The sequence below is a fragment of the Arachis ipaensis genome, chromosome B5, assembly GCF_059453495.1.
Source record: "Arachis ipaensis isolate K30076 ecotype BB chromosome B5, ASM5945349v1, whole genome shotgun sequence".
Classification (NCBI taxonomy): Eukaryota; Viridiplantae; Streptophyta; class Magnoliopsida; order Fabales; family Fabaceae; genus Arachis; species Arachis ipaensis.
The window spans coordinates 128032308-128104396 of NC_142440.1; the positions used below are offsets into that span (position 1 = coordinate 128032308).

The following is a 72089-nucleotide window of genomic DNA, read 5'->3' on the forward strand; positions in this document are numbered from 1 at the left end:
TCACCAATGATCTACATAAGTATTTCTATCCCTCTTTTATTATTTAATTTCGAAAACCCCATTACTATTTTATATCTGCCTGACTGAGATTTACAAGGTGACCATAGCTTGCTTCATACCAACAATCTCCGTGGGATCGACCCTTAATCACGTAAGGTTTATTACTTGGACGACCCAGTGCACTTGCTGGTTAGTTGTATCGAAGTTGTGACAATTTATGAATTGAAATTAGAGCACCAAGTTTTTGGAGCCATTACCAAAGATCACAATTTTGTGCACCAATTACCAAAGAATTTTGACAAGTTCATTGATATTAAGTTTGAGGGGATCACTAAGCTGTAAGAACATTTGACAGCCTTTGAAGTCTAGATGAATCTAAAAGGGGTGGAGGATGCAATATGAAGAAAAGCATTTCTTTTTACACTCTCTGGATCTGCAATATTATGGTTTAGTCCTCCAGATTTCACCTTCGATATGCAACATAAGCAACAATACAACATTGCCCCCACGACTTCCTACAGTGATTTCATTGCTCATCATATGGCGCGGAGGGTAGCCCTGTTACAGATGATGAACATGTGGCCTTTCTGTTCTATTGGCTAAACGCAATTATCTTCTGCTCTCGAAGTGTTCAAATGCAAAAGCTTTTTCTTCCTCTTGCCGCCCTACTTCATGAAGGAAACAACCTCAACTTGGCCAAGCTACTTCTAGGGCATATTTCGAAGAACTTGGCCAGTTCGTTAATTGTCTTCGAAACAATTATTTGATCAGTACGGGGGGCCCTCTCTGGCTTCTCCAGCTTTGGCTCAATGCCATTTTTGAGAAGTACATGAAAAAGCCTGGAAGTGGCGGTTCGAACAAACAGCACATTGAAGGCTTTCGATTGGCTAATTTCAAGCCAAATTTTCCAGAAGCTCAATCGGATGAAGACCAATTTTGGGCTGTTTTTTCCCTTTTCCATTCCTGTAAAAATTTTCACAATGAGGACCTCAATTTCACCTTTTTTTGTACTGAAATTGTGGCCCTACCTGGCTCGAACGTCTCCTCTTCCCCAATGACACCGAAGGGAGTGAACTTGCCAATAGGAGTTGGGCGAATCTACTAGCTGTGCAAGTGATTCCCACAGAGCTACCCCAACACAAAAATGAATGCTTTAAAGCCACTCTGAATGCCCCTCACTACGCAGCCAGACAACTAAGCTTCTCACAAGCTATCCCGACTCCACTTCCTAGAAACAGCAAACCTTTTTGCCATATTGCTTTGGCTTCGAAAAAAGAGCTTGACATTTGCCTCTCGAAGAATCAACAACAAATAGAGGGTTATAATCATCTTGTTTACGATCGATACTCATACATTACAAAATCTTGCTTCGATTGGTGGACCACCTACTATTCTAAGTATAGTCGTACTTTAGAAGAGATCAAGTGTTCTGTTGTCCAAGTGGTCCCTGCTGCTGAAGGCTCTCCCAAGAGGCCTCCGAAAAGGAAAGTCGAAGCTATAGCTTCTTCACGACAACCGCCAAAGAAGAGTCGACGAACTCCTTCAAGGACTTCCAAAAGGGTAATTACTCTTTACTTATACATATATATTTAAACTGAAATTCTTCAAAAACCACATCAACTTGCAATCCTCTTGATTTTCGATCTTTCATCAGTTACAGTTGCAACCATCAAGTGAGAGCTCTTCTGATGACAATGAGCCATCCATCCAAAATCTCTTTGCTACATGCTCACATTTAGACGATACAATTGATTTGGATTCGGGCTCTCAACTGATTCGAAGAAAAATACCCGTTCCGATAACATTATATTGTTTTCAAATATATCTCGATTCAATCAAAATAAATCTCGACTCATGTATGTTGTATTTCAGCATGTTACTGCTGCTCAATCAATCACTTCATCTCTTGCACCTAAGCAACCACCTCAACAACATCAACAAGGTTTAGGACAAGCAGCATCTCATTCATCAATTCATACCATTGTATCTGCTGAACCTCTCTAGGTAGCTCCTCCAATTTCAACTAGGACATAAATAGTTGATTTAACAGAGGAGCATGCCCATCATTCTCCAATACAAACTTTAAATATTGGACATGCTTCTCCACCAAACCAAGCTGAAACCTCTACTGAATTTCAGGTGGCCCCTGATTCTGACTCAATCCCTGAAACTATTGTCTCTGATTCGGATTCTCTATCTCGAATTCCAGAAACCATTCCTTTACCACAGAGAACTTCCACTCCATTCAATCATGCTGAACTTCAAACTTCTCCGGGTTTGGGATATGAAGATCTAGGTATGTTTACTGAATCTACAAATGCTGACCTAGTTACATTGGTCACCATCCTGAATCAAGCTGTTTAGGAGGATAAAGTGCTCATTTCTATTCCTGCACTTATAGGTCCTTCTACATCCAATCTCCCATCCGAACTAAATGTTAATGTGCGAGAACAACTTTGTCACTTCTCAAGCTCCTGGACCATCCACCCATTGAATGGATGAATGATGTAGCCCTGAACTCGCTTCTGTCTGATGTCTTAAGTTCATCTTTTGAACTTCAGGTTCCATCCCAATACTCTGCTATAGTCAACCACTTCATAAAAGTTGCCAACAGAAGTGTAACTACCCAAGAAAAGCTACAAGAGATCAAAGACAAAGTAGCTAATATCAGATATGAATCAGAAAGCTATACTGCAGCTCTCCAGCCAATTAAAGCTTCCCGTGAGGAATTCGACTTAAGAATCTCTCAGGACTTTTCTGCTCAAGCTCATTATGATAAAGAAGAAAGAGAACTTGAAGTAGAATTGGCCCAAGTTAATGAGAGACTTGCCAAAATCTGAAAGAGGAAAGCTGATATAGCTACACCTCTAGCCGCTGTCCAGCATGAATAAGAAAAGCTTGTGCAAAAAATCTATTCTATTGAGGCCAAACAAGAAGAATCTGAGAAGCAAATTGATAAGGCCCAACATGAAGAATATAAGCAAGTCGAAACACTTTCAGCTCTGGACAGTAAAATGGTTAAATTACACACAAACTTAGCAGAGCTTATGGCACCTTACATTTTTTCACCTTAAAATTCAATATTTGTGATGATTTAGTACTTGTAATGACTTTCTCTTTTTACCTTTAGACTTATGCATTTCAATCCTAATTTAGCAAACAATGATTTTGCTTCAAATACTTTCCATTTATTGAATTGATTATATTTCTAGATTTGATATGCATTTCCAGAATATAATACAATCGCTTGGAAAGGGCTTTCCCAAGTATGGGACCATTTACCAAAAACTCTAAATTTCTTTTCAATTGGCAAAATAACTTTCAAAACCAACTCACCTATACTGAAGTATTTTTCTTTTATTCGATGATTGTAATTTTGAGCAACACTTTCTTTTTGCCGAATTATGTTTTCAGATGCCAATATTCGCTCTGAGTCTAATTCATTCAACTCATCAAACATTGCATTCCAATAATCATCGACTGGCAAATCATCTTGCTTTGACACCCTCAAAGTATTAGGATTGATTTCCAATGGTAGCACTGCATCATGGCCATATACTAATTTATAAGGCGACGTACCTGTCGACCCTCTTGGTGAATTTCGATAAGGCCACAGTACTTGACTTAACGTTTCATGCCAAGTTCGGGGTCTACTTCTGATTTGTTTTTTGACCAATCCTATGAAAATTTTATTCGCTGCCTCAACTTGCCCGTTGGCCTGTGCATAATAGGGGGTCGAAGTAACCATATTAATGTTTCTTGAAGCAGCAAAACCTTTTATTCGTTGACCAGTAAACATAGTTCCTTGTCCAATACTCAGTGTCTGAGGAATCCCAAATTGATGAATAATATGTTCTTCAATAAAATCTATTATCTCATTTTGCCCAGCCTCCACCAAAGGAACTGCTTCGACCCATTTGTAAAATAATCTATTACTACCAAAATAAATTTATCCTATTTCGATGAAGGGGTGAATCAATCCAATAAGATCCAGAGCCCAACCTCTAAATGGCTATGGCTTAATAATCAAATGCAACTCAGACGCTGGGATCTGTTGTATCGACCCATGCCTTTGACATTGTTGACACGCCTTTGCGTATTCGATACAATCTTTGATCATGGAGGGCCAATAGACATGATTTCCCATTTCATTTTTATCCCATCCTGATGAGCATCACATATGCCTTTATGGACTTCTCCTAGAGCAATGTCTTTATCATCTTGACTTAGACATCTCGAAAGACTCCAGTCGATTCCTTTCTTATACAACTCATCAGCCATCAAGAAAAAATTCATTGCTCACAATTTTATCTTTCTATCGACTGGAATGCTAGGATTCTTTAAATACTCAGCAATGGGCTTCCTCCAATCATCATCTTCCCATTTGCCTACACACAAAGCTTCCCTTTCATCCGCAGGCACCAAAATTTGATGAATACTGGCCAATTTTCTTAATATTTTTGGGCCGATTCTATATCTTGAAGCAATTTGGGCTAACTCATTGTCGATCTCATTCTTGATCCTTGGAATATGAACCGGGGAAAAAGAAGTTAACAACTCCCAAGCCGTTGCCAAATAATTTTGTAACTTCTCATTATTACATTTGAACTCCTTCGATAACTGTTTCAGGACTAACTGAGAATCCCCTAGGATTTGGACTTCCAAAGCCCCTTTTCCGATCAAGATTTCAAGGCCCAAAATTAAAGCTTCATACTCTGTCATATTATTCGAGCAAGGATATTTTAGATCGAACAGGAATTCTGATGGAATCCCTTCTGGCGAGATAATGAGAATTTCTACCCCTGCACCATCCTTGTGCTTCGACCTATCATAATATAACTTCCAATAATCGACTTTAATGTCGAGTACATTTGCCCCCTGGTATTTCAGATTATTTGAATTATCAACTCAAAACTCTACAATGACCTGACCTTTCACAGCTTTTGTTGGGACATATTACAAATCAAATTCTGTCAAAGCTAGCATCTATTTCCCTAAACGACCTCGTAACGTTGGAAAACTCAACATATATTTGAAAAGATCAGTTTGTGCCACAACTTTCACTGATTTAGCTACCATGTAACACTTTAATTTCATGCATGCATAGTATAGGGATAAACACAATCTTTCTATTGGGGAATACCTGGCTTCAATATCAGTCAAAATGCGACTAAGGTAATAAATTACCTGTTCATGCCCATTCTCATCATCTTGGGCTAGCATACACCCAATTGTGTTTGTGCATGCTACAATGTACAGTTTCAAAGGCTCATGTGGATGAACACTCGCCATTATTGGAGCCTTAGATAAATATGCCTTTATCGACTCAAATGAATGTTGATGCTCATGTGTCCATTCGAACTATGAATCATTCTTTAGTTTTACTAAAGGCGCAAACACTCGAGTTTGATCAGAAAGATTCAAAATAAACCTTCGAAGATAATTTACTTTTCCCAGGAACGATTACACTTCTTTTTTCGATTTAGGCGAAGACAATACTAGTATTGGAACAGCCTTGCTCTTATCGATTACAATCCCTTTTTTATGAACAACGAAACCTAGGAAGTTCCCAACCGACACACCGAAGGCACATTTCAAAAGATTCATTTTTAATCATTTTTTTTTTCGCATAGTAACAAACACTTTCCTCTGAAATCGATTTGACCATAACATCATCGATATACACTTCCATAAATCTCCTAATATACTCATGGAATATGGCATTCATTGCTCGCTGGTAAGTTGCACCAGCATTTTTCAAACCAAAAGGCATAACCACCCACTCATAAGTGCCTAATGCCCCGAGACAACGGAAAGCAGTTTTGGACACATCATCTTCTGCAATGAAGATTTAGTTATATCCTGAATAACCGTCCATAAAACTTAAAATTTCATTTTTCACTGCAGAATCGATTAACATATCTGCGATTGGCATGAACTACTCATCCTTCGGGGTAGCATTATTCAGATCTCTAAAATCAATGCACACCCTTAATTTTTTATTTTTCTTCATTACGGGAACAATATTCGAAACCCATTCAATATAACGTGTGGTTTGAATAAATTTGGTTTTAATCAACCACTCTATTTCTTCTTTAATCTTTTGATTGATTTCTGGAGCAAAACGTCGGGGAGTTTGCTTCACAGGTTGAGCATTTGGTTTCAATGCTAATCGATGCTCTACAAGAGAACAATCGAGACCAGGCATCTCATGATAATCCCAAGTAAAACAGTCTTTAAATTCATGTAAAAGATAGAAAAGTTGAGTTCGAAAAGGATCCGCAAGATTCTTACAGATATAAGTGATTCGAACATCATCAATAGATCCCAAATTAATTTCTTCTAAAGGATCTTGAGATTCAAACCCTGTTAAATGATCCTCTTCTTTTACTGAATATTTTTCAAAACCCAAAGGTTCTAAATCATAGATGCAATCGAAAGAGAAATCATCAAATTCATTATAAACAGAATGAACTCGATCATTTGTTGGGTTAACAACAACTTCATTTTCAATACAATGAACTTTTGCTATTTTATCAGCAGTATGACTAATAATATCATTTGAACTACATAATGAAGAAAAAGTTAAACCATGACTAAATTCGATTGAAGACATCGAACTCTTGCTACTAAAAAAAGAAATTACATTTCTAAATGATTCAACTTCATCAGAAGAACCAATTTTATTCTCTACTGAAGGAAAATTACTTATATAATTATTTAAAATTACCAGGTAATCCAAAACATCTTGAGCATGTTCCATCGAATAACACCTCGGATCCATTCTAAGATGAACAATCCCAACCAGTTGGAGAAACAGTAAGATGTGGATGGCGCAGTTTCACCGTCAGGCCTTCTGAAGACAAATAGCAGCCCTCACAGTTATAAGAATTTAACACCCTGTCAACATTTAAAGGCTTCAATTTCGGACTATATACCCTAAAATCGACATGTAGCTGCTCAACATACAAATTGAATAAGTCTTAACAATTTCAGGCTTTCCATCCTTTGTCCAAAGGAGGACACTTTGATGCACAGTAGATGGGACAGCTCCAACTCCGTGAATCCAGTCTCAGCCCAGTAAAGCATTATAACTTGCCCTCAAAGGCACCATCACAAAAATAGTATTTTGCTCAGAAGATCCCACTTTCACCCCCAAAGTAACCAGACCTTTCGCAGGAGTAGAAGCACCACTAAAGTCTGTCACAGCAATGTTGGTGGGAACCAAATCATCATGATGCTTACCAACTTTCATTAGCATCCTCTCTGGTAAGAGACTTATTGCTGCCCTACCATCAATTAAAACTTTATTTACTTTAATTCCACTTAAAGTAGTAGTGATATGAAGTGGGCGAAGATGAGATTTTTGTTTTTCAGAAGGCCTCAGAAAATACCCTGGTTCATCCTCATATCGGATAAAAGAAAAAGCTTCTTCAGCATCCATGTCGTAATCTTCTTAAGGGTCGCCTTCATACTCACCCAAGTATTCAGTTGGAATAATTGAAATAGTTCCAACCATGTATTTCATCATCTCCTTCCTCGAAATACTCTTCATCCAAGTCAACATCCTTGTCTTTGTCAGCCCCTGGAGTATGAGCTCTGCCTTGCCTTTATACAACTTTGCAGGGGAAGGAATACCCTTTGGGCATGTTTCCCTATCAGAGGAAAAAACTATTCAGGAGTGCACCGAAGGCGTTGCCCCCTTGCCTTTGTCAGACTGAGGCTTCTTATTCTGAGGTAAACTTCTTCTTCCTCTAACCCTCGGGTACCCTCTGGCCCGACCACGTTGATAGGGATATTGGTTTTGAGGAGGCCCTCGATGTCCCCACTGTGGGTTCCACCAATACTGAGCATCTCGATTCTGGAATTCTTGACAATTTCGAATCCAATGGACACCTATAGCCTGAGAACGGCTCATCAGTGTGACAGCATTCTGCTAAGGAGCCTTGGAACTTTGTCCCTCTACTCGCCAAATTGGTTGCCTCTGACGAGCCTGCTCCTCTCTATGAGGCAATTCTATCTTCATCATTTCTTTTTCAAAAATTGCCGCAACCTCAATGTCAAATACAGCATTACATCGAGGACACAGAGATACGTCTCGATCTTTGATCTTTTGCTGCACCAAGAAATCTAACAAACCATCCCCTGCTCGAGGATATACTGATCGGACTTGTGACTCAAAATCACTAGAGCCACATCAAAATTATAAGACATTCCAACCATATTTACTCCAAAATGTGGTTCAACAAAACCAGCTTCAACATCGAAAGGATCTGCATCAACTTTCAACTCTTTCTTCCCATCATCAAACTTCAAACGTCCTTCCATAATGGCCTCTTGAATCAAGTCCCTGAAATGAACACAACTGTTACTAGAATGACTAGTTGCTTGGTGAAATTTACAATAAGGTCTTCCTTTTAAATCTTTTACTGAAAGTAAAGTTCTACCCTCAGGTAGAATCTACTATTTATCTTTAAGCAACACATCGAAAATCTGATAAGATTTTGAGATATCAAAACTATACTTCTTTCCACTCTTTAGTTTTGAATCATTTGACTTTTCACTACTAGGGAGCTTTTTAAGTAAGGAGAAAACATATGGGGGACTGATGAGCGGATAATTTATACGCTTTTTGGCATTGTTTTTACATAGTTTTCAGTATGATTTAGTTAGTTTTTAGTATATTTTTATTAGTTTTTAAATAAAAATCACATTTTTGGACTTTACAATGAGTTTGTGTATTTTTCTGTGATTTCAGGTAATTTCTAGCTGAAATTGAGGGTCTCGAGCAAAACTCAGATTTAGAGGTTGAAGAAGGACTGCAGATGCTGTCGGATTCTGACCTCCCTGCACTCAAAGTGGATTTTCTGGAGCTACAGAACTCCAAATGGCCCGTTCTCAATTGCGTTGGAATGTAGACATCTAGGGATTTCCAGAAATATATAATAGTCCATACTTTGATTAAGGATAGACAACATAAACTGGCGTTGAACGCCAGTTCCATGCTGCATTCTGGAGTCAAATGCCAGAAACAGGTTGCAAAGTGGAGTTAAACGCCAGAAACAGGTTACAAACTGGCGTTCAACTTCAAGAAAGACCTCTACATGTGTAAAGCTCAATGCTCAGCCCAAGCACACACCAAGTGGGCCCCGGAAGTGGATTTCTGCATCATTTACTCATTTTTGTAAACCCTAGTAACTAGTTTAGTATAAATAGGACTTTTTACTATCTTTGTAGGGATCTTTGATTAGTTTTTATGCTATCTTAGACTTTCATGGGGGCTGGCCATTCGGCCATGCCTGGACCATTATCACTTATGTATTTTCAAATGGTAGAGTTTCTACACACCATAGATTAAGGTGTGGAGCTCTGCTGTTCCTCATGAATTAATACAAAGTGCTACTGTTTTTCTATTCAATTCAAGCTTATTCCTATTCTAAGATATCCATTCGCACCCAAGAACATGATGAATGTGATGATTATGTGACGCTCATCATCATTCTCACTTATGAACGCGTGCTTGACAAACACTCCCGTTCTACATGCAAACAAGCTAGAATGAATATCTCTTAGATATCTAATACAGAGGACCGAGTCCGAGATATTAGAATCTTCGTGGTATAAGTTAGAACCCATGGATGGCCATTCTTGAGATCCGAAAAGTCTAAACCTTGTCTGTGGTATTCCGAGTAGGATCTGGGAAGGGATGGCTGTGACGAGCTTCAAACTCGCGAGTGCTGGGCATAGTGACAGACACAAAAGGATAGTATATCCTATTCCAGTATGATCGAAAACCGACAGATGATTAGCCATGCAGTGACAGCGCATTGGACCATTTTCACAGAGAGGATGGGATGTAGCCATTGACAACGGTGATGCCCTACATAAAGCTTGCCATGGAAAGGAGTAGGAATGATTGGATGAAGACAGCAGGAAAGCAGAGGTTCAGAGGAACGAAAGCATCTCTATGCGCTGATCTGAAATTCTCACCAATGAATTACATAAGTATCTTTATCCTAGTTTATGTTTTATTTATCTTTTAATTATTAAAACTCTATAACCATTTGAATCCGCCTGACTGAGATTTACAAGGTGACCATAGCTTGCTTCAAGCCGACAATCTCCGTGGGATCGACCCTTACTCACGTAAGGTTTATTACTTGGACGACCCAGTGCACTTGCTGGTCAGTTGTGCGAAGTTGTGACAAAGAATTAAGATTATGAATGTGCGTATAAAGTTTTCAGCGCCGTTACCAAGGAATGGAACCGTCACGATTTCTGTGCACCAAGTTTTTGGTGCCGTTGCCGGGGATTGTTCGAGTTTGGACAACTGACGGTTCATCTTGTTGCTCAAATTAGGTAATTTTCTTCTTGTTTCAACTTTTATTTGGTTTTCAAAAACTTTTTCAAAAATTTTTTCTTTGTTTTCGTTTTTCTTAAAATAAATTTTCGAAAAATCAAAAAAAAAATTTAATAAAATCATAAAACCAAAAATATTTTGTGTTTCTTGTTTGAGTCTAGAGTCAAGTCTTAAGTTTGGTGTCAATTGCATCTTTTTAATTTCTAAAAATTATTTTCGAAAATTTCATGCATTGCATTCTTCATGATCTTCAAGTCGTTCTTGGCCAGTCTTCTTGTTTGATCTTCATATTTTCTTGTTTTGTATCTTTTCTTATTTTTCATATGCATTTTCAATTTGTTAGTGTCTAAAAAATTAAAAATTTCTAAGTTTGGTGTCTTGCATGTTTTCTTTTCTAGAAAATTTTTCAAAAATAAGTCTTGATGTTCATCTTGATCTTCAAAGTGTTCTTGGTGTTCATCTTGACATTCATAGTGTTCTTGCATGCATCACATGTTTTGATCCAAAATTTTCATGCATTGAGTCTTTTTGATGTTTTTCTCTTTCATCATTAAAAATTCAAAAATCAAAAAATATCTTTCCCTTTTTTCTCTCATAAAATTCGAAAATTTGAGTTGACTTTTTCAAAAAATTTTTAAAATTTAGTTGTTTCTTATGAGTCAAATCAAATTTTCAATTTAAAAATTCTATCTTTTTCAAAAATCAAATCTTTTTCACTTTTTCTTTCATAATTTCGAAAATTTCAATTTGATTTTCAAAATCTTTTTCTTATTTCTATTTCATATTTTCAAAGTTAATGCTAACAATTAATGTGATTGATTCAAAAATTTTAAAAGTTTGTTACTTGCCTCTTAAGAAAGGTTCAACCTTTAATTTTTAAATCATATCTTTTTAGTTTCTTGTTAGTCAAGTAATCAACTTTAATTTTTAAAATAAAATCTTTTTAAATTTCTTTTTCAAATCTTTTTTTTTCAAAATAAGTTTCAATCACATCTTTTTCAAAATCAATTTCAAAATCTTTTCTAACTTCTTATCTTTTCAAAATTAATTTTCAAATCTTTTTCAATCAATCTTATCTTTTTGTTTCAATCATATCTTTTTCAAAACTACCTAACTAACTCTCTCTTTCTAATTTTCGAAAATCCTTTCCCTCTTTTTCAAAATTCCTTTTCTTTTATTTAACTAATTATTTTAATTTTTAATTTAATTTGATTTCAATTTTAATTTTCAAAATTTAACTTTAAATTTTAATTTTAATTTAATTAATTTTCGAAATTCCCTCTCTCTCATCTCCTTCTATTTATTTATTTATTTATTTATTTATTTGCTAACATTTCTCTTCATCTCAAAATTCGAACCCTCTCTTTCTCATGGTGTTCGAATTTCTCTTCTTCTATTCTTATCTTCTTCCACTCACATAAAGGAATCTCTATACTGTGATATAGAGGATTCTATATTTTCTTTTCTGTTTTCTTCTTTTTCATATGAGCAGGAACAAGGATAAGAACATTCTTGTTGAAGCTGATCCTGAACCTGAAAGGACTCTGAAGAGGAAGCTAAGGGAAGCTAAAGCATAACTCTCTGGAGAAAATCTGACAGAAATTTTTGAAAAAGAAGGAGACATGGCCGAAAATAATAACAATGCAAGGAAGATGCTTGGTGACTTTACTGCACCAAATTCCAATTTACATGGAAGAAGCATCTCAATCCCTGCCATTGGAGCAAACAATTTTGAGCTTAAGCCTCAATTAGTTTCTCTGATGCAACAGAATTGCAAGTTTCATGGACTTCCATCAGAAGATCCTTTTCAGTTCTTAACTGAATTCTTGCAGATCTGTGATACTGTTAAGACCAATGGGGTTGATCCCGAGGTCTACAGGCTTATGCTTTTCCCGTTTGCTATAAGAGACAGAGCTAGAGTATGGTTGGACTCTCAACCTAAAGACAGCCTGAACTCTTGGGATAAGCTGGTCACGGCTTTCTTAGCCAAGTTCTTTCCTCCCCAAAAGCTTAGTAAGCTTAGAGTGGATGTTCAAACCTTCAGACAAAAGGAAGGTGAATCCCTCTATGAAGCTTGGGAGAGATACAAGGAACTGACAAAAAAAGTGTCCTTCTGATATGCTTTCAGAATGGACCATCCTGGATATATTCTATGATGGTCTGTCTGAGCTATCAAAGATGTCACTGGACCATTCTGCAGGTGGATCCATTCACCTAAAGAAAACGCCTGCAAAAGCTCAAGAACTCATTGACATGGTTGCAAATAACCAGTTCATGTACACTTCTGAAAGGAATCCTGTGAGTAATGGGACGCCTATGAGGAAGGGAGTTCTTGAAATTGATACTCTGAATGCCATATTGGCTCAGAATAAAATATTGACTCAGCAAGTCAATATGATCTCTCAGAGTCTGAATGGATTGAAGGAATCATCCAACAGTACTAAAGAGGCATCTTCTGAAGAAGAAGCTTATGATCCTGAGAACCCTACAATAGCAGAGGTGAATTACATGGGTGAACCCTATGGAAACACCTATAATCCCTCATGGAGAAATCATCCGAATTTCTCATGGAAGGATCAACAAAAGCCTCAACAAGGCTTTAATAATGGTGGAAGAAACATGTTTAGCAATAGCAAGCCTTTTCCATCATCCACTCAGCAACAGACAGAGAGTTCTGAGCAGAATCCATCTAGCTTAGCAAATATAGTCTCTGATCTATCTAAGGCCACTGTAAGTTTCATGAATGAAACATGGTCCTCCATTAGGAATTTGGAGGCACAAGTGGGCCAGCTGAGTAAAAGAGTCACTGAAACTCCTCCTAGTACTCTCCCAAGCAATACAGAAGAGAATCCAAAAAGAGAGTGCAAGGCCATTGATTTAACCATCATGGCCGAACCTACAAGGGAGGGAGAGGACGTGAATCCCAGTGAGGAAGACCTCCTGGGACGTCCAGTGATCAACAAGGAGTTTCCCTCTGAGGAACCAAAGGAATCTGAGGCTCATCTAGAGACCATAGAGATTCCTTTGAACCTCCTTATGCCATTCATGAGCTCTGATGAGTATTCTTCTTCTGAAGAGAATGAAGATGTTACTGAAGAGCAAGTTGCCAAGTACCTTAGTGCAATCATGAAGCTGAATGCCAAATTATTTGGTAATGAGACTTGGGAAGATGAACCTCCCTTGCTCATCAATGAACTGAGTGATCTGGATCAACTGAAATTGCCTCAGAAGAAACAGGATCCTGGAAAGTTCTTAATACCTTGTACCATAGGCACCATGACCTTTGAGAAAGCTCTATGTGACCTTGGGTCAGGGATAAACCTCATGCCACTCTCTGTAATGGAGAAACTGGGAATCTTTGAGGTGCAAGCTGTCAGGATCTCATTAGAGATGGCAGACAACTCAAGAAAACAGGCTTATGGACAAGTAGAGGACGTGCTAGTAAAGGTTAAAGGCCTTTACATCTCTGCTGATTTCATAATCCTAGACACTGGGAAGGATGAGGATGAATCCATCATCCTTGGAAGACCCTTCCTAGCCACAGCAAGAGCTGTGATTGATGTGGACAGAGGAGAATTGATCCTTCAACTAAATGAGGACAACCTTGTGTTTAAAACTCAAGGATCTCCTTCTGTAACCATGGAGAGGAAGCATGAAAAGCTTCTCTCACTGCGGAGTCAACCAAAGCCCCCACAGTCAAACTCTAAGTTTGGTGATGGGAGGCCACAACCAAACTCTAAGTTTGGTGTTAAACCCCCACATTCAAACTCTAAGTTTGGTGTTGGGAGGTTCCAACCTTGCTCTGAACATCTGTGAGGCTCCATGAGAGCTCACTGTCAAGCTATTGACATTAAAGAAGCGCTTGTTGGGAGGCAACAAAATGTTATCTAATTATATTTATTTATTTTCTATTGTTATTTTCTGTTTTCTTTAGGTTGATGATCATGTGAAGTCACAAAAACTACTGAAAAATCAAAAACAAAATAAAAAATAGCAGAAGAAACAGCACACCCTGGAGGAGAGCAGTCTGACGTTTAAACGCCAGAAACAAGCATCTGTCTGGCGTTTAACGCCAGCAACAGGCACCAAGCTGGCGTTTAACGCCAGAAACAAGCATCTACCTGCCGTTAAACGCCAGAAACAGGCAGCAGTCTGGCGTTAAACGCCGGGATTGCACAGCAAGGGCATTTTACACGCCTAATTGGAGCAGGGATGTCAAGTCCTTGGCCCCACTAGATCTGTGGAACCCCACAGGATCCCCACCACTTTTTCTCTCCTTTTCACACCTTTTCATAACTCTCTTCCACAAATACCCTTCACCAATTACCTCCATTACTCTTCCAAAACCATCATACACCCACCCACTCAAATTCAAACCATCACTCCTTCCTTTTCACACATCATCACCACCTAAAACCCCCTTGACCGAACCATTCAAACACCTCCATCTCCTCCATTTTCTTCTTCTTCTACTCACTTCTTTCTTCTTTTGCTCGAGGACGAGCAAATATTTTAAGTTTGGTGTGGTAAAAGCATTGCTTTTTGTTTTTCCATAACCATTTATGGCACCTAAGGCTAGAGATATCCTCATTGAAGAGGATAAGCCCATCACTAAGAAAAGGATGGAGCAAACAAGAGATCATGGACCTCAACATGAGCATGAGGAGATTCCTCACCATGAAATCCCTGAGATGCCTCAAGGGATGTACTTCCCTCCACAAAACTATTGGGAACAAATCAACACTTCCCTAGGAGAATTAAGTTCCAACATGGGACAACTAAGGGTGGAGCACCAAGAGCACTCCATCATCCTCCATAAAATTAGAGAAGATCAAAGAGCTATGAGGGAGGAGCAACAAAGACAAGGAAGAGACATAGAGGAGCTCAAAAGCACCATTGGTTCTTCAAGAAGAGGAAGACGCCACCCTCATTAAGGTGGACTCATTCCTTAATCTCCTTGTCTATTTATTTTCCTGTTTTTCAATTTTTGAGCTTTATGTTTATTTATATTTGTGTCTTATTACATGATCATTAGTGTCTAAGTGTCTATTCCTTAAAGTTATGAATATGAATCCATCACCTCCCTTGAATGAAAAATGTTTTAATTACAAAAGAACAAGAAGTACATGGTTTCGAATTCATCATTGAAACTAGTTTAATTATTTTGATGTGGTGACAACATTTTTTGTTTTCTAAATGAATGCTTGAACAGTGCATATGTCTTTTGAAGTTGTTGTTTATGAATGTTAAATATGTTGGCTCTTGAAAGAATGATGAAAAGGAGACATGTTATTTGATAATCTGAAAAATCATAAAAATGATTCTTGAAGCAAGAAAAAGCAGTGAATACAAAAGCTTGCAGAAAAAAAAAAGAAAAAAAGAAAAAAAATGTGGAAAAAAAGAGAGAAAAAGAAAAAGAAAAAGCAAGCAGAAAAAGCCAAAAGCTCTTTAAACCAAAAGGCAAGAGCAAAAAGCCAATAGCCCTTAAAACTAAAAGGCAAGGGTAAATAAAAAGGATCCAAGGCTTTGAGCATCAGTGGATAGGAGGGCCTAAAGGAATAAAATCCTGGCCTAAGCGGCTAAACCAAGCTGTCCCTAACCATGTGCTTGTGGCGTGAATGTGTCAAGTGAAAACTTGAGACTGAGCGGTTAAAGTCAAGGTCAAAAGCAAAAAGAAGAGTGTGCTTAAGAACCCTGGACACCTCTAATTGGGGACTTTAGCAAAGCTGAGTCACAATCTGAAAAGGTTCACCCAGTTATGTGTCTGTGGCATTTATGTATCCGGTGGTAATACTGGAAAACAAAGTGCTTAGGGCCACGGCCAAGACTCATAAAGTAGCTGTGTTCAAGAATCAATATACTGAACTAGGAGAATCAATAACACTATCTGAATTCTAAGTTCCTATAGATGCCAATCATTCTGAACCTCAATGGATAAAGTGTGATGCCAAAACTATTCAAGAGGCAAAAAGCTACAAGTCCCGCTCATCTGATTGGAGCTAAGTTTCATTGATATTTTAGAATTTATAGTATATTCTCTTCTTTTTATCCTATTTGATTTTCAGTTGCTTGGGGACAAGCAACAATTTAAGTTTGGTGTTGTGATGAGCGGATAATTTATACGCTTTTTGGCATTGTTTTTACATAGTTTTCAGTATGATTTAGTTAGTTTTTAGTATATTTTTATTAGTTTTTAAATAAAAATAACATTTCTGGATTTTGCTATGAGTTTGTGTATTTTTCTGTGATTTCAGGTAATTTCTGGCTGAAATTGAGGGACTCGAGCAAAAATCAGATTCAGAGGTTGAAGAAGGACTGCAGATGCTGTTGGATTCTGACCTCCCTGCACTCAAAGTAGATTTTCTGGAGCTACAGAACTCCAAATGGCGCGCTCTCAATTGCGTTGGAAAGTAAACATCCAGGGATTTCCAGAAATATATAATAGTTCATACTTTGATTAAGGATAGACGACGTAAACTGGCGTTGAACGCCAGTTCTATGCTGCATTCTGGAGTCAAACGCCAGAAACAGGTTGCAAAGTGGAGTTAAACGCCAGAAACAGGTTACAAACTGGCGTTCAACTCCAAGAAAGACCTCTACACGTGTAAAGCTCAATGCTCGGCCCAAGCACACACCAAGTGGGCCCCGGAAGTGGATTTCTGCATCATTTACTCATTTCTGTAAACCCTAGTAACTAGTTTAGTATAAATAGGACTTTTTACTATCTTTGTAGGGATCTTTGATTAGTTTTTATGCTATCTTAGACTTTCATGGGGGCTGGCCATTTGGCCATGCCTGGACCATTATCACTTATGTATTTTCAAACGGTAGAGTTTCTACACACCATAGATTAAGGTGTGGAGCTCTACTGTTCCTCATGAATTAATACAAAGTACTACTGTTTTTCTATTCAATTCAAGCTTATTCCTATTCTAAGATATCCATTCGCACCCAAGAACATGATGAATGTGATGATTATGTGACGCTCATCATCATTCTCACTTATGAATGCGTGCCTGACAAATACTCCCGTTCTACATGCAAACAAGCTAGAATGAATATCTCTTAGATATCTAATACAGAGGACCGAGTCTGAGATATTAGAATCTTCGTGGTATAAGTTAGAACCCATGGATGGCCATTCTTGAGATCCGGAAAGTCTAAACCTTGTCTGTGGTATTTCGAGTAGGATCTGGGAAGGGATGGTTGTGACGAGCTTCAAACTCGCGAGTGCTGGGCGTAGTGACAGACGCAAAAGGATAGTAAATCCTATTCCAGTATGATCGAAAACCGACAGATGATTAGCCATGCAGTGACAGCGCATTGGACCATTTTCACAGAGAGGATGGGATGTAGCCATTGACAACGGTGATGCCCTACATAAAGCTTGCCATGGAAAGGAGTAGGAATGATTGGATGAAGACAGCAGGAAAGTAGAGGTTCAGAGGAACGAAAGCATCTCTATGCGCTGATCTGAAATTCTCACCAATGAATTACATAAGTATCTCTATCCTAGTTTATGTTTTATTTATCTTTTAATTATTAAAACTCTATAACCATTTGAATCCGCCTGACTGAGATTTACAAGGTGACCATAGCTTACTTCAAGCCGACAATCTCCGTGGGATCGACCCTTACTCACGTAAGGTTTATTACTTGGACGACCCAGTGCACTTGCTGGTCAATTGTGCAAAGTTGTGACAAGGAATTAAGATTATGAACGTGCATATAAAGTTTTCAGCGCCGTTACCAAGGAATGGAACCGTCACGATTTCTGTGCACCAAAGACCCTTCTTAAGTTCAGCCAAATCAACCTCTGCTTCGAGATCAAACTCCTCTTCCGAGGACTCCATGGTCACATAAGCAACCTTCTCCTTTTGAGTAAAAAGTTTACTTTTTAACCTTTGTTCATTCTTGTATTTCTCCTTTTTCTTTCTCATAAGTTCGACCTGACGAACCCTTTCAGCCAAATGGGTTAAGTTAGATATATGCACATTAAGCAGTTGTCGACGCATATAAAATCCTAACCCCATAACTACTATTTTCACCACTTCACTCTCAGGTAATGATACATAACTTCTACTTCTAGCATTTTTGAAAAGTATCATATAATCATCAATGGTTTCACCATCTTCTTGTTTCAAAGCAACTAGATCAGTAACTGCTACATTCAACTCCCCTCGGTAAAATTGAGCATGAAAAACAGTTTCTAACTGATTCTACATTGTTATCGAAGAAGGAAAAAACTTCAATTTTAAATTCTCATCATTTGGCTAAGTTTCCAATCTCGACCAAATATCGAGCGACGTGTTCAGTAGTTGACTCTCCAACTTCCCCTACAAATTTTGTAATTATTTTTAGATTTTTCACTCCTCTTGACACTTCAGCCATCTGAACAACTTGAGGGAAAGCAGACACAAAATGGGGTCGGTTCATAAAACCAACATTCAAACCAACTAGATTGAGTACCTCTTCCACAATTCTTGTGACTTGATAACGTTCACCACCATGATTAGCACATAATCGGGCTAGAACATCATCTGCATTTTTTACCACGGGGAATTATCTGAGGATTCTCTCTGTTTAAAATATTATTTTTATTTTGAAATATATTTTCGAATCCTTCGTTATTCCCCCTAACGTCATGCCTTTCACCTTCATCATAATCAACAATTCGAGCAATTCATTCAACTTGCCTTGCAAGCCGTTCGAATTTCGATTCGTGATCAGCCATCATAGGATTTAGAATTGTAGTCATTTGTTGAGTCAATAAGTTGAATAAATCATTATGACTTTCCTCTACATGTTGTCGAAATACCGCTATGGAATTAGAAGTATTCGATGTAAAGCCCACATTATAATCAAGAGAGAAGTCGAAATGTTGTTGCGGGTTTTGAGAATTATTTACTCCATTTACACTCCCAAAACAAACAGGAGGAACAAAACCACTCACTGGTGAAGTATAACCGGGAGGAAAGCCATAAGGAGGCCAACCAGTGGTTACTGGAGGTTGGACTGGTGGTAAGTTACCACGTGGACGAATATTACGTCCAATATTTCCAGTTTGTACGCTAGTAACCACCGTACTTTCACTTACAACCAAACCTTCCGAACGTGAAGTAACGTTCGAAGATTGCACAGTTACTGGTATGCTGTCATTGGTGGATGAACCACCATTCACATTTGACACTCCATGTGAATAATCCTTCCACTTCTCAATTGCATACACCAAATGACATCAAAAATCTTTTGACACACTTCAGTCTAAACTTGTCCCACTGGGCGTGCCAATTTGTTTTGTCGATTTTTAGCAAATCGATGGTGGTTCGATTCTGATGGTCTGGGAGCGAAATTTACTCCTCTTTTGCAGGTACCAGTTTTCTATAAGTGCATCAAAGGCCCTCGAATTAGACGAGCATTAAGATAGGAAATAAGTTCAAAAGGTGCAAAAGACTAAAAGAAGTGAAAAATAAAGGATTCAAAAAGTAAAACTGACTGAAATCGAAATGGTTTGCATTGAATTTTAAAGAAAGCGATTAAGATGCCTTCGATTGAATCAAAGGACTTTGGACACGGAAATTAAATGTGCTGAAATGTAAATTCGACATGGAAATTAAACAATGCTTGAAAGATAAATTTGCTTGAAAAGTAAATTTTGCAGAAAAGGTAAATTGAAAAGATAAAAACATGGAAGGAACCCTACAGAAAAGAAACTCGATCGCAGACTCAGTAATTCGCTGGGATGTGAGTATTTTTGTGTTTTTTTTTGAAGCAAAGTTCCAACACCTATTTCTTAAAACTTACTAATATTTATAACTCACTTCCATAACCGACTATTAATTGCACGACGCTGCCTTGTATGCAAATTCCTATGTAACTGTTCTCGCTCTTTTGCCCATGAGCGTTACCAACAAATTCCTAACTCAGAGAAAGCCTTCAACTTTCTTATTTGTGTAACTGCTCGATTCTCCATTCGAAAAACTATTCGAATCTTCATTCGAGTAATTGCTCGATTTGTCAAGGTATTGAAATCGAGTCCGTGTCAAATAATTTCCACTTAACGTTTGCACGTGGGTCTTTTTGGCCTCTACTTCGTTCCTGATCCTTCACCAGCATTTCGCATAAGTTTAATCTTTTGAAAGTAATTATTTCGACTAACAGTATGAAATTTGGAATGGTTGAATTTTACATTTATTTGAATTTTTTTTTGTTTCTGCAGGTAGGATAGGGTTTAGAACTTTAGGGTGCGGGTATGGTTAGAGTTGAGAGATTCTCAACCCGCGAGTAAGGTAGAGTAGAATTTTAAGAAAGTTTTCAACCCGCGAGTAGAATTAAAGTAGAATCTAAACCCTACTCTACCCTACCCGTTGCCAGCCTTAGATAAAACAAAATACCCTAATATTTTCTTGAATGTTAACAAAACCTAAAGCATATTTAACTTGTCATATAAACTAAATTACATCACATTTTCAAAAAAAAAAAATAGACAAATTACAGAGCTTAACAACTCGCCAGCCCCTGTAACAAGATCTAGAGATATCAAATCAAATCCAAAAATTTTATTTGTTTGTAATCTTTTTACACATTGTGGAATCAAGACTGCTAAGATATTATAATAGTCTATGTGAATGAATTGAAGGCTTCATCTTAAAAAGGCAAATAAATAAAATCACGATATTCAAAGTGAAAATATTGTTTGGATAAGATTAAAATAAAGAAACCTAGGGAAAGAAGCTGTGTTGTTGGTGTCACTGCTTTTGGGATTCTTAACATCCAGAAGCTCCTTTTAGTTTTTTGAAAACTCTAATTAAATGTACAAATAAGATCACATTAGATTATATCTATTGATGATGAAGTAGATGACTAACTTCTGCACTTGATGACTTGACCAGCAGCACTGGACATGGCTAATCACAGAAAAGAGCAAAGACGAATTCTATAATCGAAGGGTAATCAAGAATTGAGAATTGAGAATTGATCATTGATTGATGAGTTGAAATGGCGAACACTAATTGGGTTATATAGTGAGCACTTATTCTATAAACCACTCTCTCAAACACAACCAAAAGTATATATCAAGTAATAAGTATGAACTGAACTAGTGTTTGTTTTGTGTTCTTGATTGTTTCAGTTGTAGAAACTAAGAATGAAAGAGGGCTCCCGTATGAAAAGGAAAATGGAAGGAATAAGGAAATTGGCACCATTAGAGAGAGAGAGAGAGAGAGAGAGAGAGAGAGAGAGAGAGAGAGAGAGAGAGAGAGAGAGTAGGTCTTTAATTTTATTTAGTATAATTCTAATTTTGGCACCAAAACATGAAATCAAATTTGGGTGACGTCTACAATAATGGGAATTCTCACTCTATGTTTTTCATCTGTCCATACAAGTGATGACGAAAGTACAATTGGCTTAGAAAATTTTCCTCCAGCAACATTGACACTGAAAGATTGTTTTTCCCCAAGAGATTTGAACGAGAGAACTTGAGGCACGATGGTGATATTGATGTTGGAAATTTTTGTGACACTGGCCTTGTAGGTGGAATTAGCGATGCCAACATTTGTGACTGTTCTTGTGAAATTTACCATAAACGGTTGCATTAGTTGCACTTGATATACAATTGAAGGATAGTTAATATCTTTGAGCAATGATTTCCCACTTGAAGAAGAACAAGCACTATTATCACCACTGATTTTTCTCACTGTTGCAGTATCATATCCTATGTCACATAACAAATTCACATAGTCATCCTTAGAAAGATCCAAAATGAGTCCAGGGTCAATAACTTTTACCGGGTTTACATGCCCTGCTCCATAAGCAAAATTCTTAAGATCTTGACTACCATTCATCGGTATTGCAGTAGTCATAATAGAAGATTTTATAGCTGCAGGGGACCAATCAGGATGAAAACTCTTAACATATGCAGCTATACCAGTAACATGGGGGCAAGCCATTGATGTTCCTGTCATGATGTTGTATTTGACATGTCTATTGTCTCCGGGGAACCCTGAGGGATTCGCATTAGGCGAAAACGCTGCCAATATTTCAACTCCAGGGGCACTTATGTCCGGCTTCAAAATTTCTGGAATTAATGGATTTGGTCCCCGGGAAGAGAAATCAGCTATGTATGGAGCATTTGGATCATTCATGGCTTCACTCTTGAGAATCTCCACTTGAGGGTTATTAGTAGAATTAGCATATGACAGAGCATGAGCATATGTAATCTCATCTATTCTTGATGCAGGGTAAGGGACAACTCCAGCATGTTGGTCAGAGTTAATCACAATTGATCCAAACGCGCCATATTCATATCCCATTTGAACTCCATCTTCTGAAGAACATAAAAGTATGTTCCCTATTACCTTCTTGGGATCTAGACAATCACAAGTTGAGCCATTGCAATACGGAAGCGAAGCATGCTCCCCAGGAAGTAGAGCAATCTTTTTCCCACTTGATGCGAAACTATTTATCGATCTCCCGGACAATGTTTGTCCATTCCCAAGAGAAAACTTGTCGATGATTCGACGATCCATGATGCTAGCTGCAACGCTTAGTAACCAAGGTGCTACGCTAGTAATAGTCCCTCTATAAGGACCACTGTTTCCACATGACTGGACAGTGAGAATCCCTTTCTCCATTGCATGAAAAGAACCAATTGCTATAACATCTAACTTGAAATCTACTTCTTCTCGACGTCCAAGTGAAATTGTGATGAGATCTACACCATCTGCAATGGCATCATCAAAAGCTTTTAATATGTCAGCCTCAACGCATCGTTCACTTACGCAAACTTGGTAGACGGCTAATCTTGAAGATGGAACCGCTCCTTTTGCAATTCCTTTTGCAATTCCATAAAAGCTTGCGTCTTTTACTTTGTTACCAGCTGCAATTGAGGCTATATGGCTTCCATGACCAACATTGTCTCTTGCGGACGACCCTCCATCGTCGATGTATTTTCTTGCTCCAATGATCTTCTTGTTACAAGTAAAATTGTTCCCTCCTGCACATTTACCTTTCCACGTTTTCGGAGCAGGGCTGAAGCCATAATCAGAAAAACTATCTGACTCAGGCCAAATACCGGTGTCTATGACTCCAATTATGATATCGCTTTCGCCCGGGCTACTTCGCCTTTTGTCTTGGAAACCCATGAAGTCCCAAGACCTTGTTGTATGAAGCTTTAAAGTTTTGCTTTCGAAAACAGAGACTACTTCATCCATTCTAGCAAGATTATGCACTTCTTGGTCTGTTAGTTTTGCAGCAAACCCATTGAAGCTCCGGTTGTAACTTCTGATCAAGGAATGTTCTGCAAAATCATTTCCCATAACTTGGCGTAACATGCTTGAATGCTGAGATGCTGGTGCGTAGTCTCCATTTGGAAGTGACCCCATATACACAACATGTAACTTTCGGTCTTCATTGGCAACGCAAAGCATAAACGTGTACATGGCAAGAATGATTGATGTGCACAATAGAATGTGCTTCCAACCTGCCATTGTTCAAGCTTCAAGGTAAGAACGCTATAGAATTTTGCTCAAAATGATGCTTTATATACGTAAATGATGTAAACACAGTAAGACCAACTTTTGTTTCTAGTTATCAAGACTTGGTGTAAATACTAAATACACAGAAAAGTTTTGCAAGCATTTAATACTCTTTCCATGAACAAAGAACGGAAAATAGATCATATTTATTGCAGGAAAAGGGCATTAAACCCTTTATGACTTTTCTATTTCCAATATATTAATTCTTTTGTATTTATTTGTTTAGCGTAAGGTCATAATTAGGTTCTCCAAAATTTTGATTTTAGACTAATCGCCCAAATTTTTTAAATAAGTTCTTTAAAAAAAGGAGGTTAAAATATAATGACTTTTATTAATAGTAACTTTTAAATAAGAATGATAAAATAGCTTTTGAAAATAGGAGAAGTCATATTTTTTAACTTCTTCAAAAGTTCTTAAATAACTTTTTAAAAAGTTAAAAATTTATCTAAAAAATTGTACCAAACACTATTAATATAACTTTTTATAGGTCAAAAGCTAAAATAAGTAGCTTTTGGAGTTTCCAAACGGACCCTAAAAGTAATTTTTTTGAACTTATGACTTATAAAAAGTAGTAATATTAATGTCTGGTGTAATTTTCAAAACCAAATTGCAACTTTTTAAGAAGCTATTTAGGAGCTTATAGAGAAGTTAAAAAAAATTACTTCTCTCATAATACTACTACTTTTTATCACATTTTTATAAAATAAGCACTTTTAGAGCTAAAAATCCAAATACAAAATAACTTATTTATAAGCTACTTTGAATATATTTATTTATTATTTAAACTATTTTGTCAAAAGGAACTTAATTAAGCTGTTTACCCAAATTGGGTCTAATTAGTTCATAAAAAAAAAAAAGAATTTTGCTAGGTGGACAATAAATTTTATAAACAATGTGAACAATAGACTCTAAAATTGACCTAATAAAATAAAAAAATACTCTACCTCTAAATTACCTCCTAAATCTGCACACTCAGCGAATTGAACATCCAGCTATTATTAATTGTGCATGCGTAAATCGAATCAAAAGAAATAACCATCTAATTAAAAATAATGAACATAATCATTTGGATACCTATTGAATTGAACATTCGACATATTCAATATTCACATTGTTTAGTATTTTCAGTGTCTACCTATAATTTTCCTAAAAAAATATCAAATAGAGAATACTTTATGCTCTTCTATCAATAAAAAACGAAGCAGAATTGTACATATATTTTGTTATTAGAGCTGGAAGTGAGGCGAGTTGAGTCGAGTTAGACCAAACTCAAGTTCGGCTCATGAAAATTAAGCTTAGCTTATGGCTCAACTCATTAACAATTGAGCATATTTCATAAGCTCAAGCTCAACTTAACGAAAGCTCACGAGTTAGTTCGTGCTCACGAGCTGTCTCAAATAATAGGAACATAATCTATAATTCTATATCAATAAATTATAACTTATATATATAAAAAATTATTTAAAAAAAGATAAATTTTATATGTTGTCTATCTATCCATTATAAAATTTTTATTTATGTCTTATATCAAAATTATAGTCTCCAATGCTATCTTCATGTGAAGATGTCATCATGAGAATATTCATCTTATTTTAAACAGTGAAACACTTATTATCTTCTGAATTTTTATAAAACTCTCATCAATTATTATTTATTTGTCACAAATCCTAACGAAATCATTGAAGTTTCACTTTAAAAGTTATTATTTTTGTGAAAATCTTTCGTAAATAAACACATCAATTATAGATAATGACATACATAAACATCACTACTAAATTTTACATAATAAATTAATTAAAAGACATAACGAACTCATTATTTGTTATAGTGAAAAATCTAATTAATATATTTTTTTCAATCATAATAAATATACATTAAAATTAACTACTAAAATAAATCACTAATATATAATACACATTAATCAAATGAACATTGAAAATAAATTAAACTATATGTATAAAATTTTCACTTTATTCGTTCATTTAATATTACAGACGTTTTCGATCACCTACTCCTTTCTATCCGCAAATTAAATACACAATTTTTTTTTTTTTGCGTGTAGAGTATTTTTGTAAAAAAAAAAATCTGTTCTGATATTTTTTCTGTCACACTTTATTTTAATGCACAAATGTTAGAAAACTTAAAATCAAGAACAAAATTAAAGATAATATCAATAAGCACTCTTAATTAATAAATAATAAAGAGAATAGTAGAATAACTTTTAACATTTTTATAAATTTAAAATATAAATAATAACTGAATGATAAACATTTAATAGGAAAATGAAAATTATAAATATTATGAATGGAAAATTGAATTTAATTTTGATTTACTAATAATATAAAAAAAAGTTTACATATGCATCTCATCATTTCAATAAAAATAATTATTTTTAATAATTAATGCATGAATGATCATTTAAATAAATAGACGTGATTAAACGACTAGATAAAATGGTTTACACTGTTAATATATCAAAATTAAATTTTTAAAAAAATAAGAAAAATGACATATAAGATGAAATGAAAAAAGTATTAAAATTTAAAAATTCTTATTTAATACTAAGGAAGACAATAGAAAAAATCTCTGTAATATTACAAAAATATGTTAATGTACGAAACTACCATTGTATTAAAGACACAAACTTAAGTTAATAATTAGTAATATATTTATTCTCTTTATTAATATTAAAGACTTAATTATTTTATTGGTTCTTATAATTTTATTAAATTATAATTAAATTTTTATTATTTAAAAGTTTGTAACTGAAATTTTATACTAAATTAAAACTTTGAATTAGGTTCATTCTAACTATTTTCTGTTAAAAATATAATTGTTTTTAAAATATTTATTTTTGTGTTCGATAAAGAATGAATTATAAAATATTTTAAAAACAAATATTTTTGAATTATTGTGTTTTTCTGAAAAACAATAACTAATAAAGATCTAATTACAAATTTATATCTATTAAAAGGACAAATCACAAATTTATAAACAGTAAAAACTTAGTTAAAAGTTTAGTAAAATTATATATATATAGATAAATAGAATAATTAAACTTTAAATAAATGAACATATGTAATTAATACTTAGTAAATTATCACAATTTTTTAAGGGTCATATTAGAATAAATAATTAGTATCTTCTTGATATTATAAATGGACAATTATTTTGAAACATCAAACTTTTTGTTTAGACGGATATTTTAAAATTGACTTAGCACTATATTAAAAATCGAAAAATGACAAATATATTTAGGCAAAAAAGTTTAACCATAATAGATATTTATTTATGGACCAATGGAATAATACTTGAACTATTTGCGTACAAAGTAGATCCTAAATAAAGGATAGATGCTTAAATGTTACCCCTAATAAAAAAATTAATTTATATATTAAAACGTAAATGATATTTATTGACAAAAGTTAAAACATTTCTTCTTAAAATAACCTGTTCCAGAAATCTTTTTTGTGGAAATTGGCATGAAATGGTTAAAAACACACAAAAGGGGTTGAATCATTCTTAAAAGACTTTTTTTCTAAATCAATTTAGAGAGTGTATCAAACTTTATTTTAAGCATGTGAAGAACGAAAGATATATGTTAATACTGATTTTAATAAAACTTAAGTTCAGAGGTTAAAAAATATTTTCTAATATGTAAGAAAGCAATTGTATGTAAACAAAGAGAACAAAGTTTCAAAAGAAAGTACACAATTATATATATATATATATGTATATGTATATAGCGCAAGGAGAAGAAGTAAACTCATATCATGTTACCGAGTTCGCCGCCTACGGGTCTTACCAGGTCCGGTCCCTAAAGAAGAGGTTTACTTACTCACTACTAGAAAATTAGTTATTACAGACGGATATTTTCAACGGATTTTATCCCACTGAAATACAGACGAAATTTTAGAGGGATTTTTGTCGGAAAACAAAAAAAATAGATTAGCATAAATTACAGACGAAAAAGAAAATCCGTCGATAATTCTGTCAAAAAAATTAATTTTTTTCCGTGAAAAATAATTACAGACGGAAAATCTATCTGTAATTAAATAGAGAAAACGCTGCGTTTTATTAAATTATTACAGACGAAAAATCCGTCTGTAATTTAAATTTTCCGTCGATAATGTTTAGTTGAACCTAGCATATGCCCGAACTCCATTTACAACACACAAATCAAAGAAACCTAGCGGTTTAACTTCAAATCCTTGACCAAAAAAAAAAACTTCAAATCGCTCCTTCTTCTCTCCGTCGCGCACGAGCTCCTTCTTCTCCATTCCTCGCCTACAGCTCCACTGCCGGCCACCCTAACCGCCGGAGCTACCTTCTCATTCTTCTCCTCTTTTTTAAACAGAGCAAGCTCCGTGTCTTCGCAGAACAAAGCAAGCTCAAGCTCCACCACCGCCGCGCCTCTCTCTCTCCTTTTATCCCCCTCAGTTTTGGCTCGCATACCTTCGCGCAAGCCCTAGCTCTGTGGCGACCAAAATCGGTTCCACCTCTCTCTTTCCCCCTGTTCGAACTGATAGGGTGCGTGAACTAGGGTTTTGGTTTTGTGGCAGTGGTTGTTCATCGGAGAGCCACTGGCGATGCTCCTATGCTCTTGTTGAATGGCGAAGCTTGAAGCAAAGCTGGAAACGATAGTTGATTCCGTTGGTAACTTCTTCTCTGGCAAAGACCAGCTTCCCTGGTGTGACCCTGATATCGTCGCTGTAAGCCTTTTCTTTTTCTCGATTCCATTTTCTTCCTTCAGAATTGATATCAATTTGTGATTTCTTGTTATCTATTGGTCATGATTTCAATCTTGATGTTTAGGTCAAAATCGAAGTGGCGACTATTCAAGGAGTAGGGATCTTGTGGAGAGGTGCCTAATAGTTGTGAGAATATCTTCTCTTCTGAACTCTTATATGGAGTTTAAGTTTCAACTGTGAGAATGTGAGATGATGCTGATTTACATGTTTGAGTAGATTTTTCTTGTTAATTATCATGCTCAAAAGAGACCATAATATTATTATATGATAAGCATGTACTAATACTATGTTATTTACATGTTTGAGTAGATTTTGTTATTCCAAAAGGATGCTTTGTAGTTCCATTTCTTTCAGCAGTCCATTTAGATGAGAATGTGTATAATGAAGCTCTAAACTTAAATCCTTGTTCATATGCATGGTTGTTTTGTTTGCATGGTTTTGATGATAAGCTTGATAGAGTTTGTATTTTAGTATTTTACTCTCTCTGTGATCTTTTGGTTTATTTGCTCTCATTCCCTAAGTTGTTTTTTTTTTCTGATTTTAGTTAGATTAGGTTTAGTTAGATTTGTTTTTTTTTCTGATTTTAGTAGTTAGTTTGATTTAAAATTTGTTATTGAAACTTTTTTCCTCATGGTTTTTCAATTTTTGGTGTTGAGGCGTAGATAGAAAGAAAGCAAAAAGGAAAAGATGTTGAAGGTGAAGGTGTATGCGGACCGCATGTCCCAGCCATTTCGTGCCGTTCTTATCTTCTGCAAGTAATTCAATTCAACGTTGTATTTCTTTTCTGGAATTTGAATTCTGCTACTACTACTGCTAATGCTTAATTTCTCAATAGAGTTAATGGAATAGAATTCAACGAGATTAAAGTTGAAATCTCCAAAAGACAGCAGTTATCTCCCGAATTTGCAGGTAATCGTTACAATTACTAAACCTCCATAATCTGTCTCTATTAACTATCAACCCTTTCAAGAAACTCCCTGCTATTGTTGATGGAAGGTTCAAGCAATTCGAGAGGTACTTCCTTCTTATTTCAATTTCATTTTTATCAATCATTTCCATGCTTACACGGTTACAGTACTATATTATATTATTATTGTTGTTGTTGTTAATATTTATTATCTTTCTCTGTGGTGCTAGAAGGTGCTGAATTAAGGAGAGAAGAGAGAGAGAATTTTGGAGATGGCTTGCTCTTATTAGGAAGACCCTTAAGCTTGTTGGTTGAATGCTTGAAATAATATTTATTTGCATTTTCAAAATGGGGATCATATTTATCCTGTCTTCCTCATGAATTTTTTTCCCTAGCAAATGTAGAATAATAATTTTTTTGTTTAAAGTTGAACTGGTTTCTGATTTCATTATGGTTTTCTCATTATTAGGCCTGAAGAGAGCATTATTCTGAATGCTCTTTCTGCTACCGTTGATTTTACTACTTGTGAATCCATAAGAATGTCTCAGTCTGTGGATAAAACTGGTTTGAGAACCTTGGCTGTTGTAACAAAGGCTGATAAGTCTCCTGAAGGCTTGTTGGAGAAGGTAACTGCTGATGATGTTAACTGGTTTGAGTCTCATCCAATGCTTTCAAAGATTGACAAATCCATTGTTGGTGTTCCTGTTCTGGCACAGAGGCTAGTTCAAGTTCAAGGCATGATCATATCCAAAACTCTGCCCGAAATTGTGAAGAAAATCAATGAGAAGCTGACTTACAAGCTGACTTAATTTCACCAAGATGCTCAACCAGAAGTTCTCCCTCAATCACAGGTACCTCTTCATATCTTTTAGCTGACTTCAAATTAAATTAAGATCCCTTCTCAGTCAACGGAGACTATTAAGGTTGAGGTTGAGGTTGAGCTTTTAACTTCCTTGGCAAAGATTCTATCAAGTATGAGAATACAGTTGAGGTTGAGCTTCCTGTTTACGATGCACTTTTGAAGTTCCAAAAAGGTCAGGAACTATCTTCCCATCACTAAAAAAAAGAAGAGAAAAAGACAAAGAAACTTTATTTGTTACCATTATAAGTGAGAAGTTTTCAAATACATTCCTGTTATTAATTTTCAGATAAGCGCCCCGGTGATGATCTTTTTGACAAGTTGGATACAAGTAAATTAAATGCTCATCTGAAGGAACTCATGCCTGGCCTAACTGCAAAGGTCTTCCGTACATTCAATGCATCTATCACGTTGGATGATATGGTAAGAACTGCTTTATTGAAATGGCATGTTCTGTGTTTTAGCAATTGGCATTTGTATATTTTGTTAATAATTCTATGTCTGACATTGAAAATGCTCTTTCGTCCACCCTTATCCATTTAGGTTAGAGGGCAATTTTAACTATTGAAATTTTCTATTAGCTTTTAATTTTGGCACCATTGGAATATTGGATTACCTCTTTACATGTCGAAGGTCATATAAAAATGTACAAAGCACAGAACTATATAATAGCGCTGCCAATAAACATGGGAAAAAACACAAAATCTTCTCTTGGAGCTACTCACCCATGAAATTCTATAATAAATCCTTGTGCTTCTAGATATATTCCAAGTGGAAAGTTCATTTCTTATGTATTTATGATGATTTCTTGTGTTGGATTATATATGGACATGCATGCTTAATTTTCCTGGAATCATGTGACAACAGTTGAATAAGGAAACTAAAGAGGGTGATGTTGTCGAAAAGATTCTTGTTTATCAACATGCAAATAAACAGGTAATTTCACTAAGTGATCAATTCTTTATACCAATGATATTGCATTTGTGTAATTTTTTTTTCATGTTCAAGTTTTATTGACTTGTGTTTTCCGTAAAAGGTTGCAATCATTTGTAATCATCAACGCAGTGTTTCAAAATCTCACTCATCACAAATTGAAAAGTTAACAAACAAGATTGGTGAGCTTCAGGTAATGGACTTGTTACTGGGTGAATTTCTTGATTGATATGCTTGAATTTTTACAGTAGACTTGCCTTGTGGCTCATAAACATATAATTGGATTTGGCTTAATCTTATAATTTTGGTAAATGTAATGCACAGGCTAGAGAAAAAGATCTCTCAAACCAATGCAAAGATTGAGAAAATGGAACGTGATATGAAGACAAAAGAAGATCTGAAAACTGTGGCATTGGGCACGTCCAAGATAAACTATCTTGACCCTAGGATTACAGTTGCCTGGTGCAAATAGAATGAGGTTCCCATTGAAAAGGTGCTGGCTTCTTTTCTTGTATATGAAAAGTTATTTTGTTGTGTTTCAGCATATTTTTGGATAAAATCATTAAAAATCAGTTTTTGCATACCTGCATTAATTTTAAAAAATCATTTAAATACGAAACTGAATATATAAGAAAATGCATGAATGAAGAATGAAAGATACCTTGTGAAAAGAAGAGTCTGTAAAATTAAACATATATATATAAATATGACAGTGGATAATTCTGAAAGCTGAACAGCCCTCATTTTCAGTCCACAAAGGGATATCTTGTGCTGTTTGTTCAACTTCTTGCTCTTATTAAAGTTATTAATTAAGTTATTAAAGAAAACATTTGGCTTGCTGCACTTTCTATAATTTTGAGATTAATGACCTTAATTCAAAGCCAGTATATGGTGAGCATGATCATGATTTTTCTGTCTGGCCAATGAGAGAATTTCCTGTCCAATTTTTCTTGAAGGTTATTGTAGGAGAGATCAAGCACTCTCAAGCTGCTCATGTCACCAACTTGTGGAGGGACTTTTCCAGTGAGTTGATTGTGGGAAAGATCAAGTGCTTCTAATTTCAACAGATTCCCAAGAAAAGTTGGGATTTCACTTGAGAGATTGTTGTATCTGAGGTCTAAATTGATCTGGAGATTTTGGAGTTTTTCAATTTCTGTTTTAGTATGGAAAATAACACAGCTTTTAGTATAGTTGATAGTTTTAATATGGTTGAATAATACATTGAGGATTATAGTTGATGTATCAATACATTTTGTTTGTATTTTGAATTATATTGACTTGTTTGTTTATTATAGTACTTTTCTTTTAGTTTGATAATACAATGAATTTGTTTATTTTTTTGAAATATTATAAATATTTGAATACAAATTAGATAAAAATTTGTATTAAATTTATATTTATTTTGTATGAAAACAAGTTTATTTTGTAATTGAAAAAATAAAAAAAATTCTATTTTACCTTACTGACAGATTTACAGACGGATTTTCTATCTGTAATCAGAGTGTGAGATGATTTTTCAAGGTTCAAATTACAGACGGAAAATCCGTCGGAAAATTCGTCTGTAATTATAGACGAAAAATCCGTCTGTAATTACAGACAGGAAATCCGTCTGAAAATCCGTCTGTAATTACAGACGAAAAATCCGTCGGAAAATCCGTCTGTAATTACAGACAGAAAATCCGTCGGAAAGTTCGTCGCCTTTGGGAAATGGATAGAAAATTTACAGAGGGAAAATCCGTCGGTAACTGATAAAAATCCGTCTGTAATTTTCCGACGAAAAAAAAATTCGTCGGTAAATAATTTCCGACGGGGCTTTTACAGAGGGACAAAATCCGTCGGTAACCAAAAATCCGTCTGTAATAAGGAGTAAATCCGTCTGTAAATCTGTCTGTATTAATCAATTTTCTAGTTGTGACTTTTGTACTAGCGGAAGCGTACTTAGCATCATTTCCAGCATTTTCTACAAGTTGTGGTAGGTATCGACTGAGAGAAGCTACTTTTTCATTCGTTCTTCTGTTGAATGTAGTCCTCTTGAGCTGAGCTCTCTTTGAGGGCAGATTACATACAATACAAGATTTCTTTCATTTTTGCTCTAACAAAAAGTGGGAGGTGCCTGACCTCACCAAAAAAAGGGCTTTTCCCAGAGAATCTCCTTAGCCCTATATATATATATTTGTCGAGATCTAGTTCCCAAAAATAGTTGATTTTTATTACATCAAACAATGATATAAGATGGGTTTTTGATTTTTTGGCCCCGCTTTCCATAAAAAAGAATAATAATACAAGATTATCTTTAGATTAATCTTCTCAAATTTTCTTAACTCAGATCCAATAATCTAAGACATTTAGAAATTTTTTCTCAAATTTCCTCAATTATCTCATCATATTACAAATATAGAAAAAATTTTAGAACTCATTCCTTATTATTTTCTTTTTCAGGCTATGCTGATAATAATAACTACTTGATTAGATTGCAATGAGTGTAAAACTTTTGGACATATAGCTCCCGACACTCACCATGGCTCATGGTATTGTTTTAGATAGCAGGGATGATAATTAAGCTTCCCACATTCATTTATCAAAACACGTATGCTTCAAGAGAGATATACCCACACGCTTATATGGCATATTTTGTTTCTCTTTTCAAACCATATGAGATTTTAAAGTTTTAGATATATCTAATTTTTTTTATAACTTTAAAAATCTCTAGTGATAAAAAATGCTCACACAAATGTTAACTTCATATATCTTAGATTAACATTTGATAATTAATAAAGATAACAGTCATGCTACTAGTTCACAAAAATAGTTGATTTTTATTACATCAAACAATGATATAAGATGGATTTTTGACTTTTTGGCCATGCTTTCCATAAAAAAGAATAATGATACAAGATTATCTTTAGATTAATCTTCTCAAATTTTCTTAACTGAGATCCAATAATCTAAGACATTTAGATATTTTTTCTCAAGTTTTCTCAATTACCTCATCATATTACAAATATAGAAAAAATTTTAGAACTCATTCCTTATTATTTTCTTTTTCAGGCTATGCTGATAATAATAACTACTTGATTAGATTGCAATGAGTGTAAAATTTTTGGACATATAGCTCCCGACACTCACCATGGCTCATGGTATTGTTTTAGATAGTAGGGATGATAATTAAGCTTCCCACATTCATTCATCAAAACACGTATGCTTCAAGAGAGATATACTCACACGCTTATATGACATATTTTGTTTCCCTTTTCAAACCATATGAGATTTTAAAGTTTTAGATATATCTAATTTTTTTTATAACTTTAAAAATCTCTAGTGATAAAAAATGCTCACACAAATGTTAACTTCATATATCTTAGATTAACATTTGATAATTAATAAAGATAACAGTCATGCTACGCATTTATATAATTTTTTATTTAAATTTGTTGCGGCCCAGCCCAGCTGGCGGAATGGTCGACCCGACCTACGAGTGACCAAGTCTACGCGGTTGGGTTAACACACGCAACCCGCCCGACCTACGATCCGGACACGTTCCCCTGTCGCCAGCTGTCTGACAGCTGGGGGGTAGGAAGCTTCCAGGAAGAGGGGCATTCTTCGTGGGGCCTGCCCTACTGACACTGACAGGGTATAAAGAGGGAGGGTCCTACCCCTCTCCCCAAGGTACGTCACTTTATTCCCTTCTTACACACCACCTACGCACCCTTCTGACTTGAGCGTCGGAGTGTCCTTACAGGTGGTCACCCCGTCCTTCACCTCGCGAAGAGCTCGGGAAGCCGGCAGCTTCAACATCTCTCGCCCTAGACCTAGATAAAGGCTAGACCCATCTTCTCACCCAGGAGTCTCACCCGATCCGTTCGGAACCTGACCAATCGAACATTGACGCCGTCTGTGGGGACATGGACTATTTTCTGGGCATAGTAGGGGCGGACGATGGAGGCGAGCCCCGCAGGGAGGGGGCGGACCCCAGAGGCAGTAGGGTAGCCACAGGCGCTCCCACTCACGAGCGCACCATATCCCCCCGCGGCAACCCGAGAGACGACCCTTTGGAGGAGCAGGCAGTGATAGTGCAAGAATAATACAAGAACTACGCCACAGAGTGCAAAACCTAGAACGGGAAGTGGCCAGCAGAGAGTGCCATCAGCCGACTCCCAATCAAGAGCGTTCCTGATCTCCTCAAAGGAGAGAAAGAAGTCTCCGAAGAAGTCGCTCCAGGCGTACTCCAAGCCCCCAGACAAAGTCTGAGAGCCAGGAAAGTAGGGAGGTGTCGAGGAGACGACGAGATCCTGTGATTTACTCCGGATCACCGATGAGAGAGGCCGTAGAAGACGACCAAAAAGACAGTAGAGAAAGATTAAGGAGAAGCCGACCACGGCAAGAAGACAACAGGCAGGGATCAAGAAGAAGCCGACTACACAGGGATGACAGTCGAGAAAGAACGAGGAAAAGGCGACAACCAGTGGTCATGGGAGCAACCCCCTTCCACCACTCGATCTTGGAAGTCCAGTTACTGAAGCACTTTAACAAACCAACAGATATGAGGTATGATGGGACTCAAGATCCCCAGGAGCATCTAACGGCCTTTGAAGCCAGAATGAACCTGGAAGGGGTAGGCGATGAAGTAAGGTGCCGCGCTTTCCCCGTAACTTTAGCAGGATCGGCGATTCGTTGGTTCAATGCCCTCCTTCAGGGCTCCATAACTGCATTCGCCGACATTAGTCGTGCCTTCCTGGCTCAGTTCACCATGCGTATCGCTAAAGAGAAACACCCGATCAATCTGTTAGGAGTAACACAAAGAACCGGCGAGCCGACTCAGAAGTACCTGGACAGATTCAACGACGAGTGTTTGGAGATTGACGGCCTAACCGATTCGGTAGCCAGCCTATGTCTGACCAACGGGTTATTGAACGAGGATTTCAGGAAACACCTTACCACCAAGCCCGTTTGGACAATGCAGGAAATCCAGAACGTAGCCAGGGAGTACATCAATGATGAGGAAGTAAGCCAGGTCATGGCGGCCAACAAGTGGCAGCCCGCTTACAACCATACCCGCCAACACGGCAGCGGAGAAAGGCTTAAGGAACACTCCAAAGACGGAGTCCCAGCTAAAAGCTCCAGGCCATTCCCCCGGGTCGGCAAGTTCACCAATTACACCCCCCTAGCCGCTCCAATTGTGGAGGTCTATCAACAAATAGCCGATAAGGGTATTTTGTCGAAGCCCCGACCTCTCAAGGATAGGACCGGAGGAAACAAGAGCCTCTATTGCGATTACCATAAGGGTTTTGGTCACAAGACCCGAGACTGTTTTGATCTCAAAGACGCCTTAGAACAGGCAATCCGGGATGGCAAGCTGGCAGAACTGTCCCATCTTATAAGAGAGCCGAGGAGGCGAGATGGGGATCGACCCGAGGATAAGGACAGAGCCATGAGACGAAGGAGGGAACTTGAGGAAGAAAGCGAACGGGGACTCACGGTGGTGAACGTTGTAGTCGGAAGGGATGCCGCCCCAGGTCAATGTCGGCGTGCAAAAAGGACGCCAAAGTCTTGGCAGTATCCTCGTCCAGCACCACACCTCCCCCCAGGAAAGCACCACTAATCTCGTTTGGACCTAAAGACCAGTGGATTGAAAGCATGCAAGAAAACCCTCCTTTGGTGATCACGTCTAGGGTAGGAACCGGATTGGTTAAGTGAATCCTAGTGGATACCGGCGCGGATTCGAACATCATGTTCCGCAATGTATTTGATGCCTTAGGTCTACGAGATGTCGACCTGAAGACCCACCAGCACGGTGTGGTCGGTCTCGGAGACCACTTCATCAAGCCAGACGGGATAATCTCTTTACCAGTCTCCATAGGCAGGGATCTAGAAAGGAGGACCGTAATGGCGGAGTTCGTTGTCCTAAGGGACTCCACAGCCTATAACATCATAATGGGAAGAAAAACCATCAATGAACTTGGAGCAGTAATCTATACTAAGTTACTGGTAATGAAGTTTGTTTCTGATAATGGGTCGATTGGATCCATCAAGGGATATTTAGAAACGGCAGTCGCATGCGACAACGCCAGCCTCTCCCTAAGGAAGAAATCCAAGGAAGCAGCCGGGGTCTTCTTGGCCGACTTGGATGCAAGAGTTGAGGACAAGCCTAGGCCAGAGCCTGAGGGAGACCTCGAGAAAATCAGGGTCGGTGACTCAGAGGAAAAGTTCACCTTCGTGAACAGGAACCTCCCCTATGAAGTAAAGGAGCCATTGGTGGCAGTAATTCAGAAAAACGGCGAACTGTTTGTATGGACGCCAGCCGACATGCTGGGTATTGACCCCAACATCATGTCGCACCACCTTGTGGTCAGAGCGGACGCTAAGCCGATAGCTCAGAAGAGGAGGAAGATGTCTCAAGAAAGAGCCGATGAAGTGGCTAGACAGACGGCCGGCCTCTTGCAAGCGGGATTCATCCGGGAGCTGGAGTACTCAACATGGCTGTCAAACGTTGTCTTGGTTAGGAAAACTAGCGGGAAGTGGAGAATGTGTGTAAACTACTCTGACCTCAACAAAGCTTGCCCCAAGGACTCCTTCCCCCTCCCTAATATTGATGCACTGGTAGACGCAGCCTCGGGTTATCGGTACTTGAGCTTCATGGACGCCTATTCTGGGTATAACCAGATCCTGATGCATCAACCGGATGAAAAAAAAGCCGGCGTTCATAATTCCAGGAGGAACGTATTCCTACAAGGTTATGCCGTTTGGGCTGAAGAACGCGGGAGCCACGTACCAAAGACTGATAAACAAGATATTCTGCGACCTCATCGGTAAGACGGTGGAGGTCTACGTGAACGACATCCTAGTCAAGACCGTCAGGGCCGACGACCTCATTGGTAACCTGGAGAGCGTGTTCGTAGCTCTTTGGCGACACCATATGAGGTTAAATCCGCTCAAGTGCGCCTTCGCCATGGAGGCCGAAAAATTCCGGGGATTCATGATAACCCAGAGAGGGGTAGAAGCTAATCCGGAAAAGTGTGAGGCGATCTTATGAATGACAAGCCTGGGAAGCGTAAAGGACGTGCAGAGACTTGCCGGAAGGTTAACCGCGCTATCTCGGTTCCTCGGCGCGTCGGCTGCCAAGGCCCTCCTTTTCTTCAATCTGATGAAGAAAGGGATAGCGTTTGAATGGACCCCGGTTTGCGAGGAAGCCTTTAATCACTTCAAGAGAATTATCTCATCACCACCAATCCTCGGTAAGCCCAAGAATGGGGAAATGCTATTCCTGTACTTGGCAGTAACAGACGAGGCTTTGGCGGCCGTCTTGTTACGAGAAGAGGGGAAGGTCCAGCAGGCGGTTTACTTTGTAAGCAAAGTGCTGCAAGGGGCGGAGTTGAGATATAGCAAGTTAGAAAAGCTGGCTTACGCGTTGCTGACCTCGTCCCGCAGGCTTCGGCAGTATTTTCAAGGGCACCCAATAACAATTAGAACAGACCAGGCGATCCGGCAGATATTGCAAAAACCCGACCTGTCGGGCTGGATGATGGCCTGGGCAATTGAGCTGTCCCAATATGATCTGCAGTACGAGCCTAGACATGCCATTAAGGCCCAGGCAATGGCAGACTTCCTAGTTGAGGTGACAAGGGATCATCCCGAGAAACCGAACATACGGTGGAAGCTCCACGTAGATGGAGCCTCCAACCAAACGTTCGGAGGAGCAGGAATCATATTGGAAAGTCCCACCGGAGCCGTGTACGAGCAGTCGATCAAGTTCGACTTTCCTGTATCCAATAACCAAGCAGAATACGAGGCCCTCCTGGGTGGCCTCCAGTTGGCAAAAGAGGTCGGGGCCACAACAATAGAAGTGTGTAATGACTCCCAAATCATCACGTCACAGGTCAATAGGACATACCAAACTAGGAATTCACTGCTGCAGAAGTACTTGGAGCAAGTCAACAGGCTGAGCAAGGAATTTGACGAGGTCACCGTACGGCACGTCCCTAGGGAGAAAAACACAAGGGCCGACCTCTTATCAAAGCTGGCAAGCATGAAGCCGGGAACGTGCAACCGTTCCCTCATCCAAGGCTTGATGAAGGAACCGGCAGTGACCTTGCACCTTGTCCGCTCAAGCCCCTCATGGATGGACGCGATTACCGATTTCTTGGAGAACGGTAAGCTCCATAGTGACGATAAAACAGCAAGAGGGCTAAGAAGAGAAGCAGCCAAGTACACCATAATACAGGGCCAATTATTTAAAAAAGGGCTTAGCCAACCCCTACTGAAGTGCCTGCATCCCGACCAAACGGACTACATCCTACGCGAAGTGCACGAAGGATGTTGCGGCCACCACATTGGGGGAAAGGCTCTAGCCCGAAAACTTGTCAGGGCTGGTTACTACTGGCCTTCGATGATGGCGAACTCCAAAGCGTTCGTGGAGAAATGCAAGAGGTGTCAGGAGAACGCCAACTTCCACAAAGCGCCGACAGTAGAACTTAGCCTCCTGATGGCCTCCCGACCATTTTCGAAGTGGGGAGTCGACCTGTTGGGTCCATTCTCGGTAGGGCCCAGGCAGGTGAAGTACTTACTTGTCGCCATCGACTACTACACTAAGTGGGTGGAAGCCGAGCCATTAGCCAGCATATCATCGGCCAACTGTCGAAAGTTCATGTGGAGGCAAGTGATAACCAGATTTGGGATCCCAGAGGTCGTCGTCTCGGATAACGGCACCCAGTTTGCTGATAAGAAGTTCAGAGAATTCCTAGCCGGCTTGGGCATAAAGCAGAGGTTCTTGTCAGTTGAACACCCCCAAACCAATGGCCAAGTCGAGGCTGCTAACAAAGTCATCTTACATGGCCTCAAAAAGCGAATTGACCACAAGAAAGGAGCATGGGCAGACGAGTTAGCCTCGGTCCTCTGGTCCTACCGCACCACCCAGCAATCGTCTACCGGAGAGACCCCTTTCCGCCTCACTTATGGGGTAGACGCAATAATTCCTGTGGAGATTGGTGAGCCGAGCCCGCGGCTGATATTGGGAGGAATCGAAGAGGCCGTGGAGAAAGACCTAGCAGACGAGGCTAGGGAGATGGCCCACTTGTCGAAAACGGCATTAAAACAGAGGATGCCCTGCGCTACAACGCCAAGGTACTCAAGAGGGAATTCAAGCAAAATGACCTGGTTTTATGGCGTAACGACATTGGACCCCCGACCCCGGGAGAAGGGAAGTTGGCGGCCAACTGGGAAGGCCCATACAGGGTAAAAGAGGTAATCGGCAAAGGCGCCTACAGGTTGGAACGACTGGACGGCAAATAAGTCCCGAGAACATGAAACGCGGGCAACTTAAGAAGGTTCTATTCCTAGGCCAAGAACACCGACTGGACGGCCTGCCAGGTCCAGTAAGATCCGCATTACCTTATGTTAAATCATTTACCCTTGTCAATCACTTATTTCGTTATGTGTCTGACCAGTTATCGATTAATGTTCACTTTATGATGAATTCTCTTTCCTTCTATATTCTATATTATTAACGAGTTTGTTATGTCTAAGAAACACCACGGCGACACGGTAGCCCGGGATTGATCACCCCGGGAACCATCAAAGTAATACACCATAATAAGCGGCTGTAACAACAATAAAAGCCATGACCTGGCTTCGACAGTTACCAACATAACGGTAAACGAATCTAAGCAAGTAGCCAATACCAACATAACGGTAACAAAATACAGTATAAGGGTATTACCGACTCCGCAGAAAACAAACAGTAATTACAAGCCGACCAAAAGGCTAACATTTTCAACAAAAGCAATCCAGAAATTACAAAGTTCACAAGTTACAAGATGACAAAGTTCACAAATTAGAAAAGCACAAGTTACTTCTTCGGCATGTCGACGATCTTGCCATCCTTGATAGTCTTGAAGACGCCAACAGCCGAGGTGTCGAAGTCGGGATATAGCAGCTTTACTTGAGCTTTGAGAGCTTCCTAGGTCATCAGGATGGCATTCTTGCCTTGCTTTACGGTCTCTCTATACTTCTTCTTGAATTCAGCAGTCTCAGCTTGAGATGTCTTGATCGAGGAAAGCGCCTCGTCACGCTCCTTCTCCAGTTCAGCCAGCCGACCTTGAGAAGAGTTAAGTTGACCTTCCAAGATAAGCTCCCGCTTAGTAAGGCGGGCCACGGCAGCATCAGAGGTCTTCACTTTCTCCTCCGTGGTCTTCAACTTCTTGTCAGCAACCTTAGCCTTCTCTTCGGCTGACTTGGCCTTCTCCTCGGCAGCCGCAAGCTGCTCCTGAAGCAACTTCACCTCCTCTCTGTATCTGGCGTTAGCCTTGACCGAAATTCAAGCTTCACCTCAAGAGATCGGGTCCCCGCCAAGGCAGAGTCAGCCTTTCTTGCTATGGCGGCCCCCTGAGTAGAGTGCGATACATCCACCTCGCTTGAGAAAAGAGGTCCCCACCAAAGAAGAAGTTCTCCGTGCCAGGAAGTAATTGGGAATCGATAAAGTTTCTGGCATCAAAGTTCTTCTCCATGACGGTAAGAACCCCCTCAGGACTGGAGGATGGCTTCGTCTTCCTTGGGTTGTCAATGACAACCACCTCTTCCTCCAAGTCTGCCTCTTCCTGGGGCTCCGGTTCAACTTCCACCTCAGGACGAGGAGTCACTCCAGTACTAGTGCCGGCCATCTCCCCTTGGGAGGGCTGGGATTGAACCTCCGGGTTGACGGTATCCTAATGGGATTGAACCTTCGGGTTGACGGTATCCTCAGGAGGCACCTCCTGAGCGGGGGTAGCGGAGTCGTCCTCACTACCAGCCAAGAAGGTGTTGAATAAGCCCTCAAGTCCAGTCACCTCGGCAGACATTGACACTGCAATGAAACACAAAAATCAGTTAACCGTCAAATCGGGCAGATAAACCAAAATAATATGTAAGCACAGGCAAATCACTAGATGGCTACTCACGTATATAATTCCTGGCCATATCCCGGTCACCCATAAGAAGATGGGGGTTACCAAGGTTCTTCCCAAAAATAGCCAACAAGACGTCGGCAACCCTCTTGATCTCTGGGGACAACTCTTTATACGTTATCTTAGTAAAGGCGTTAGCCCCTGCCCCAAAACTCCAGTACGTCGGTATGCGACGTTCCCCTTCTAGCGTCAACCAAAAGGGATGCCGACCTTCGGGCGGGCGGACCTTGAAGTACTTATCCTTAAAATCATGGTAAGAATCTTCAAACACGCCGAAGATCCTCCGGCCTTGGGCTGCCCAGAAGGACATGAAGCCCTTTTTGGCCCTCCCTTCCTTAGAAGGATTTGTCAAAGTAAAAAAAAAAAAACAAAAATACTTCAACGGAGACCGGCAGCTCCAAATGTTCGCAAACCATCTCGAAACAGTGGATGGAAGCCCAGCTGTTCGGATGCAATTGGGATGGCGCCACGTCACAACGATTGAGTAGCGCCATCTGGAAAGGGGAAAAGGGGAGACAAATTCCCAGGCGAGTGACCATGGCCTTTTGTAACCACATCCAGTCGGGGACGTGGGGAGAATGCAAGTTTAGCTGGAATATCCTTTTGTTGTCGGCAGGGGTGAAAACTTCATAGTTAGCTTCCTCATCAGTCCCGCCGTAAAGATAGTCGTTCCGCCGAAACTCGGTAAGCTCCTCCAGGGACATTTAGTTTGGGGTCTCCTTTACATCTGAGGTCACCCACGCATATCGGTCGTAGGGAGCCGGTCTCACAACCCTCACGACGGGACGCTGGGCCATACCTATAGTGGGGGCACCACTCAAAATCAGTCTAGAAGGTAGGGAGGTCGGCAGTACTACCAGAAACTACAATGTCACTATCAAAAGCTAGAGTTTGCCTATCCAGTAACTATAATCATCAAAATGAGGCCAGAAAAACAAAATCCTAGAATGGTAACCCTCCTACAGTATCTACCTAACGCTAAAACATTAGCAGAGGTATAATCCATGTGAAAAATGCAACGTGCATGCAAAAGCAAGAAAATAAACAACATCACATCAATACCAGCACAGAGAGTATGAGGCATACCGAGATGGTGATGATGGCTGAGGGAAATCAAAGAGTTGATAACAATCCAAGAAACGCAAAAGCAGTGGCTCACAGTAAGGATTTAGGGAAGGAAGAGGAGAGAGCAGAGAAGATGCAACGGCAATGCAATGAAAATATGATGAAACCAAATGAAAACTACCAAAGAAACCAACTCTGAGGAGCGCGAAGGGCAGGGGCAAAATTGTCTTTTCTCGCGGGATTTTAAATTATCCATTAAGAGCATTAAATGCTCAGCGCAAAGAACGAGGCGACAAGGGATGCCTCCCAGTAGCGAACAGCCTTACGCATGTGCAGGAGGCGCGACCTTGCCACGGGCGACTGATGAAGAGACTAAACATGCCGGAGAAGACAGAACGCACCACCAACGGCGCACACGGCCATAGTTGGCGCGTTGGGGGCACTATTGTGGCCCAGCCCAGCTGGCGGAACGGTCGACCCGGTTTACGAGTGTCCAGGTCTACGCGGTTGGGTTAACACACGCAACCCGCCCGACCTACGACCCGAACACGTTCTCCTGTCGCCAGCTGTCTGACAACTGGGCGGCAGGAAGCTTCCAGGAAGGGGGGCATTCCTCGTGGGGCCCGTCCTACTGATAGGGTATAAAGGGGGAGGGTCCTACCCCTCCCCCAAGGTACGTCACTTTATTCCCTTCTTACACACCACCTGCGCACCCTTCTGAACTGAGCGTCGGAGTGTCCTTGCAGGTGGCCATCCCCTCATTCACCTCACAAAGAGCTCGGGAAGCCAGCAGCTTCAACATCTCTTGCCCTAGACCCAGATAAAGGCTAGACCCATCTTCTCACCCAGGAGTCTCACCTGATCCGTCTGGAACCTGACCAACCGAAAAAAAATCCATCCAAACTGGATCAATACCAAAAAATACCAATCTTATTAAATGAAACGTGACTTCCACGCGTCCAAACACACGAAACGTTAATATTTATTCACGCTTCATTATAAAAAAAAACTTCCTTCTTCAACATTGAAACCGCTACAGGAGAAGTTCAAATCTCTCTCAAAATCACTCAAACTTCACTTGTCTTCTCTGCGAAAACCGCTACTGGAGAAGAATCGCGAGAAGATTTCGGAAGGAAGAAGCAAAAACGAAGGAAAATAGCAATAGAGACTGCGAAAGGTATGAAAAAAACTACTGGTCATTTAAAATCTTGCAATCTCGCATTTCTCCTAGTTGCATTTTAGGTTTACTGGATTGAGTTGCTTCGTTTAGTAGATGAACGTATTCTGATTCCATTTTTACAGTGTAACTAGGGCTTGGAATGAAATGTGTTCTTATTTTCATTCAGTTTAGTGGAGTTGGTAATTTTGATTTACTTGATTGTTAGTGTGTTCAATTGACTTCTTTTGCATGGAGAATTACTATTCTTGATGATTGAATATTTATGACGTTTTCTTCAGCACATGAATGTTGCTCGGTTCAGTGGAGTTACTCATTTTCATTCACTTTATTGTTAGTGTGTTGAGTTGAGTCCTTTTGCCTGCAGAAATATTTTTCTTGATGATTGAATGTCTATCACGTTTTGTTCAGCACATGAATAGTATTCGGTTCAGTGGAGTTAGTTATTTTCATTCACTTGATTGTTAGTTTGTTCAGTTGGATCCTTTTGCATGCAAAAATGATTTTCTTGCTGATTGAATGTCCATCACATTTTATTCATCACATGAATGGCGTTGGGTTCAATGGAGTTGGTTATTTTCATTCACTTGATTGTTAGTGTATTCAGTTGAGTCCTTTGGTAGGCAGAAATATTTTTCTTGATGATTGAATGTTTGTCATGTTTTATTCAGAACATAAATGGTGTTTAGTTCAGTGAAGTTGGTCATTTTTATTCACTTGATTGTTAATGTGTTCAGTTGAGTCTTTTTGCATACAAAAATGATTTTCTTGCTGATTGAATGTTTATCACGTTTTATTCAGCACATGAATGGCGTTCGGTTCAGTGGAGTTGGTTATTTTGATTCACTTGATTGTTAGTGTGTTCAGATAGGTTCTTTTGCATGCAGAAATGCTTTTTTAGTTGTTTCATTATTTATCATGTTTTATTAAGTACATCAAAGGAGTTCGGTTCAGTGGGCTGGGACATTTTCATTCACTTGATTAAAATATGCATGCTTGTTCTTGTCGGTGTATTGAGTGAAGTATTGACCAAATTTTTTCGTCCTTACAGCAAAAATGAAGAAGACAATGGTGACAAAGAAGGAGAAGCTGCACTATAACGTAAGCATATGCACACATTAAATATATTTATCTGCTTTCATTCGAATAAAATCTATTTTGTATTACAAATATATTGTGACATTCTGCTTCGAAACCTTGCAGAAACTCATGATTATAGATGCTAGACAAAGGCAATAGCAAAGGTGTTCAAGGAAATGAGTCAAGAAAAGAAAGATATTGTTAAAGAAATGGGATTTGGTGCGCTGGCACATGTCCCGGAAATAAACGTCTTTCATAGCCTCTTGAGAGAATTAGTTGCTTGTTATGATGACTATCATGGATGCCTAAAAACTCTCCATGAAAAAAATATACATAACACCTAACAAGGTAGTAGCTGCGTTGGGCATAAACCACGGAGGTAATACACTTTTCACTTTCTGCTTATTTTTTGTTCATTGCTTCCTTTAATTTAGGTTTATTTGGGTACAAAAAATTAAACTGAGCCTTTTTCGCTGATTTGTTACTATTAAAATATTGTAGGAAACCATTTTCTTGAAAAGGTTGATTACGGTAGAATGAATGTGGCAGACAAGGAGGTAATCGACAGCTTCAAATGTGTTACGTTGGCATCTTTGACAATGTCTGTGATAAACCGCTATTTTACGGTTTATTTTGTATTGAATTAAGTAGATTTTATCCATTATTCTCATACTTATGCATATAAATTGCATGTTTTACATTTTCCTTCCTAATTCTGTGATATAGTTGAAAACATGTTTTCTAGGCCTTTAAACTGTCAATTTTAATTACCCTTTATTACCATTCGATGATGTAATCTATGTGTTAAGTGTTTTCAGGCTTTATAGGGTAGGAATGACTTAGAGGATAGAAAGGAAACATGCAAAAGTGGAAGAAACGCAAGAAAATGAAGTTTTGAGAAGCTAGCAGCGACCCGTACGCGTGACTGGCGCAGAAGACAAGCAACGCGTACGCGTGATAGACACGTACACGTGACAAGGATTTTTACACATCGACGCATAGCATGACTTACGCATACACGTGACTTACGCGTACGCGTGACATACACCACGTGCAGAAATTGCAGAAGATGCTGGGGGGGTTTCTGGGCTCCTTTTGACCCAGTTCCAAGCCCGAAAAACACAGATTAGAGGCTGCAGAGTGGGGGAATCATTCATTCATTAAAAACAACTTTCATTCACATAATTTTAGGTTTTAGATGTAGTTTTCTAGAGAAGGAGGCTCTCTCCTCTCTCTAGGTTTTAGGATTCTTAGGTTTAGCTATTTTCAATTTTAGATTTCTACTCTATTTCAATTTAGTTTCTCTCCTACTCTTATTTGTTCTAGCATTCTAGTTTATTTGTTTCCTTTGTTGATTATTTTATGTTGCCAATTTAGTTTATGAATTCTCATGTTAGATTTAATTTTCTATTTAATGCAATTTGAGGTATTTCATGTTTATTGCTTCTTCCTTTATTTGTTATTATTGATGCTTGCAATTGGTTGTTTAGATTTAATATTCCTTGCTAGTTTTCTCTGTTTTTATGTTGTACCTTCCAAGTGTTTGATTAAATGATTGAAAGGATGTTAGAGTAGTTTTTTCTCCTCTTAGCTTTGGTTGAGTAATTAGAGACTCTTGAATTGTCAAACTCTTTTGTTGATTGATAATTAGAACTTGCTAATTAACTTGAATGCCACTAAAGCTAGTCTTTCATCATGATTTGGCTAGGACTTGTGGAATCAAGTTAATTCATCCACTTGACTTTCCTTCATAGTTAGAGGTTAACTAAGTGGGAGCAATGGACAATTCTCATCACAATTGATAAGGATAATGAGGATAGGACTTCTAGTTCTCATACCTTGCCAAGAGCTTTATTAGCTATTAGTTTAATTCTTGCAATTTAATTTTCTTGTCCTTTATCCAAAACCCCAAAATACTTGTCCCATAACCAATCATTTACTTGCATGTGCGCGCGTCGCACCCTATTTTTCATTTCTTACTTCTTTCTTCTCTCTTTTCTCCTTCTTTCCCTCCTCTTTTCTTACTTTCTTCTTCTTCATTTCTTTAACTTCTCATCCTTATTCTCTTTCATTCTATTTTTCTTATTGCATTTGCATACTTCTACTCGTTGTATTTTAATTTTGTGCATGCTTTCATTTTCTTTTCTAAATTTGATACTTTTTTCTTCGGTGTTGAATTTTCTTGCTCAACTGTTGAATATCTCTTGCATTATTCTGGTGCTTTATGACTTGTTTTATTCTGATTGGGTATTATTATTCGTAAGTCAATGCTAATCTTTTATGATACTTGCATTCCATTTGCATTGATATGCATTTATACTATCTTGCATTACCCACACTCTCTTCCCCATTGTTGCAATTTTTGCACTATTGATATGTCATTTGCTTCTATTATTTTCTCACTTACATGTTGTAGCTACAATGTAGCTGAGACCCTCATTATTTGGCATTAACCTACTCATATTTTATTTGTTTTTTTATCTTTATTTCTGGGTTACTTTTCTTCCCTTTTCTCTTCTTTCAGGATGGCCACTGAGAAGGAAAAGGAAGAACTTCTATATGGGACGACAAACAAGTCCCTACGGACATTCTTTGGAGAGAAAAGCGTCAGTTGGAGCCACCCATCCACTTGCACATCTTAGCATGCACTGAGGACGGTGCAATCTTTAAGTGTGGGGAGGTCGATACCGACTTCCGTGGGTTAGTTATTTCCTATTTCAACACCAATATTTAATTTTCCTTGTTAAATTAGTTGTTGCATTTGCATGTTTGATTGCATATTTGTTTGATGTTGTGCATGTTCTTCTACCACTACTTGGTTGGAGTTAATAGTTCTTTTTCAAGACTCTTTTTATAGCATTTCACTAATTTAAATTAAAACTTTTTTGTTAAACTTATTTGAAGATTATAATTTGGAACATGGTTTATAGCTAAGAACACACAACCTGTGAGATTTTGAGCTTGATTATATGGTTACATTATTTAACCATGATTTTTATTCTTGTGTGTTTTCTTCTCTATGATTGCAATCTATAGTTTGTTCCATTCTATATGTCCATTGTTTAGTGTATATTCATGCATACATATGATTGAGGCCATCATTTGTTATTAGCTCACTTATCCTAAATAGCCCATCATTTCATTTACCTTTGTTTGCTACTTTGAGCCTTTTTAATCCCCATTTGTTCTTTATATTACCACATCACTAGCCTTAAGCGGAAAAATAATTAATTACCCGATTTGAATCTTTGGTTAGCTCAAGATAGTGTGTGTCAACTAAGTGTGGGGAAATGTGGGAACTTAGGTTGATGAGAATGTGTTGTGTTTTTACTGACAAATATTAGAAATTTGGGTGCTTGCTCATGTGAAATCAGAAAAAATCATATGCATTGATATATTATGTTTTTATTTATGAAAAAAAAGAAAAAAACAAAACAAAAAACGAAAAAAAACAAATAAAAAGAGAAAAGAAAAGAAATAAATGAATAGGGGATAAAATCACCCCAATGCTAAGTTCAATAAAAAGATCAATGTACATGTGATAGAATTAAAAATTGATGCATGAGTATGTGAAATATACAAAAGTGAGATTTTTGGTAGCTAGGCATGATTTTAGAATTATATAGAGTATGTATGTGTTAGGTGAGAATTTAGGTTAGTCAAAGATTCAAAGTATAACTCACTTGGTCATATATGTATCCTCACCCTTACCTTAGCCCCATTACAACCTTAAAAAGCCCTTATGATGTTTGCATTTGTACATTAAATATTTGTTGATTGGTTAGATGAAGAACAAAGTTTTAGAAAGTATGACTAGAGGAGATTAGAGTGAATTAACCCTAGACACTTGAGCGATTAGAGTGCATATACACTTCCAGTGAGGGTTCAATGCTTGATTCGGTGTTCCCGGCTTTCATGAGCTATCATCTTACAAGTTTACTTGTCTCTTATTGTGTGATTTGAATTAGTGGAATCTGATTTATGTTTGTTTTAGAGAATTTGTTTACTTTTAACCAAGTAGGTAGAAGTATTTTACATATAGTTGCATTCATATAGATAGGTTGCATTTAATAAGTTTTACCATTCCTCTTCACTCCTTTATAGCTTCTCTTGAGCTTAGCATGAGGACATGATAATGTTTAAGTGTGGGGAAATTGATAAACCGCTATTTTACGGTTTATTTTATATTGAATTGAGCGAATTTTATCCTTATTCTCACACTTATGCATATAAATTGTGTGTTTTACATTTTCCTTCCTAATTCTGTGATATAGTTGAAAACATGTTTCCTAGGCCTTTAAACTGTCAATTTTAATTACCCTTTATTACCATTCGATGTCGTGATCTGTGTGTTAAGTGTTTTCAGGCTTTATAGGGCAGGAATGGCTTAGTGGATGGAAAGGAAACATGCAAAAGTGGAAGGAACGCAAGAAAATGAAGTTTTGAGAAGCTAGTAGCGACAAAAGTACGCGTAGGCGACGCATAAGTGTGACAGACGCGGACGCGTGACATGCGCCACGTGCAGAAATTGCAGAAGACGCTGAGGGGATTTCTGGGCTCCTTTTGGCCCAGTTCCAAGCCCAAAAAACACAGATTAGAGGCTACAGAGTGGGGGAATCATTCATTCATTAAAAATAACTTTCATTCACATATGTGATATAGTTGAAAACATGTTTCCTAGGCCTTTAAACTGTCAATTTTAATTACCCTTTATTACCATTCGATGTCGTGGTCTGTGTGTTAAGTGTTTTCAGGCTTTATAGGGCAGGAATGGCTTAGTGGATGGAAAGGAAACATGCAAAAGTGGAAGGAACGCAAGAAAATGAAGTTTTGAGAAGCTAGCAGCGACAAAAGTACGCGTAGGCGACGCGTAAGTGTGACAGACGCGGACGCGTGACATGCGCCACGTGCAGAAATTGCAGAAGACGCTGAGGGGATTTCTGGGCTCCTTTTGGCCCAGTTCCAAGCCCAAAAAACACAGATTAGAGGCTGCAGAGTGGGGGAATCATTCATTCATTAAAAATAACTTTCATTCACATAATTTTAGGTTTTAAATGTAGTTTTCTAGAGAGGAAGGCTCTCTCCTCTCTCTAGGTTTTAGGATTCTTAGGTTTAGCTATTTTCAATTTTAGATTTCTACTCTATTTCAATTTAGTTTCTCTCCTACTCTTATTTGTTCTAGCATTCTAGTTTATTTGTTTCCTTTGTTGATTACTTTATGTTGCCAATTTAGTCTATGAATTCTCAAGTTAGATTTTTTCTATTTAATGCAATTTGAGGTATTTCATGTTTATTGCTTCTTCCTTTATTTGTTATCACTGATGCTTGCAATTGGTTGTTTAGATTTAATATTCCTTGCTAGTTTTCTCTGTTTTTATGTGTCTTCCAAGTGTTTGATTAAATGATTGAAAGGATGTTAGAGTAGATTTTTCTCCTCTTGGCTTTGGTTGAGTAATTGGAGACTCTTGAATTATCAAACTCTTTTGTTGATTGATAATTAGAAGTTGCTAATTGACTTGAATGCCCCTAAAGCTAGTCTTTTATCATGATTTGGCTAGGATTTGTGGAATCAAGTTAATTCATCCACTTGACTTTCCTTCATAGTTAGAGGTTAACTAAGTGGGAGCAATGGACAATTCTCATCACAATTGATAAGGATAATGAGGATAGGACTTCTAGTTCTCATACCTTGCCAAGAGCTTTATTAGCTATTAGTTTAATTCTTGCAATTTAATTTTCTTGTCCTTTATCCAAAACCCCAAAATACTTGTCCCATAACCAATAACAAGAACACTTCCCTGCAATTCCTTGAGAGACGACCCGAGGTTTGAATACTTCGGTTATTATTTTTTTTGGGGTTTGTTACTTATAACAAACAATTTTTTGCATGAAAGGATTCTTTGTTGATTTAGAAACTATACTTGCAACGAGAATTCATTGAGGAATTCTAAACCGTCAAAAATCTGTTCATCAGTTTGTCCTCAATATGAGTGTTGAAGGGGAGGAGAACAAATATAAATTCTGGAGGACTTTTGTCATCTTCATACAGAAGTGCTTCTTGCCGCTGACGATGGTAAGCATGGCCTCCCCGATCCATAAGCCGCATGTTCTTTGTGTGGACAACATCCGACAGTGGGATTGGGCAAATCATGTGCTTAGCTTTTTGAAGAAGGAAATCGAAAACAAGAGAAAGGGAAAGAAATAGTCCGTTGACAGCTTTGTTTTTGTTTTGATTCTGATTTATTTCCATGAAACCAAATTCCCTCACTTTGATGCACCTGATGCTCCCGGGCCACCGTGGGTGGCCAACTGGACAAAGAAGGTGAGGCTCGACCGGATTTCTCATGAAGCAACCGACACAATGGTAAATTAAACAAAAATTATATGGACTTGATGATTAAATATTTATCACATTTTATTCAGCACATGAATGTTGTTTGGTTCTGTGGAGTTTCTCATTTTGATTCACCTAATTGTCAGTGTGTTCAGTTGCGTCCTTGTTCATGCAGAAATGTTTTTCTTGATAATTGAATGTTTATTACGTTTTATTCAGCACATGAATGTTGTTCGGTTCAGTGGAGTTTCTCATTTTGATTCACCTGATTGTTAGTGTGTTCATTTGAATCATTGTACATCCAGAAATATTTTTCTTGATCATTGAATGTTTATCACGTATTATTTAGCGCATGAATAGTGTTCACTTCAGTGTATTTGCTCATTTTGATTCACCTCATTGTTAGCATATTTGCTCATTTCAGATGCTTCTAAAATACTCTGCTAACTAAATAAGTTTGTGTTTTAGGGACTTTTGTATAAAAAGTAAATAAAGGAGAAAAAACAAAAAGAAAGAAGGTGGAGAAGAAAACAGCTTTTCTAAAGGGGAAAGAGAAAGGAAAAGGGAAGAAAAAAGAAAAGAAAGTTGTTGTTGTTGATTCTTCTTCGGAAAAAGACACTTTTTCCGAATCCGAATCGAAAAAACACTGCCGGCCAAAAGAACAAGACAACAAAGGCTGGTGAAAAAAAAAATTGTTCCGACGGATTCAAAAACAACAAGTGAATCTCAAAACCAGAGCAATTCGATGGATTCGGAAAGCCCAACTGAATCTGAAAAACCAGTGAGTTTTAGAAATGCCTATTTTTGGTTAATTTCTATCTCTGTCTGATGTTCATTGCTATTTGTTTAAAATTTTTCTTATGCGCTGGTTCTTATGTATCGCAGAGAAGAAGAAGAAATTGAAAAAAAAAGAGAGAAAAAAAAGAAAACAACCACAGAAGGTGGTTGAAAAACAAAGTGATGAGCGGATAATTTATACCCTTTTTGGCATTGTTTTTAGATAGTTTTTAGTATGTTTTAACTAATTTTTATTATATTTTTATTAGTTTTTATTAAAAAATCACATTTTTTAACTTTACAATGAGTTTGTGTGTTTTTCTATGATTTCAGGTATTTTCTGGCTGAAATTGAGGGACCTGAGCAAAAATCTGATTCAGAGGCTGAAAAAGGACTGCAGATGCTGTTGGATTCTGACCCTCCTACACTCGAAGTGGATTTTCTGGAGCAAAAGAGGCCCAATTGGCGCGCTCTCAATTGTGTTAGAAAGTAGACATTCTGGGCTTTCTAGAAATATATAATAGTTTATACTTTGCTCGAGATTTGATGGCCCAAACTGGTGTTAAAAGTTAGCCTAAAATATCTTGGCGTAAAACGCCCAAACTGGCACCAGAATTGGAGTTAAACACCAAAACTGGCACCAAAGCTGGCGTTTAACTCCAGGAACAGCCTAAGCACGAAAAAGCTTCAATGCCCAGCCCAAGAACACACCAAGTGGGCCCCGAAAGTGGATTTCTGCACTATCTGCACTTATTTACTCAATTTCTGTAACCCTAGGCTACTAGTTTAGTATAAAAACTACTTTTAGAGATTTATTTTACGAGCTTTTGACATCTCTGGACATTTAGTCCTGAGACCTTGGACTTGGAGGCTGGCCATTCAGCCATGCCTAGACTATTTTCACTTATGTATTTTCTACGGTGGAGTTTCTACACCCCATAGATTAAGGTGTGGAGCTCTGCTGTTCTTCATGAATTAATACAAATACTATTATTTTTCTATTCAATTCACGCCTACTTCTTCTCTAAGATATTCACTCGCACTTCAACTGATGAATGTGATGACCCGTGACAATCATTATCATTCTCACTTATGAACGCGTGCCTGACAACCACTTCCATTCTATCTGCAATAGCTTGAGTGTGTATCTCTTGGCCTCCTGGTTCACGACGCATGGTTGCTGTTCATACCCTGGGTCGAGCTATCCGACCTGGGATGATTCGAGAAAAAGCTACCAAACCTCTTCAGGTCAGACTATCCGACCTTTTCTCAAAGAGCTCGGCCAAATCGACAGAAGAGCCCAATTAAGGGCCCAAACAGAGGAGCACGACCCGAATCCTAAGGCGGCCTAAGCCTATAGAGATGAAGGCGGTTCCGTTGAAAGATACGCTGACCTCAACTCAAAGATAAAGATAAGATAAGATAACTAACTTATCTTATCAAAAAGGTCACATCTCACCATTATAAATACACTGGAGCACCCAGGTATAACTCATACTTTGATTCTACATAACACCTGTTTAATACCCATGCTAACTTAAGCATCGGAGTCTCTTGCAGGTACCCCTCACCCTTCGGTGACAGAGGATCAGCAGCACGTCCAAGTCCAAACAAGTTGGACGTACCAGCTCTGGCCTCCATTCACCAGCCGGACACATCGGTTCCGACCATCACTGAGGATCTCGTCCGAGATCGACCTACAGTTTCAGGTAACCCTCGGAACATTGGCGCCGTTGCCGGGAACCTGGAAGTCATCCCAACACCATGGCGGACAACCATGACAACGATCACGATTCAGATCTAGAAAACAGAACGCCGCACAAAAACGCGGACACCCCACTAAAAGACACCCCGGAATCCAACGGAGACAAAAATCCAGCAAACCCGGGGGCAATAGAAGTACTTCAAGATCGCTTGAAGCAACTTGAAAAAGAAACCCAACAACAACGAGAAATCGGGAAGGATCTACAAAGAGAGTTACGGCGATGTCAAGAATTGGAAGAAAAATTACAGCAATTGGAAGCCGATCTCAAATCGAAGGCCCCTCGGATCACTCCTGAGGAAAGCTCACGTAAAGAATAGGATCCATTCACCAGAGAGATCATGAAAACCAAAAAAGGACTTCAAACTCCCAGATATGACTTTATATGATGGCACCACAAATCCCAACCACCATCTCAGCAATTTCAGAAGCAGAATGTACCTTACCGACGCCTCAGACGCTGTTCGCTGCAAAGCTTTCCCAACAACTCTCACAAAGACAGCAATCCGATGGTTCGACAACTTACCTCCAAAGTCCATCCCAAACTTCGACGACCTGGCCAAAAAGTTCCTGGCCAGATTCTCCATCCAGAAAGATAAAGCCAAGCACGCCCCCAGTCTACTAGGGATCAAGCAAGGAGATCGGGAGAGCCTCTGCAACTACATGGAAAGATTCAACAAAACATGCATGGACATACAAAGCTTACCAACAGAGGCCGCCATCATGGGACTCATCAATGGCCTACGAGAGGGGCCATTTAGCCAATCTATATCAAAGAAGTACCCTACCTCATTAGACGAAGTACAGGAGCGAGCAGAAAAATACATCAACATGGAAGAAAATGCTCGATTAGGAGAAACCTCAAAATCTGGGAACCCCTACCGAGATAAAGACAAAAAGAAAGAAGACCGACAAGGGGAGAAAATTAAAAAATACCATAATTATACTCCCCTCAGAGCATCCCTAGTCGAAATATACAGAGAGGTCTTCCATACAGAAAAGATTCCCCCAGCACGGCCCCTCAAAGGAAAAAGAGGAGGAGGAAATCGGAAGGAATATTGTGAATATCATCGGGTCAGAGGACACGCCACCAACGAATGCTTCGACTTGAAAAATATCATAGAAAAATTGGTGAGGGAAGGAAAATTAGATCGATTCCTGGCCACCCGAGATGATGATCAAAGAAAAAGACGAAGGGATGAAGATACCGAACGAGCAGAACGATCACCTCAGACACCAGAAAGACACGTCCACATGATACATGGCGGATTCGCAGCAGGAGGGATCTCTAAATCTTCCCGCAAAAGGTATCTCAAAGAAGTATGTCATATCGAAGGAGAGGAGGAAGCACTCAACATCCCAGCGATAACATTCACTAAAGAGGACGCGTCCGGCATCATCACAGGACACGACGATCCCATGGTCATCACCATCATATTGGCAAATGCCAACCTACACCGCACCTTAATAGACCAAGGGAGTTCTGTCGACATATTATTCAAGACAGCCTTTGATAAACTCGGCTTAGAAGAAAAAGAACTTAAGGCATATCCAAACAGTCTGTTCGGGTTAGGAGATACCCCGGTTCGACCACTAGGATATATATCACTACATACAACCTTCGAAAAAGAAGACCAATCCAGGACCCTCAAAATAGAATACATTGTAGTCAATGTAAGTTTAGCTTACAATGCTCTCATAGGTCGGACAACACTCAACCAACTCGGCGCAATAGTCTCGACCCCACACCTATGTATGAAGTTTCCAACGCCAAAAGGGATAGCCACGATAAAAGCTGACCAAAAGATGGCACGTCGCTGTTATAACGAAAGCCTAAATCTCAGAGGCAAAGGAGAAGAGTTCCACGCAATCGAGTTGGGCGGTGTTCAACGACGAGAAGATCTTCGCCCCCAACCAGAAGGTGAGATAGAAAAAATTCAGATCGGGGACACCTCGAAAAAAACAACTAATATCGGCACAATCCTCAAAGGAGGATTAAAAGAATTGTTAATATAATTCTTACGAGATAATGTCGATCTCTTCGCATGGAAAGCCGCGGACATGCCAGGCATAGACCCTAAGCTAATGTGCACAAGTTGGCGGTCTATCCAGGATCTCGACCGGTGCAGCAGAGACGAAGAAAGCTTGGGCCAGAGCGATCCCAGGCTGTGGAAGAGCAAGTACAAGCACTGCTGGAAGCCGGATTTATAAGAGAAGTCAAGTACCCACTATGGCTAGCCAACGTCGTCTTGGTGAAAAAGTCGAATGGGAAGTGGCGAATGTGCACCGATTACACCGATTTCAACAAAGCTTGTCCAAAAGACCCATACCCACTTCCAAGCATTGACGCTCTGGTAGATGCTTCCTATGGATATAAATATCTCTCGTTTATGGACGCATACTCGGGATACAACCAAATCCCCATGTACCCACCAGATCAGGAAAAGACCTCGTTCTTAACACCAAAGGCAAACTACTGCTACATCGTGATGCCTTTCGGTCTCAAGAAAGCAGGAGCTACTTATCAAAGGCTAATGAATAAAGTCTTCTCAGATCACATCGAAAAAATTATGGAAGTTTATGTGGACGACATGTTGATAAAAATGCAAACCGAAGATACATTATTATCCGACTTGGCTCAAGTGTTTGACACCATAAGGAAACACAATATGCGGCTCAATCCCGCAAAATGTACCTTCGCAGTAGAAGCAGGCAAATTCTTAGGTTTCATGCTCACACAAAGGGGAATTGAAGCAAATCCAGACAAATGTCAAGCCATACTCAACATGAAGACCCCAACCTGTGTCAAAGAAGTACAACAACTCAACGGGAGATTGGCCGCCCTATCCCGATTCTTAGCAGGAGCTGCGATAAGATCTCTCCCCTTCTATGCCACTCTAAGAAAGGGAAAACAGTTCGAATGGACGACAGAATGTGAGCAAGCCTTCAAAGACTTCAAGGAATTCTTAGGACGGCCACCTATCCTATCTCGACCACGAGAAGGAGAACCACTCATATTATATCTCGCAGTAGGAAGCCAGGCAATAGCCTCAGCACTAGTCAGAGAAGACGAAAATGGGCAACAACCCGTCTACTTCATTAGCAAGGCACTACAGGGATCCGAACTGAACTACCAGAAAATAGAAAAATTTGCCTATACTCTTATCCTAACATCTCGACGACTCCGCCCGTACTTCCAGGCTCACACCATTAAGGTTCGAACTAACCAGCCCATAAAAGGAATATTGCAGAAAATAGATTTAGCAGGCAGAATTCTACAATGGGCAGTCGAGTTGTCAGAGTTTGACCTCAAATATGAAGCTCAGACGGCCATCAAATCACAGTATCTGGCCGATTTCATCGCAGAATTCACAGATGCCCTAGAAACTCCCACAGAATGGAATCTTTATATGGACGGTTCTTCAAATAAAACTGGAAGCGGTGCGGGCGTGATAATAGAAAGCAACCAAGGAACCCAGGTTGAGCTCTCCCTCAAGTTCGGGTTCCCGGCCTCAAACAACCAGGCGGAATATGAAGCGTTATTAGCTGGTTTGAAGCTGGCTAAAGAGGTCGGAGCTCAAAAACTCAACATTTACAGCGATTCACAAGTGGTCATATCACAAATAACAGGGAGCTACCAAGCTAAAGATTCCACCATGAAAAAGTATTTGGATAAAACCAAGGAACAGCTCGGACAAGTTGGGGAGTATAAGATCTGCCACATACCCCGCGAACAAAATGCCCGAGCTGACGCACTCTCAAAACTAGCCAGCACCAAACCAGGGGGTAACAATAGAAGCCTCATCCAGGAAATGTTGCAGAACCCGTCAATCTCGGAAGAGGAAAAAGTCTTGACCATAACAAGTCAAGACCAAGGATGGATGACCCCTATAGCCAACTACCTCAGAACAGGAACGCTCCCCACAGAAGAAAATGAGGCAAAGAGGTTAAAAAGGGAGGCACAGTACTACACCATCATAAATAACATCCTGTACAAAAGAGGAATCTCAACACCTTTACTAAAATGTGTGCCAACCTCCAATACAAAGGAAGTGCTAGAAGAAATACACGGCGGTATTTGTGGCAATAATCTCGGAGCACGAGCTCTCGCCAAAAAAGTACTCTGGGCGGGATTTTATTAGCCAACTCTACAGAAAGAAGCCACAGAATTTGTAAAGACATGCCTACCATGTCAGAAACATGCCAACTTTCACATCGCCCCGCCAGAAGAGCTCATCAGCGTGACCTCGCCTTGGCCGTTTGCAAAATGGGGACTCGATCTTCTCGGCCCATTCCCACAGGGATCAGGACAAGTTAAATTCCTCATAGTAGGGGTAGATTACCTTACAAAGTGGATCAAGGCAGAGCCCCTGGCCAATGCCACCGCTCAAAGAAGCCAGAAATTCTTATATAGAAACATTGTCACAAGGTTCAGGGTTCCATATTCAATAACCACAGACAATGGCACTCAATTCACAGATGCAGGCTTCAGGAAACTAGTAGCCGACTTGAATATAAAGCACCAGTACACCTCCGTCGAACATCCACAAACCAATGGGCAGGCCGAAGCTGCTAACAAAGTCATATTGGCCAGATTAAAACGGAGATTACAAGATGCAAAGGGAGCCTGGGCAGAAGAGCTTGCACAGGTCCTGTGGGCATATCAAACAACGCCACATTCCACCACGAAGGAATCCCCCTTCCGATTAGCATACGGAATAGAGGCGATGATTCCAGTAGAGATTGAGGAAGGGTCGCCCAGAGTAGTTCACTACAATGAGGGAGCAAACTCCCAACTTCAGAGAGAAGAGCTCGACTTGTTACTCGAAATCCAAGAAAGATCTCGGATCAGGGAAGAAGCTCTAAAACGCCGAATGGCTTCCAGATATAATCAAAAGGTAGTGTCGAGAAGTTTTACAGAAAATGATCTCATCCTAATCCGAAATGATATCGGAACAACTCGACCAGGAGAGGGAAAGCTGGCAGCAAACTGGAAAGGACCCTACCGAGTTGTAGAAGTACTTGGAAAGGGCTACTACAGACTGTCTGAACTCGATGGACGAGAGCTTCCCAGGTCATGGCACGCCTGCAACCTCAGAAGGTACAACAGTTAGAAAAGATAAAAGATCTCATCATTGGATACATTCTTTTTCCTGAAAAGGTTTTTTAATGAGGCACCAAGTTGAGACTCAGACAAATCCCATATGTATATATTTGCATTTTTCCTTTAAATAAAATATATTTTAGATATTCTACAAAGATTTCAAGACGCATTAATCTGAAGCATTCATCGTCCAATTATAAAGCAACAGATCGGCAGAAAGTGAAAAACAATTTCACTGCACGATCATGATAAAGACAACCGTCCGATAAAGGTGAAAACGTGATTCACCCATAGGACGATCTAGAGACGACAACCACTTTCTACAAATCGGCAAAGATGAACACAGAATAATGTAAGAAGTTATCGAAAGTGATCTAAAAAAGAACCTGACGAGGTCTTACGGATTGCTAAAACAATAACTTAAAGACTGGCCGACGTTGAGAAGTCGGACCAAGTCAACCCAAGTTATAAGTAAACCCTGGAAAGAGGTCTGGCCAACACTATTAAAGAGGATTACTTTAATTTAGAAGGGTTCGACATGACAAAGTCAGCCCAAAATGAAAAGTTATAAAAGTAATCCCTGAAAGAGACCTGACAAAGGTCCAAGAAAGAGGATTACAAAAATAACTTAAAGGAGACCGATATAACGAAGTCGGACTCCTGCTACTAACAAGTTATAAAAGTAATCCCTGAAAGAGACCTGACAAAGGTCCAAGAAAGAGGATTACAAAAATAACTTAAAGGAGACCGATATAACCAAGTCGGACTCCTACTACTTAAAAGTTATCAAAATAGTCCCTGAAAGAGATCTGACAAAGATCCAAGAAAGAGGACTACAAAAAATAACTTAAAGGAGACCGGTATAACCAAGTCGGACTCCTACTACTTAAAAGTTATCGAAGTAGTCCCTGAAAGAGATCTGACAAAGATCCAAGAAAGAGGACTACAAATAACTTAAAGGAGACCGACCTAACGAAGTCGGACTCCTACAACTGGAAAGTTATAAAAGTAATCCCTGAAGGAGACCTAGCAAAGGTCCAAGACACAGGATTACGAGAATAGCTTAGAAGGGGACCAACGTTAAGAAAGCATACAAAGTAAAGAAAACCAAAGAAACAAGTTGGACCCCCACAACCACGACCTCAAAGGATTCAAGCTACAAATAACATAACAAAAACAACCCAAGGAGGTCGAGCCGCAAGATTTCGACATCAGCAGAAAACAGAAAAGATGCCTAGTCAAAAAACTACTTTTTACAGAGTTATAAGGCCTCGAAAGGCCACCAAAAACTACTATAAAAAAGATAGCGAGCTATTGTTTGTTTTTCAAAATAAAAGTTGCTAGATAAGCAACTAAGAAGTATCAGCAAATAAATAAAAGAGTTCTAAAAAAGCCCACAAGCCGGGCCAACTACACAAATTTTAAGAAAAGATCAACAAGCATCAGGAGCCTTCTTGGCAGCATCAAGACAAGGAGAAGGAGGGCGAGTCTGGATCGGCACAGCATCCATAGTTCCATCCTCCCGATTCAGGATCTGGCAATCCGGGTCGGGCACAGCGGGAGGAACCGAAGAGGTCGGCACTTTGGTAGAAGACACAGGAGGAACGACATCATCATCATCACCCTCATCATCAGGGACAATCTTGCCATCCCTGACAATATTATCCAGGCTAAAAAGGGTGAGGTCGGCCTCGGGAGCAATGACCTGAACTTGCTCCCTCAAGTTCTCATAAGCAGCAGTCACGCTGCCAACGAGATGACTTTGGAGCTCAGCATAATCTTTCCGAACACTGTCAAGCTCCCCCCTCAGGCGCATCACTTCTCGATAAGATGAAAGGTAACTCTCCTTGTGCATCAAGACTACATTCTCAGCCAACCTCAAAGAAGCCGCCAATGACTGAGAGCTCGCCTCCTCATTCTTCAAGTCCTTCTCCAGTTTGGCTACCTTCATCTCAAGCTCCTCCTTTAGCTCCTTCATCCGATCAAACTCCTGTTTCGCCTCCTCCATAAAAGCTTTAGTAGCATGGAGAGGGAGATTCTGAGCAGTCCGATATATGGCAGCCGACATGTACGCCATCTTCACATGATTTCGGGCCATGAATTCCAAGTGATGGAGGATGGACACATCGTCTATGGAGAGAGTGCGATAAGGACTGATTTGTTGATCCACGAATTCAATAGCATTAAAATCAGGAGCATCGAGGTCAAAGGGCTCAGCAATCTTTTGTTTTTTATTGGGAAGAGCAACAGAAGGAGCAACAGAGGTGACGTGAGGATCTATCAAACGAACTCGGGGTGTAGGGATCACCTTCTTCACCCCGGCAGAACTCTGCACCGATGGCTTCTCGCGCACTTGGGAAAATCCCTCCCCAGCCGCCTGGGCAGCAGCATTTCTGGCAGCAGTTGCCCTCTGCGCCCTCTTATAAGCTTTCATGGATTCATTATTCTTCATTGCCTCTGCAAACAAAACAGAAAACTCAGCTACAAGTCGGATAAGTCGGAAAGGACAGCTACAAGCAACATAAACAAAATAATAAAAGAAACACAAGATACCCAGTTCAGTTTGAAGAAGAGTAGGATTGGTTAGAAATTTCTTTGGCAAGATGGGGAGGTTGATCCCAGCGTTCTTCCAAGATAGTCACAAAGGCTCGCTCAGCCTCATCCAACATCTCCCACGAATACCTGGAGACCCTCACATCTTTTTGCCATTCCTAGGGAAAAGCAGGTTCGTCATTCTCATCTAGAAAAAAAGGCCGAGCTCCTTCAATAGCTCGGACCTTGAAAAAGTAGTTTTTAAAATCACGGAACGACTCGTCAAACATGGAAAAAATCTTCTTCCCCTGGGTAGAACGAAAGGAGACCCAGGCCGACTTCTTTTTTACCACACCGGGCTTAGTCAAGACAAACAGATAGAAAAAGAGAGATTGGGAAGCAGGAATACCAAAACCATCGCATAGCAATTGGAAAATTTTAATAAAACCCCAGGAATTGGGGTGAAGTTGAGAAGGGGCAACATTACAAGACCATAATAGGTCGGTTTCGAATTTGGTAAAAGGAAGGGTGATACCCAGCTGACCAAAGAAAAAATCATAAGCATAAAAGAAAGGGCGACCATCAACAACTCGAGTCGAAAAGCAGACTCTCTCGTCAGAAGAGGGAGGGACAAGTTCATAGTTCTTCTCATCACCAGAATTACTACAAACACTGTGAAATTGCCTAAGCTGAGTACAAAATTCAGAATCAACCAGCGAGACACACATAAGAACCATGGAGTCCACCCAATCAGCCATACCCGCAGGAACCTGGGAAGGCATTTCGACAACGTTATTTCGGGAAGACATGAGGTCAACTAAATCCTACAAAAAGAAAAGAAGAATGGATTATTCAAAAACATCTCGGACAGAGGGCAAAACATCTCGACGGGCGGATAAACAAAAAGGGAAAACCCCAAGACTCAAGACAAAGGTCTTGGGGCATCCCTTGGAGGCAGTAAACAAGCAAGGTTTTCAAGTTATTTCTACGGCCTACATCCCAGCACTCATCAAAATAAAATCCAGAAAGAAAACAAAGGAAGCAAAAACGCAAAAGGACCACACTTCTATAGTTTACCAGCAAAAAACACTACTTCTACAGTATATCAGAAATGTCAAAAAAGGCCAAGCAGCAAAGGCACAAACTTTCTTTTGAAATCAAGCAAAAAATCATCAGCCAAGGCACAAACAGAAACGGCGGCAACATGCAAAAGAAAAAGATTCAAGCAACAAGAAAAAGATTCGCACCAAAAAGCAAAGAAATTTCAGAGCATGCAACAAGTCAAGCATGATAAAAAACAGAAAGATCCAAACTTTCTCCAAAAAGAAGATCAAAAGGAAAACCCCATCGCAAAGTCAAAAACAACGAGGAAAATACGAAATGGGACCAACCTGGAGACGGAAGAAGCTTCGAGGAAGAGTAGAAGCGTAGAGATAAAGGCTGCCCAGAAAAATGCCAAGCGACGAAAGCAGAAGCGCAAGCGAAAAACAGAGAGCAGATGAGAAAAACAGAAAACGAGAGAGCAAAGGGAGAAGTTACGAAGAAGAAATGAAGAAGAGAAACCGTTTTTGATCGCGAAATTCAAAATAAAAGCCAAGAGAGAATGAAGGGCAAATTAATGCCAATTAAATGCGGATATTAAAACCGCTTGCGTTCCCAAAAAAGCGCTAATACAAAAGAGTGCGCTTTTAGAGGAAAATGTTCTACATTCAAAAAAGACTTTACAAAGAAAGGAATCGACAAATGCTTGAGTTCGACTTTAAGAAGGACCGAAGTCAAGGACTCGACCTCAAAAAGAAGATCGAGCTCAAGCAGGGGCACTGTTCATACCCTAGGTCGAGCTATCCGACCTGGGATGATTCGAGAAAAAGCGACCAAACCTCTTCAGGTCAGACTATCCGACCCCTTCTCAAAGAGCTCGGCCAAATCGACAGAAGAGCCCAATTAAGGGCCCAAACAGAGGAGCACGACCCGAATCCTAAGGCGGCCTAAGCCTGTAGAGATGAAGGCGGTTCCGTTGAAAGATACGCTGACCTCAACTCAAAGATAAAGATAAGATAAGATAACTAACTTATCTTATCAAAAAGGTCACATCTCACCATTATAAATATACTGGAGCACCCAGGTATAACTCATACTCTGATTCTACATAACACCTGTTTAATACCCATGCTAACTTAAGCATCGGAGTCTCTTGCAGGTACCCCCCACCCTTCGGTGACAGAGGATCAGCAGCACGTCCAAGTCCAAACAAGTCGGACGTACCAGCTCCGGCCTTCATTCACCAGCTGGACACATCGGTTCCGACCATCACTGAGGATCTCGTCCGAGATTGACCTACAGTTTCAGGTAACCCTCGGAACAGTTGCCTCTCCTGACAACAGAGCATTCCATTCTGTGAGATCAGAGTCTTCGTGGTATAGGCTAGAACCATTAGCAGCATTCCTGAGATCCGGAAAGTCTAAACCTTGTCTGTGGTATTCCGAGTAGGATCTGGGAAGGGATGACTGTGACGAGCTTCAAACCTGCGAATGTGGGGCACAAGTGACAGTGTGCAAAAAGACAATGGTCTTACTCCGACGCTAGCGGTAACTGACAGATGATTAGCCGTGCGATAACAGCGCATATGGATTTGTTTTCATCCGAGAAGATCATACAGCTTTCCATGGAAGGAGGTAACGCATGGTTGGAAGAAAGCAATAGGAAAGCAGAGGTTCAGAAGCAACAAAGCATCTCCAGATGCTTATCTGAAATTCCCACGAATTGAATCCGCCTGATTGAGATTTACAAGGATGACCATAGCTTGCTTCAAGCCGACAATCTCCGTGGGATCGAACCTTACTCACGTAAGGTTTATTACTTGGACGACCCAGTGCACTTGCTGGTTAGTTGTGCAAAGTTGTGAAAAAGAGTTGAGATTACAATTGTGCGTACCAAGTTGTTGGCGCCATTGAGATCACAATTTCGTGCACCAAGTTTTTGGCGCCGTTGCCGGGGATTGTTCGAGTTTGGACAACTAACGGTTCATCTTGTTGCTCTGATTAGGTAATTTTATTTTAATTTTAAGTTTTTTTTATTTTAAAAAAATTCAAAAAAATATACAAAAAAAATTTATTTTGTTCTTCAGAATTTTTAAGAATGAATTCTAGAGTTTCAGATGATGCTTTTGTCATCACAGGAGCTAGTCGATTCCCATCAATTTGGCTGTTGTATGTAATGTCTTGCTGAAGCTTGGCTAGCCATGTCTAATCTTTTTAGACTGAAGCTTTAGACTAACCTTGCATGATTCCTGAAATTCGTATTAAAAATTTTGAATTTCTTTATTTTCTTTTTCAAAATAATTTTCAAAAAATACAAAAAAATTTCATAAAATCATAAAAACCAAAAATCTTGTGTTTCTTGTTTGAGTATTGTGTCAAATTTTAAGTTTGGTGTCAATTGCATCTTTTTAATTTTCTTAAAATTTTCAAAAATTCATGCATTGAGTTTCTTCATAATCTTCAACTTGTTCTTGATGATTTTCATTATTTGATCTTTGCATTTTCTTGTTTTGTGTCTTTTTTTTCATATGCATTCTTGGATTATTAGTGTCTCTAGAGTAAAAATTTCTAAGTTTGGTGTTTTGCATATTTTTCTTTTATTAAAAATTTTTCAAAAATATGTTCTTGATGTTCATCATGATCTTCAAAGTGTTCTTGGTGTTCATCTTGACATTCAAAGTGTTCTTGCATGCATTTTTGTTTTGATCTCAAATTTTTATGTTTTGCATCATTTAGTTGTTTTTCTCTCTCCTCATAAAAATTCAAAAATAAAAAATATATCTTTCCCTTATTCTTCTCATAAATTTCGAAATTTTGATTGATTTAGTCAAAAGGATTTAAAATTTAATTATTTCTTATGAGTCAAGTCAAAATTTCAAATTAAAAATTCTATCTTTTTCAAATCCTTTTTCAAAATCAAATCTTTTTCATTTTTTATTATTTTCGAAAATTTTCAAAATTGATTTTCAAAATCTTTTTCTTACTTTTATTTCATATTTTTGAAATTAATGCTAACAATTAATATTTAGATTCAAAAATTTTCAAGTTGTTACTTGCCTATTAAGAAAGGATCAATCTTTAAATTCTAAAATCATATCTCTTGGTTTCTTATTAGTCAAGTAATCAACTTTAATTTCAAAAATCAAATCTTTTTAATTTCCTTTTCAAATCTCTTTCAAAATAAATTTCAATCATATATTTTTCAAAATCAATTTCAAAATCTTTTCTAACTTCTTATCTTTTCAAAATTGATTTTCAAATCTTTTTCAATTAACTACTTGACTTTTTGTTTGATTTTAAAAGTTTACTATTTCTTATCTTTTTCAAAACCACCTAACTACTTTTCTCTCTCCAATTTTCGAAAATCACTAACAAATTTTTCAAAAATCTCTTTTTATTTAATTAATTCATTTAGTTTTCAAATTTTATTTTATTTCTTCTCTTAATTTTCGAATACTAACCAATAATGAAAATAAAAACAAAAATATTTTCCTTTCATTTTAATTTAAAATTCGAATCTCCTCTCTCTCATCTCTATTTATTTATTTATTTATTTATTTATTTATTTATTTATTTATTTATTTATTTACTAACACTTCTCTTCTTCTTATAATTCGAACCCTTCTTCCCTCTCTGTGTTCGAATTCTTCATCTTCTCTCTTCTTTATTCTACTCTTCTATTCTTCTACTCACATAAAGGAATCTCTATACTGTGACATAGAGGATTCCTATTCTTTTCTGTTCTCTTCTTTTTCATATGAGCAGGAGCAAAGATAAGAACAATCTTTTTGAAACTGATCCGGAACCTGAAAGGACTCTAAAGAGGAAGCTAAGAGAAGCTAAAACACAACACTCTGGAGAGGACCTAACAGAATTTTTCGAAAAAGAAGAAGAGATGGACGAACCCAACAACAATGGTGGAGATGTAAGGAAGATGCTTGGTGACTTTATTGCACCCTCTTCTGACTTCTGTGGAAGGAGCATCTCAATTCCTACAATTGGAGCAAACAACTTTGAGCTTAAGCCTCAATTAGTTTCTTTGATGCAGCAGAATTGAAAGTTTTATGGACTTTCATTGGAAGATCCTCATCAGTTTTTAGCTGAATTCTTGCAAATCTGTGACACTATTAAGACCAATGGGGTTAATCCTGAGGTCTACAGACTTATGCTTTTCCCCTTTGCTGTAAGAGACAGAGCTAGGACATGGTTGGACTCATAACCTAAAGATAGCCTGAACCCTTAGAAAAAGTTGGTCAATGCTTTCTTGGCCAAATTCTTTCCTCCTCAAAAGTTGAGTAAGCTTAGAGTGGAAGTCCAAACCTTCAGACAGAAGGAAGGTGAATCCCTCTATAAAGCTTGGGAAAGATACAAGCAATTGATCAGAAGGTGTCCTTCTGACATGTTTTCAGAATGGAGCATCATATGTATATTCTATGATGGTCTGTCTGAATTGTCCAAGATGTCATTGGACCACTCTGCTGGAGGATCTCTTCATCCGAAGAAGATGCCTGCAGAAGCCCAGGAACTCATTGAAATAGTTGCAAATAACCAGTTCATGTACACTTCTGAAAGGAATCCTGTAAATAATGGGACAACTCAGAAGAAAGGAGTTCTTGAGATTGATACTCTAAATGCCATATTGGCTCAGAACAAAATATTGACTCAGCAATTCAATATAATTTCTCAGAGTCTGTCTGGAATGCAAGCTGCAACAGGCAGTACTAAGGAAGCTTCCTCTGAAGGAGAAGCTTATAACCCTGAGAATCCTGCAATGGAAAAGGTGAATTACATGGGAGAACCCTATGGAAACACCTATAATCCTTCATGGAGGAATCATCTTAATCTCTCATGGAAGGATCAAAAAAAGCCTAATTAAGGCTTCAATAATAATAATGGTGGGAGAACACGGTTTGGCAATAGCAAACCTTTTCCATCATCTTCTCAGCAACAGACAGAGAATTCTAAGCAGAGCCATTCTGACTTAGCAACTGTAGTCTCTGATCTATCTAAGACCACTCTTAGTTTCATGACTGAAGCAAGGTCCTCCATTAGAAATTTGGAAGCACAAGTGGGTCAGCTAAGTAAAAGAGTTACTGAACTCCCTCTTAGTACTCTCCCAAGTAATACAGAAGAGAATCTAAAAAGAGAGTGCAAGGCCATCCATATAACCACCATGGCTGAACCTGGAGAGGAGGGAATGGCAGTGATTTCCACTGAGGAAGACCTCAATGGACGTCCACTGGCCACTAAGGAGTTTCCTATTGAGGAACCAAAGGAATCTGAGGCTCATATAGAGACCGTAGAGATTCTACTGAACTTACTGCTGCCATTCAGGAGCTCTGATGAGTATTCTTCATCTAAAGAGGATAAAGACATTGTTGAAGAGCAAGTTGCTCAGTATCCAAGAGCAATCATGAAGTTGAATGCCAAGTTATTTGGTAATGAGACTTGGGAGGATGAACCCCCATTGCTCATCAATGAACTAAGTGATCTGGTTCAACTGAAATTACCTCAGAAGAAACAGGATCCTGGAAAATTCTTAATACCTTGTACCATAGGCACCATGACCTTTAAGAAGGCTCTGTGTGACCTTAGGTCAAGTATAAACCTTATGCCCCTCTCTATAATGGAGAAACTAGGTATCTTTGAGGTGCAAGCTGCAAGAATCTCACTAGAGATGGCAGACAATTCAAGGAAATAGGCTTATGGACTTGTAGAGGATGTCTTAGTGAAGGTTGAAGGCTATTACATCCCTGCTGACTTCATAATCCTAGAGACTGGGAAGGATGAAGATGAATCCATCATCCTTGGAAGACCCTTCCTAGCCACGGCAAGAGCTGTGATTGATGTGGACAGAGGAGAGTTAGTCCTTCAAGTGAATGAGGACTATGATAAACCATTATTTTATGATTTATATTGTATTTAATTGAGTGGTTTTATCAAATCTTTCACCCACTTATTCATATGATTTGCATGTATTCACAATTCCTTCCTAAAATTGTTCTATGATTGAAAACTTGCTTCCTAAAGATCTTTTAATTGAATATTTTTTATTCTCCTTTATACCATTCGATGCTGTGATCTGTGTGTTAAGTGTTTCAGGCTTCATAGGGCAGGAATGGCTTAGAGAATGGAGAGGAAGCTTGCAAAGATGGGAGGAACACAAGAAATTGAGGAGATGACCAGCGAGAAGTGACGCGGGCGCATGGCTCACGCGACCGCGCGAAATAGAGGAAATCGCAGTGACGGGCTTGCGTGCCTGACGCGAACGCACGGATTGGAAGCTGCATGAGTGACGCGAATGCGTGGACAACGCGCACGCGTGGCAAGGCAAAATGCTGGATGACGCGAATGCGTGGATGACGCGATCGCGTGACGTGCGCGATCTGCAAAATTTGCAGAATTCGCTGGGGGCGATTTTGGGCCATGTTTTGATCCAGTTTTTGGCCCAGAAAAGCAGATTAGAGCCAGGGAACATGCAGAGACGAAGGAACGACATTCATTCCGCATAATTTTTAGTTTTAGATCTGACTTTACTCCTCCTCTAGGTTTTCTCTCTACACATTCATAGTTCTTAGGATTTTGTTTTTATTGCTTTTTAGATTAGGATATTGAGAAGAGTTATTACCTCTGCCAAGACTTCATCAATTATAGTTTGTTTTCTTTACTTGTCACTTACTCTTTCATATCCTTAATTTGTTCAGAGTTACCATTGGATTATTTTTAGAATTTATTAATACAAGAACTATTTTTATTTTTAATTGGTCTTTTTTATTATTATTTATCATGTCTTCCTTTACTTCCCTTTCTTATTTTGTGAAGTTTACATTCATAATGAGCGAGTAGTTCTCTAACTTGATTGGGAGTTGATTGAGAGGAGAACCTTGAGTTGGAATGCTCAAGAGTAAAATTGTAATTGGGTTTATTGTTGGATAGCTCTCTAGTCACTGACACTAATCCTTCCCAAGGGAGAGGATTAGAACTTGTGAATAAAAGCAAACTTCCAACTTGCTTGACTTTCCTCTACCTAGTAAAGGATAACTAAGCAGAACAACCTTCAATTATCAATTAATCTTGGGAGGAATCCAACAAGGATAGAACTTCCGATTAATCTACTCCCGGTCAAGATTTTTATTTAAATTACATAAATTCTCTGATTTAATTTCCTGTTTGTCAAACTCAAAACCATTTTGGAAAACATCTGATTAATAAAATAGCACATCTTTCTGCAACTCGTTGGGAGACGACCTGGGATTCATACTCCCAGTATTTTAATTCTAATTTTGTCACAACCCTTCTAAATTGATAAGAGGATTTTTGTTGGTTAAGAACTATACTTGCAACGTATCTCTTATATTAATTTCTTAATCCGCCAATTTCTGCCACGTCAATTTTTGGCGCCGTTGCCCGGGAATTGCAAATGTGTGCCTTATTATTGGTTATTGTAAATATTTTTCTTTTACTTGTTTATTTGTTTTTGTTTTTTTTTTCCTTTTATTTCCGTTAGCTACTATGAATTCTCACCCCTCTCGCTTTGAGTTTGGTTCTAATATTGTTGAAGGGAATGAAAGCTATAGCAGGAGCATGCATCAAGGTCAAAGCAATCAAGGATGGATGGAGCCACGAGGATTTAATCAACCCTTTAGGCAACAACACCCCCCACAGTATCACAGACGATGACCATTCTACAATGCATGCCAAAGCAATAGATACGGTGGATCCCTTTGTAGTTACCAACAAGTTCCACCCTGTGCTTATGAACCACCCTCTCAACATAGCTTTGAACCACCACACTCACAAGTTCCTTTTCACCATTCACCACCGTATGACCCTTATCCACCACAATTCCAATCCAATTACTCCCAAGAACCACCACCGCAATATCCACCATCTCCATATCCTTATCAAGAAGAACCACCTCTGTATTATGATCCCTCTCTCCCAACCAATGAACCCTCATATCCACCCCAATCTCCAATGGATGACACCCTTCGTGTTCTTCTTCAAGGGCAAGCGAAGATGCAAAGGAACGTACTGGAAATCGCTACTGCCTTAACCGGGGTAGTAAATAAATTAGCTTCCCAACATCTGAGCGCTTAAAGTACTCCCATGGCTACATGTGGGGAATCAAAAGAAGAGCAAAGCATGAAGGAGACACAAGAAACTTCGGTAGACAATGAGGAGCATGGCTTTGTATTGGAACAAGTAGAGGAAGCCATAATAGTTGTAGAGGAAGAAGTGGTTGAAGATTTAGGAGATGCTGAACCTCCATGGGAATCGAGAACAATAAAGGATTCCGCCGAGAAGTTCGAATTTGATGCCAAGGAGGATAGTGCACAACCTCCAAAGCATATACCTTGTGAAAAATTGGACGGAACAGACCAAGAAGTTGATTCCATAGGCAGTGATGATCATGAATCAAGCTCTCCTAGTCATGAACTTGCATCCGCAACTGAACTCCTTGAGCCTAAAGAACCTTATCCAAGTGAATACGAAGATGATGTCGAGGTAGATTTATCTCAACCTCCAAGTTATGACCTGAGTGACGAGGAAGACATAGAAAACTTTGATCTAGACGTAGTTGCAGTTGAAGAATTTTGCAAGGAAGTGGAGGAATTCACAGAAGAATACAAGGGAGTAGAGCTTACAGAACCACTGAAAATACCTATCCCAAGGCCATTACCACCTAATACAAGCTTCAAGTGGATACAATCCTTAACCGTTATCTTTACTTTTCCACTTGAATATGGTTTGCTTGAAACAGATGGCCAGCTTAAAGCTCTCTGCGGCTTTAAGAGTAAAAGGGGAATGGCTCGTACTCAGAGCTAGTGTGCAAGATTCAATAAGGTTCCACGCTTCAATTCGAAGTGCACAGATTGGTATCAAGTTCAATTGAATGGGCCTCGGAAGGCGTTTGGTCATCTTGGTGAGAATACAAC

General features: G+C 38.9%; 1 protein-coding gene, 2 non-coding genes and 1 pseudogene across 3 annotated transcripts; 2 read left to right on the forward strand and 2 right to left on the reverse strand.

The window, feature by feature from the left end:
- Nucleotides 1–12375: 12375 nt before the first annotated feature.
- LOC148565736 (small nucleolar RNA R71) lies at nt 12376–12484 on the reverse strand. Its single transcript, XR_015883984.1, has one exon. It is a non-coding gene; the product is annotated as a small nucleolar RNA R71 (small nucleolar RNA).
- Nucleotides 12485–21631: 9147 nt separating this feature from the next.
- LOC107642011 (subtilisin-like protease SBT4.6 pseudogene) lies at nt 21632–23923 on the reverse strand (annotated as a pseudogene).
- A 5410-nt stretch (nt 23924–29333) lies between these two features.
- Nucleotides 29334–30424, forward strand: LOC148565737 (putative dynamin-related protein 4A). The gene is made up of 3 exons (XM_088489137.1): nt 29334–29401; nt 30023–30179; nt 30270–30424. The coding sequence occupies exons 1-3, from the start codon at nt 29334–29336 to the stop codon at nt 30360–30362; spliced, it is 318 nt and encodes a 105-aa protein (XP_088345263.1). The 3' UTR covers nt 30363–30424.
- Nucleotides 30425–30496: 72 nt separating this feature from the next.
- On the forward strand, nt 30497–31495 carry LOC107643901 (uncharacterized). Its single transcript, XR_002363429.2, has 4 exons — nt 30497–30587; nt 30702–30835; nt 31280–31348; nt 31449–31495. It is a non-coding gene; the product is annotated as an uncharacterized LOC107643901 (transcript).
- Nucleotides 31496–72089: the final 40594 nt, after the last annotated feature.

Excerpts from the sequence above, each read along its gene's own strand:
- LOC148565737 (XM_088489137.1), top strand. The coding sequence starts at position 29,334 with ATGTTGAAGGTGAAGGTGTATGCGGACCGCATGTCCCAGCCATTTCGT. Across the intron at positions 29,402-30,022 it reads GCCGTTCTTATCTTCTGCAA|GCCTGAAGAGAGCATTATTC; the intron begins GTAATTCAATTC and ends TCTCATTATTAG. Across the intron at positions 30,180-30,269 it reads CTGAAGGCTTGTTGGAGAAG|AGGCTAGTTCAAGTTCAAGG; the intron begins GTAACTGCTGAT and ends GTTCTGGCACAG.